The 72089-nt window shown below is 41.4% G+C and overlaps 2 protein-coding genes across 3 annotated transcripts; one reads left to right on the top strand and one right to left on the bottom strand.

Annotated features, from left to right (window-relative positions):
• Positions 1-36161: 36161 nt before the first annotated feature.
• si:dkey-195m11.11 (uncharacterized) lies at positions 36162-53058 on the top strand. 2 transcript variants are annotated; one of them, XM_014132106.3, is made up of 8 exons: positions 36162-36253; positions 37648-37698; positions 40959-41261; positions 44910-45230; positions 45735-46055; positions 46479-46603; positions 51131-51311; positions 51520-53058. In XM_014132106.3, the coding sequence occupies exons 1-8, from the start codon at positions 36199-36201 to the stop codon at positions 51699-51701; spliced, it is 1539 nt and encodes a 512-aa protein (XP_013987581.2). In that variant the 5' UTR covers positions 36162-36198; the 3' UTR covers positions 51702-53058. The 2 variants fall into 2 exon arrangements, with proteins under 2 accessions (XP_013987581.2, XP_045547391.1); XM_045691435.2 differs by lacking the exon at positions 36162-36253 and adding an exon at positions 36773-36900.
• Positions 53059-53295: 237 nt separating this feature from the next.
• Positions 53296-58793, bottom strand: LOC106565226 (keratin, type II cytoskeletal 8). The gene is made up of 9 exons (XM_014132105.3): positions 58201-58793; positions 56221-56429; positions 56025-56085; positions 55831-55926; positions 55512-55676; positions 55252-55377; positions 54833-55053; positions 54655-54710; positions 53296-54492 (listed from the first exon to the last, which is right to left on the bottom strand). Exons 1-9 carry the CDS (start codon positions 58639-58641, stop codon positions 54320-54322), a joined length of 1548 nt encoding a protein of 515 aa, XP_013987580.1. The 5' UTR covers positions 58642-58793; the 3' UTR covers positions 53296-54319.
• Positions 58794-72089: the final 13296 nt, after the last annotated feature.

Genomic DNA, 72089 nt, shown 5'->3' with positions numbered 1-72089 from the left:
ATGAGTTGGACTGCAGAGTGATGGAAAAGCAGCCAACAAGTGCTCAGCATATGTGGGAACTCCTTCAAGATTGTTGGAAAAGCATTCCGGGTGAAGCTGGTTGAGAGAATGCCAAGAGTGTGCAAAGCTGTCATCACTGCAAAGGGTGGCTACTTTGAAGAATCTAAATATACTGTATTTTGCTTAACACTTTTTTGGTTACTACATGACTCCATATGTGTTATTTCATAGTTTTGATATCTCACTATTATTCTACAATGTAGAACTTATAAAAATAAAGAACCCTTGAATGAGTAGGTATGTCCAAACTTTGAACTGTTACTATACATCGAAGAAAAGAAAGTTAGCTAATTATTATTTGTTTGGTCTTCATTTTGGGTTAGGGTTAGGCATAAGGTTAGCAGTGTGATTAGCGTTTTATTTAACCTGTTGGGGCTACAGGTTAGCAATGAACCCCGAGCCGGGATTGCTAACAAGGCTGGAAATTCAAAACATCAAAAATCTAATAATTTCAATTTCTCAAACAATCAACTATTTTACACAATTTAAATGATAAACATCTCCTTAATCTAACCACATTGTTCGATTTTCAAAGAGGCTTTACGGCAAAAGCATAAAGTTAGATTATGTTAGGACAGTACATAGCCACAAAAGTACAAACATCCATTTTCAATTCAAGGTCAGGCGTCACCAAAAGCAGAAACCAGCTTGAATTATGCACTAACTTTTGTCAATCTCCATCAGATGACACTCCTAGGACATTATGTTATACAATACATGCATTTTTTGTTCCATCAAGTTCATATTTATATCCAAAAACAGCATTTTACAGTAGCGTGAAATTCAGATTTTTTTCTTCTCTGAAATGCTTCCAGTGAACATAACAAAATTACTATTCGAAAACATTGGTAAATTATAATATTGTCATTCAAAGAATAATATATTTTCATCTCGTAATTGCTACCGAATGGCCAGATCTCAAAATAACTTTACTGGGAAATCACATTTTGCAATAAACGGGGTGCTATGCTAAGAACAACAGGCTATGCTATACAGTTAGCATCATCTAAAATCGATAATAACATTGTAAATATCCCCTTACCTTTGATTATCTCCATCAGAAGGCAGGCATCCCAGGTCCGGAAGGCATCCCAGGTCCGGAACAAATGTGGTTTCTTTTGACAAAGTTCATAATTTATGTCCAAATAACACCAAGTACTTAGCGTTCATTATGCTCCCACAAAACGTGGTGGGGGGCTGGTAAAATCACGCCGAAAAGCTAAAAAAACCTAGTAAATAATCTATTTATGTTCGTTCAAACATGTCAAATGTTGTTTAGCATTAATCTTTTGGTCCATTTTTAACGTTAAAAATCAGCAATATTTTCACACAACCTATCCTATGTCTAGATAAAAAATGATGACAAACTCACGTTTCTCAGATTTATGCGCAGGCGCAAAAAAATGAAGTGATGATATGTCAACTTCCTTGGATTCTAATTTGCTCTCTGTTTATCATAGACGCTTCAAACAACTTTATAAAGATCGTTGACATCTAGTGGAAGCCGTAGGTGTTGCGAAATGAATCCTTTCTCACTATGGTATCTATAAAACAATGACACTAAATAGTACAGTCACAAAATTCACTTTTTTTGGATCTATTTTTCACAGGTTTTTGCCTGCAATATGAGTTTTGTTATACTTACAGACACCATTCAAACTGTTTTAGAAAATTCAGAGTGTTTTCTATCCGAATGTGTTAATAATATGCATATCCTAGCTTCTGAGTTGGTGTAGGAGGCAGTTAAAAATGGGCACATATTTTTTTCAAAATGTCTCAATACTGCCCCCGAGCCCCGGTTATGGTTAGGTTTAAAATCAGATTTTGTGACTTATTGGCTTTGCCAGCTAGTGACCATCCTGCAAAGCTGCCTCCAGGACGTGAGTCATCCCAATAAATGCCAACCTGCAAACAAATCGCAAAGCACTTGATACGACCTGGCTATTGGTCGTAAAAATATATGAGGAGGCAATCTCACATTCAATCATAAATTACTTTTTTGTCCCAGGAGCTGTATTTAAGCACAGTTCAAACAAATACATTGAAAGTGCTGTTTTGCAATAGAATATTTATTGGTTATGGAGGAAGTGAGAGCTCCTTCAACATCCACTGAGCCACCCACCACTATTTCGAGACAGCGTGATCGATTGCTGTGATGTATGAAATGCAACAGATTCACAGTAGCATAATACTGTCGGTGTCAATGGAGCCATTGATTTCCTGAATGCATTTCTCCTTGTTATTGTTCTGTGACCTCCCTCAAAGTCATGTACACAAAATTGTTTGTACAATAAAATACATGGGCATAATCATGTAGGTGGTAATGCCTCAGTAACATTTTGACTCTGTGCTTTATGGTGATGGTGTATATTATTATGTTTTATGGTGATGGTGTACATTTATGGTGATGGTGTATATTATTATGCTTTATGGTGATGGTGTTTTTTATTATGCTTTATGGTGATGGTGTATATTATTATGCTTTATGGTGATGGTGTATAGTATTATGCTTTACGGTGATGGTGTATATTACTATGATTTATGGTGATGGTGTATATTATTATGCTTTATGGTGATGGTGTTTTTTATTATGCTTTATGGTGATGGTGTATATTATTATGCTTTACGGTGATGGTGTATATTATTATGCTTTATGGTGATGGTGTATATTATTATGCTTTACGGTGATGGTGTATATTATTATGCTTTACGGTGATGGTGTATATTATTATGCTTTACGGTGATGGTGTTTTTTATTATGCTTTATGGTGATGGTGTATATTACTATGCTTTATGGTGATGGTGTATATTACTATGCTTTATGGTGATGGTGTATATTACTATGCTTTATTGTGATGGTGTATATTATTATGCTTTATGGTGATGGTGTATATTTTTAGGCTTTATGGTGATGGTGTATATTATTAGGCTTTATGGTGATGGTGTATATTGTATATTTTTGCTATGCCCATTTCAAACCATTGTGTTTTTATCATTTCATTTTGCAAATGCACTCTCAAGTTGTGTACTAAGTCATCTAATTCGTGTGATACGTTACGAATGTTGCAATTCCTATAATATATGAATTTAGCAATGTGTGCACTATGTTAAAAATCTATTGTGCTTAAGATCCCGGAGTGCATCTTTAAGGTTACCCAGGGTTGTAATAATATTTACTCAAGTGTATGAGTAACATCAACCCCCAAGTTAGCTTTAAAGTAGCCATATTTGTTTTTAATCAGCAGAAGATGAGAGTAATTACAGAGCTGCCAGACATTTTGTCTCGGCCATTTGTCATGCAGTGTCGCCCCTCTGTCAGCTGTCTACAGAGCACAGGAGGTTGTCCCTTCATCACGGAAACTAAATTAGCAACATCAATAAACATCAGCAGCATGGGTGTGACCTTAACACAAGGATGAATGTAGTTAGTCTTCCAAGTCAATGTAATATCCAGGTTATGCTCTTGAATAACTCGACTATAAGTACTCTTTAATAAGGACTTTATATGCTGTGTCAAAAAGTACATCCTAAAGACACTAACTCAATCACCATCTGCAGTTTTGATTGATACAAGCTGTTTTGACCCCTATATGTTATCAAGAAGTAGCAAAGTATAAGGTCCTGTTCAAAGCTGGTAGTCTGCAATGTACTTCCATCCAGTTTCCTATTCCTCTATCATAGATTAGCATGCATGGACCAACCTCAGAAGCCAATGGGGATTTTCATGGAATGGATAACAAAGTCACAGACACCAATCAACATCTGAGAGCCCATTGATTTGTGGGATAATGAGGCATTGGATAACTGGTTTGCATAGAGTCCCAAGGCAGAGAGGGAGAGAGAGAGAGAGAGAGAGAGCATCAATACCCGACTCAGAAAGTTTTGGAAAAGCAGACTGAAACTCAGGAAATCAATGGTACTTCAATTCATTAGCTATAACTGTTTCATAGTTTTACATTCTACCTATTGTCAAAACGAACCAGCCCAGGACGGTACAGCTCAGTTCGGTTTGTCTTAGCTCTGCTCAGTAGTGTGAAAAGGCTCAAACTCTTATCATCCATGGTGTGATGAAAGAGTCGTGGAGAAAGATACTTATCTTCCCCTCTCTGTCTCCTTCTCAGATGTAGCCCATCATAGACCCGTGAAGGGGTGCGTTTTTGTGCAGAGACATTGTAACAATTCATACTCCGTTTATGGTTAAGTGGGATCAAGCACCCAGATCTTTGGTTGCTGTTGGCGTGCAATCAACTCTGTCAAACCTGCAGTGGTGGTGAGAATAGGATGGAAAAGTTTAGATTTTTACGACGTGTTGTTTCAGTAAGAGGAAGAGCTGTAGGCTGACCTATGCCCCAGGAATGGATTGAGAAACACCTGCTCTATACCATGCACCATTAGAGCTGGAGCAATCAAACCTGATATATAGGAGGCTAGCTGTCCAACCAAAGAATGTGTCGACAACACCATAACGACTATGTCCTAATGCGTCCTAAACGTCTGTCTCGGAACACTATCTCTTCTTGTCCTCTGTCGCCTTACATATGCTTAATGATGGATACCCATCATGGTATAGTAACATTATTGAATGTATGTCGATGGGCTGTGAGACACAGGCGGGCAGAGGTGACCGCAGGTGTTATCTTAACCCACCAACTGTGTCCCAGTTAGGAAACGGCGGCTCTGACGGCGTTAATTTAGTTAATGGTGTTTAAAATTAGCTTCAGCATCTATCATTTCCATGGGCTGAATGGCTTTGTGTCAGGCCCTGGCACAGGCAATCCGTCACCGCACGTCCATCTGTCCCGCCTCAATGCGCCATCAGTCAAACACTCTGAAATATTGCCACGGGGGACACACACACGAAACACTCTGGGAGTTACATCCACAGACGCTCAGTGGGGAAATGGAAAGAACAAACAACAACGTGTCGTTGTTTAGTCACTGCACGTGGCTTGAGCTGTTTAAGGCAGTCTTTGCTTCTCTTTCTGTTTCCTTAAAGTACGATAGGAAGAATATTTTCTCAGAGGGGTCCCTTACAAAGAGAAGGTGAGGGACGAGAGCGTTTTATTTGTTGACTTGAGTTACAACAACTGTCGCCAATGGTAAATGTATCCTAGCATTAAAGAAATTGTTAAATACATAATCATAAATTGATTTGTCAAGCTATTTTCTCATCCAGTGTGTCAGTTAAGGGGCTACCTATTCTTATATTTGTATTTTATTCTGTTATGACAAAAATCCTCAAATCAAAGTTGTTATTGCTACTTTCTGATCACAATGTTTCAAAGTTGTTATTGAGACCAGATGCTGCTGAAAGTGGTGTTGGAGGGCTAGTAGGAGGCACCCTTTCCTCTGGTTTAAAAAAAAATATCCCAATGCCCCAGGGCAATGATTGCCTTGTATAGGGTGCCGTCTTTCGAATGGTACGTTAAACGGGTGTCCTGACTCTCTGTGGTCACTAAAGATCCCATGGCACTTATTGTAAGAGTAGGGGTGTTAACCGCATTGTCCTGGCTAAATTCACAATCTGGCCCTCATACCATCATGGTCACCTAATCATCCCCATCTTACAATTGGCTCATTCATCCCCCCTCCTCTCCCCGTCATTATTCCCCAGGTCGTTGCTGTAAATGAGAATGTGTTCTCAGCAACTTGTCTGGTAAAATAAGGGTTAAATAAATAAAATAAAAATACTTTCTGTTCACAATGTTTCATCTCCATAAATCACTCTATTTTAAGGGTCATAGTCTGAGAGGGGAAGAGATACCGTACAACTGCTGCACAGGAGTACTGGCCGACAAGGCTATTATTTAGCTATGGTTGTGGATGTGGATTGATTATACACTATAATGACAAATCTAATGTGCCCAGCTCTACGCAGAAAGATATAGTACAGTAGCTGTAACTTCAAGAGTTGTCCACTTTGACCTAAGAAAGATGACCAGAACTCAACAATAAGCGTTTCTTTCATTGCATAACCAGTCAGAAACATTACGGTGGATTTCAATACAAATTGCATGTTACATTATCAGTTGGCCATGCAGCAAAAATACATTTAACCTCTTTGGCACTGCTCATGTTTGACATTTAATGTCCACCGTTTCGGGCATTGAATATAAAAAAAACATATTGTTGTCAAAAAAAGGCACTCACACATCTGAGCTATCTTTGTTGCAGGTGCGTGGTAACAGTTGAATAAGATTAGAAAAAAATAAAAACCCACTCACTGCTCTTGCTAGTATCCCTGCTCTTTATTAAACTTTAATAAAGAGCAGTGATTTATCTTAGTTAAATGGAAAATTAGCAAATGAGGTAAAAGGTTAGAAAGAACCAGAAATATAATATACAATCTATAAATATATATAAAATTAATTTAGAATATGTATGTTATTTCCTCCTAAAACTATGTTTAGATAATTTAACATGCTTAACAGATGCATTTAAGAACCTGTGTTTTTCACAACTAATCAACTAGGGATGCAAATTTCGGTCAATTTTGCTGACGACTCTAGGGACCTCATTAACCGGTTAACAAACTGTAATTTTGTTTCCAAAGAGTAAAAAGACGTGACCAACATAAAATACTATGCGTCCATACAAGGAACAGACATTTAAAACATGAAACAATTGCAAGAATATCTTCTAACAGCCAAAAGGGCTATATTGTTGAACATGCAACTGCCAATGTAAAACAGCATTCGCAGGAAACACTGTTCTAAACAGTGCACCTGGTTCGAGCGGTTCCATGTGTGACAGAGATTAGAATCTTTGTTAAAAACTTTAAAAAAGGATAATCTTAAAATGCAATAACAAGGACAAGTTGCTAATATGACTAGGATTGGGCCTTTGGCTTCTGGACAATGAAAAAAGGTTGATATGAAAACCAATAGCACAGGAAAGAAATGTTGGTTTCAATGGCATACAAGGAAGTCTTGATAAAATACGGAGTGGGCTGCTGTTCTGGATTTTCTAGAACCCGATTTGCCATAGCTAAAGATACATAGATTTGTTGGAACTAGAAACAGTAGCATTTCACTGCACCTACGATAACATCTGCAAATGTGTGTACACGACCAATAAACTTGGATTTGATATCTGCGCATGTGCAGGATTTTTTTTAAACGTAGCTGCCTCCCAATGCCCACTCCTATACCTATTGCATTCCTCAGTTGGCAATTTGTAAGCACGATTTCATGTTATTTTTTCAGGAGGGGAGTTAGGCTACATTTTCCTGATTACTCAAACTAAATTCTTCTGCTGCTCTTTGTTTGTTACATACTTCAGTCTGAGACTGCCATATTTGAAGTTGTTTGTGGTGATGCAAAAATGAAGGGTGTGTGTCACGCCCTGACCTTAGAGCCTTTTTTATTCTATATTTTGTTAGGTCAGAGTGTGACTTGGGTGGGCATATCTAGGTTTCTATTTCTTTGTTGGCCTAGTATGGTTCCCAATCAGAGGCAGCTGTTTATCGTTGTCTCTGATTGGGGATCATACTTAGGCAGCCCTTTTTCCCCTCCTGTGATTGTGGGATCTTGTTTTTGTGTAGTGCCTGTGAGCCCACCATTACTTTACGTTTCGTTTGCTTCTGTATTTGTTTTGGTGAGTTTCATTAATTAAATAATGTGGAACTCTACGCACGCTGCGCCTTGGTCCAGTTCTTCAGACGAGCGTAACAGTGTGGTACAAAAAAAGTCATTAGCTATTGGATTATCTCTGACAAATCAGAGTATCAAAGTCAATGACGAATTTTCAAAATACCACTTTACTCACGTGTCTTTTGGCTCTGGCCCAACCCATCGGTTTCTGGGACCAATCAGAACTGCTAGAATATGAATAAGTTCTATAAATAGTTGGGGAGGTACTCAGATCCAGACCAATTGTGGAGAAAGAAACTAACGTCTGTGGGAGTGGCGTAGTGTTTGGCCGGAGGCCAAGTCTACATGCAACTATTTAAATGTTGTACACAAGACATGATTGACATGTCTGTACAAACTTTGTTGTCTGTTGTAACAGTATTGCAAACATAAGCACGACACAAACAGGCAGTCTTGCGATTTCATGTTCTTCTTACCTGCTGAGTTACATGCAGCTATTTAGGCAAGCATATTAAAACACAAGCAAGACACTGCATTGTTGTTAATGGCCCTTAAATAAGCATTTCACTGTTAGTCTACACCTGTTGTTTAGGAAGCATGTGACAAATAAAATGTGATTTCATTTGAGGCAGTCAAAACAGCAATTTGATGTTTTTGAACAACTCCAGAGTCATGACCCCAATTTGTGAATTTCATGTTAGTCGTTCGTTTGACCTGCTGGCCGCAAGGAATACAGCGACTGAGGTATATATATGAACTAATACAGTAGGATTAATACCACTCCTCCGGCTCAGCGATTCCAGAGACATTCACCGACCGTTTTATCATGTGTGTGTATGTAAGGGCTGTCTTCAGGAATGGACCAAAATGCAGCGGAGTTAGTGTTCGTCATATTTAATAAAGCAACAGAGAACACTATACAAAACAAACTGAGAAAACCGACAGCCAACAGTCCTGTCAGGTGCAAACACACTAAACAAGAAACAATTACCCACAACCCCAAAGAAAAACACACACTACTATATAGGACTCCCAATCAAAGGCAACTCAACACACCTGCCTTCAATTGGGAGTCCAACCCCAATTAACTAACACATAACACAAAAACTCTGCCACGTCCTGACCAAAACTACTACAATTACGCCCTCTGCTGGTCAGGACGTGACAGTGTAAAGATCCTTAGCTTTGTGAAATAATTTTCCGGAGGGGCGGGGTGGGGGCGAAAACTCCGTATTCACAGCCACGGCCTATAAAATAATTTCCTCAATGTTTCTATGGTCGGATTTTGGCTAGGCTACTTTGAAGCAAGGTAAGACATGCCTCATAATATGAAGTAAAACATTCAAGTTTCAAATAATTAAGTATATGTTCTCAAAATGCACACTACTTCCAGCTCATATTGCAAAATGATGGGCGACGTGCTGATAGCCTGCCTACAGTTGCCTACTGTATGCATTCGAATAGAGGACGCACTTCCATTAGGAGGTGAGAAATAGAAATTGTAGCAATAGAAAGCAGGGATTTTCCTCTAATTAATTGTGGCCATAAAAACTCTGTTTTCAACATTATAATGGTTGCGCAATGATTGGACTTATAGCAAGGTCAGTCATAGTAGAACGATGCCTGGAGCAAATTGGGGTTAAGTGCCTTCCTCGGCAGATTTTTCCCCTTGTAGGCTCCGTTCGGTTACTGTCCCAAAGCTCAAGGAGTGTTGTTCAAGGACCTGCAGCGTTTGCTGTCAGACAGGTGATATTACTCAGGTCAAGGAGCATTGTTCAAGGAGCTGCAACTCTCTGCCAGACTAGTGATATTATTCCACTCAAACTAGGCTCTCAATGCTATGCACGTTTGATAAATAAGATACATGATGATCTAACGAAAAACACGGGACAATTTAATTCAAATTAACCTATAAACCAATAAGTATCATAGTGGGAGGACCACACACCAGCGTTTGCACATAAAGGCGTTTCCACCACCATTTCTCACATAATTAATTTTACAGACACATAAAGATCCCACCATGTCGAACAAGCAAATGATCTGTCGGCATTTATAAAATTGTACCTGAAACGTCCCGTTTCCATCACAGCTGTCGTAATTATTTGTATATGGTATGACTTTACTTGCATAAAAACTGGAAACGTGGTTAGTGTCACCCAAACCTTCCATCAGCTGGCTTTGAAGAGAGGTGACACTACCTCCCCCTCTCCATCCAACCTAAATTGAGGCATCCTCATTACCATCTAACACAGGCACTAAGTGATGTGGTCCCTCCCTATTGCCCATGCATCTCCTGTGTTCGCCAACGGCCTGATAATACACCGCTATCGATTTGTGTGTCAGGGTTTGTGGAAGGTGTAATGTCTATTGATCGGGAGTGGTGGCTCAGGTTAAGTGTAAGGTCAGTTTTTTCAATCACTACAAAGGATTTTCTCACAGCCCAACGGAATCAATAGCTCATTACGCTAGCTCTTCCTCACACTACTGTAAGGGGAATGAAAACACTGGTCATTTTGCATTGAAGTTAGAGTAGCCGCCTCCAAATGAGTTCTTCTTGGCTACTGTAGATGAGTCACAGCACAGGCCTCAGCACAGCAACACTCAAGGAAACAACATGGGGCCAATTTACAGAGAAGAAAAGAAAAAGCAGGCCAGCTTTGAATCAAGCAAGCGCTCTGCCTTTTAAAGGAGAAATACATCTGGAAGCTAAAGAAATTTAGCTTGGCTCTAAGACCATCACAAACTTCTACAGATGCACCATCGAGAGCATTCTGTCGGGCTGTATCACCACCTGGTACGGATGGCAACAGCACCACCCGTAACCGTAGGGCCCTCCAGAGGGTGGTGCGGTCAGCCCAACGCATCATCGGTGGCACACTGCCTAACCTCCAGGACATCTACAGCACCCGGTATCACAGGAAGGCCAAGATCATAAAGGACCTCAGCCATCCAAGCCACGGCCTGTTCACCCCACTACCATGTAGAAGGCAAAGAGAGTACAGGTGCCTCAAAGCTGGGACTGAAAGACTGATAAACAGCTTCTATCTCCAGGCCATCAGAACGTTAAACAATCATCCCTAGCCAGCCTCCGCATAGTACCCTGCCTTGAACTTTAGACACAGTCACTAGCCGGCTACCACCTGGTACTCTACCCTGCACTTTAGACACTGCTGCCCTATGTACATAGTCATTGAACACTGGTCACTTTAACAATGTTTACATATTGTTTTACTCACTTCATATGTACAGTGCATTCGGAAAGTATTCAGACCCACATTTTGTTACATTACAGCCTTATTCTAAAATGGATTAAATAGTTTTTTCCCTCCTCATCAATCTACACACAATACCCCATAATAACAAAGCAAAAACATAAAAAATATGACATTTACATAAGTATTCAGACCCTTAACTCAGTACTCTGTTGAAGCACCTTTGGCAGTGATTACAGCCTCAAGTCTTCTTGGGTATGACACTACAAGCTTGGCACACCTGTATTTGGGGAGTTTCTCCCATTCTCTGCAGATCCTCTCAAGCGCTGTCAGATTGGATGAGGAGCGTTGCTGCACAGCTATTTTCAGGTCTCTCCAGAGATGTTAGATCGGGTTCAAGTACGGGCTCTGGCTGGGCCACTCAAGGACTTTCAGAAACTTGTCCCAAAGCCTCTCCTGCGTTTTCTTGTCTGTGTGCTTAGGGGCGGTGTCCTGTTGGAAGGTGAACCTTCACCCCAGTCTAAGGTCCGGAGCACTCTGGAGCAGATTTTCATCAAAGATCTCTCTGTACTTTGCTCCGTTCATCTTTCCCTCGATCCTGAGTAGTCTCTCAGTCCCTTCCGCTGAAAAACATCCCCACAGCATGAGGCTGCCACCACCATGCTTCCCCGTAGGAATGGTGCCAGGTTTCCTCCAGATGTGATGCTTCGCATTCAGGTCAAAAAGTTCAATCTTAGTTTCATAAGATCAGAGAATCTTGTTTCTCATGGCCTGATTGGTGGAGTGCTGCAGAGATGGTTGTCCTTCTGGAAGGTTCTTCCATCTCCACAGAGAAACTCTGGAGCTCTGTCAGATTGACCATGGCCCTTCTTCCCCGATTGCTCAGTTTGGCCAGGCTCTAGGAAGTTCTAGGAAGTCTTGGTGGTTCCAAACTTCTTCCGTTTTAGATTGATGGAGACCACTGTGTTTTTGGGACCTTCAATGCTGCAGACATTTTTTGATACCCTTCTCCAGATCTGTGCCTCGACACAATCCTGTCTCAGAGCTCTACGGACAATTCCTTAGCCTCATGGCATGGTTTTTGCTCTGACATGCACTGTCAACTGTGGGACCTTATATAGACATGTGCAAAGCCTTTCAAAATCATGTCCAATTAATTGAATTTACCACAGGTGGATTCCAATCAAGTTGTAGAAACATCAAGGATGATCAATGGAAGCAAGATGTAGCTGAGCTCAATTTCAAGTCTCATAGCAAAGGGTCTGAATATTTATGTAAATAAGGTCCGTTTTTTTTATTTTTAATACATTTGCAACAATGTATAAAATCCTGTTTATATCTTTATGGAGTATTGTTTGTAGATTGAATAAATAAATACAGATCCTCATCAATTTTAGAATAAGGCTGTAATGTGACAAAATGTGGAAAAAGTCAAGGGGTCTGATTACTTTCCGACAGCACTCTATATACTGTATTCTAGTCACGGATCATCCTACTGCTGTACTCATCTTTTCTATTCATATACTGTCCATATACACTGCTCAAAAAAATAAAGGGAACACTTAAACAACACAATGTAACTCCAAGTCAATCACACTTCTGTGAAATCAAACTGTCCACTTAGGAAGCAACACTGATTGACAATACATTTCACATGTTGTTGTGCAAATGGAATAGACAACAGGTGGAAATTATAGGCAATTAGCAAGACACCCCCAATAAAGGAGTGGTTCTGCAGGTGGGGACCACAGACCACTTCTCAGTTCCTATGCTTCCTGGCTGATGTTTTGGTCACTTTTGAATGCTGGCGGTGCTTTCACTCTAGTGGTAGCATGAGACGGAGTCTACAACCCACACAAGTGGCTCAGATAGTGCAGCTCATCCAGGATGGCACATCAATGCGAGCTGTGGCAAAAAGGTTTGCTGTGTCTGTCAGCGTAGTGTCCAGAGCATGGAGGCTCTACCAGGAGACAGGCCAGTACACCAGGAGACGTGGAGGAAGCCGTAGGAGGGCAACAACCCAGCAGCAGGACCGCTACCTCCACCTTTGTGCAAGGAGGAGCAGGAGAAGCACTGCCAGAGCCCTGCAAAATGACCTCCAGCAGGCCACAAATGTGCATGTGTCTGCTCAAACGGTCAGAAACAGACTCCATGAGGGTGGTATGAGGGCCCGACGTCCACAGGTGGGGGTTGTGCTTATAGCCCAACACCGTGCAGGACGTTTGGCATTTGCCAGAGAACACCAAGATTGGCAAATTCGCCACTGGCGCCCTGTGCTCTTCACAGATGAAAGCAGGTTCACACTGAGCACATAACAGACGTGACAGAGTCTGGAGACACCGTGGAGAACGTTCTGCTGCCTGCAACATCCTCCAGCATGACCGGTTTGGCAGTGGGTCAGTCATGGTGTGGGGTGGCATTTCTTTGGGGGGCAGCACAGCCCTCCATGTGCTCGCCAGAGGTAGCCTGACTGCCATTAGGTACCGAGATGAGATCCTCAGACCCCTTGTGAGACCATATGCTGGTGCAGTTGGCCCTGGGTTCCTCCTAATGCAAGACAATGCTAGACGTCATGTGGCTGGAGTGTGTCAGCAGTTCCTGCAAGAGGAAGGCATTGATGCTATGGACTGGCCCGCCCATTCCCCAGACCTGAATCCAATTGAGCACATCTGGGACATCATGTCTCGCTCCATCCACCAATGCCACGTTGCACCACAGACTGTCCAGGAGTTGGCAGATGCTTTAGTCCAGGTCTGGGAGGAGATCCCTCAGGAGACCATCCGCCACCTCATCAGGAGCATGCCCAGGCGTTGTAGGGAGATCATACAGGCACGTGGACGCCACACACACTACTGAGCCTCATTTTGACTTGTTTTAAGGACATTACATCAAAGTTGGATCAGCCTGTAGTGTGGTTTTCCACTTTAATTTTGAGTGTGACTCCAAATCCAGACCATGGGTTGATAAATTGGATTTCCATTGATTATGTTTGTGTGATTTTGTTGTCAGCACATTCAACTATGTAAAGAAAAAAGTATTTAATAAGATTATTTCTTTCATTCAGATCTAGGATGTGTTGTTTAAGTGTTCCCTTTATTTTTTTGAGCAGTATATATTTATATTCTGGGCTCTGACATTGCTTGTTCTGATATTGCTCAATCTGATGTCTTCATTTCTTTTTCTTTTTTTTCTTTTTTTTACTTTTGGAATATATGTGCATTGTTAATGTATTGCTAGATATTGCTGCATTGGAGCTATAAACAAGTATTTCCCTGCACATACGATAACATGTGCAAAACTGTGTACGTGACCAATAAACATTGATTTGATTTAATTGGGGTGCCCTATAGCAAAACAAGACATTCTTTTCTCTACATGTTCAATGCTATTTTATTAAAAGCTACCAAGGACTCGCCAGAACAACTAATAGTTCATTTCAAAGACTTTAGTAAAAATTAAACAAAGACCCCACGTGGGACCTGCTTGAGAACGAAATAGCAATACATTGCAATACAATTACAAAGATGGATGAGAGAACGCACAAAGGTATACCAAATTCCATGAATCCAGGTAGAAATAGAACCAAGAACATTATGTTAGTTCAACATGGACTGATGCCTGGCCGCAAAGTGCTCGGTTGCCATGGCACTCTGAAGCCTGTAATTTAAAGCAGCAAGGCCCACAGTAACCTCCCTATGAGACACAATGAAGATTGTGCTAGTAATTCCCCCACACACATTTTCCTTTGATTAGCTTAGATGGTAGGATAGTGAGATGGAGCTTTAGGGTACAAACAGGTTTTCAAAATAATTTGTGGTGTTTAATTTTGAAAGTTACATATTATCACAAACAAATATGTTATCATGAAATAATCTAAATGCAAAACAGTATTGTCCAAGTGTACCTTCAGATGAAGGAAGACTCTTGTTTACATTTTCTACCGTAGCCAACATCTAGCATAAATAGGACTGGCCTAAAACAGCAGCGGCACTTTTGGCAATGGCCATCTTTCCATCAATTGTTATTTTCCCGCTTTCACCATTGGAGGAAAGCAAAGGGGGAAATCGCCTTTGTTGTCTTGACTCTAAACTATGGGCCTGTGATGTATGAGTGTAATAAAAAGTCAATTTCTAGTGGTGGCCTTCCAAGTCACAGTGAGACCACAGGACACAGTCTCTAATGGGTAAGTACAGAGAACATTTATGGGAGACACAAGCTCTATAGAAAATGCCTAACTTCAGACTTTCAGACCATAGGCTAAAGCAGGTTAGGGAGAGGACTTCAATTTAAAGTTTTATTGTGTTAATTTAAGTTCACTGACCATTGTCCCAATAGGCTTCTCCTATAAGTGAGTAAATAAAAAACAAATGCAAATAGATGTACCTTTTATATTTTTATTGAACTACAAAGCTACCTTTGGAGCTTGATATTATTTTGGAACAATATAGTTGGAGAAAAATTCAAAAAGGTTTTGTGAACGTTTGAGAATTATGTAACTGGCTTCTGTTCAAGACCACTAGTGCATATTTACTGTGATTGTATTTGTGAACAGAGAATTACCTAAATATGAAGGTGAACATTTGTATACAAGGCGTACAAGGCAATAATCTTTATAATAGCCTAATCCTCATAGAAAGATAATGAATATTGGTGGGCAGCCATTTTGTTAACACTTACAGCAAAGTAATGTTTCCCTAGGTTATGAATAAGAGAGATTTGATTTTGAAATACCAGGGGTATGAATACTTCCACTTGATTCAGTGGAAGGGCTCCCGAGTGGCGCAGCGGTCTAATGCACTGCATCACAGTGCTAGAGGTGTCACTACAGACCTTGGTTCGATCCCGGGCTGTATCACAACTAGCGTCCCATAGGGCGGTGCACATGGCCCAGCGTTGCCCGGGTTAAGGAAGGGTTTGGCCAGGGTAGGTAGTCATTTTAAATAAGAATTTGTTCTTAACTTTCTTGTCAAGTTATGTAAAGGTAAAAATAATAAAAAAATTATTAATCAGCAGAGTGAACTAGGCCAATTAGGTATTTTGAATGGATTTTGGTTCCGAATTAATTATCTGCTGTGGTATTGCGTTATTATTTTACCATGACTATATATATATTGTGTATTATTTCAGCACAATCTCACACTCAATTCGTGCAGATATGTACAAAAAGTATTTTAGCAGATTTTGTGTGTTTTTGTGTGGCTTAAATAATGTGAAAATACAAAAGAATTCTGACTTAAAAACCTGTTAGGGACAGACGTTCCGCTAACATATGACTATTTTACACCATTTTAAAGACAAGACTCTTCTTTATCTAACCACATTGTCCGATTTCAAAAAGGCTTTACAACGAAAGCAAAACATTAGATTATGTCAGGAGAGTACCCTCCCAAAAATAATCACACAGCCATTTTCCAAGCAAGCATATATGTCACAAAAACCAAAACCACAGCTAAATTCAGCACTAACCTTTGATGATCTTCATCAGATGACACTCCTAGGACATTATGTTATACAATACATGCATTGTTTTGGTTCGAAATAATCCATAGTTATATCCAAATAGCTCCGTTTTGTTTGTGCGTTCAAGTCACTATCCGAAGGGTGACGCGCCGGCGGCATTTCGTGACAAAAGATTTCAAAATATTCCATTACCGTACTTCGAAGCATGTCAAACGCTGTTTAAAATACATTTTTATGCTATTTTTCTCGTAAAATAGCGATATTATTCCAACCGGGCGACGTTGTATTCGTTCAAACACTGAAAGAAAAACATGGAGTCGTCTCGTGCACGCGCGCTCCAGTGTCATTGTTCTCAGCAGGACCACTCACAAAAACTCCTGCTGTTTTTCACCCAGAGACTGGAGAGCTCTCATTCCACTTTCTGGCGCCTTCTGAGAGCCAATGAAAGCCTTAGAAAATGTCACGTTACAGCAGAGATGCTGTATTTCTGATAGAGATGCCCTAGAAGGAGAACAAATTGTCAGACAGGGCACTTCCTGTATAGAATCTTCTCAGGTTTTGGCCTGCCATATGAGTTCTGTTATACTCACAGACACCATTCAAACAGTTTTAGAAACTTTAGAGTGTTTTCTATCCAAATCCACTAATTATATGCATATTCTAGTTTCTGTGCAGGAGTAGTAACCAGATTAAATCGGGTACGTTTTTTATCCGGCCGTGAAAATACTGCCCCCTATCCCAAACAGGTTAAATCGTTGGAAAAGTCCCACATTTTTGTACAACTTCATTCATAGCAAAGTACATTTCTGGGGGGAAAACTTCGGAAAGCTGGCCTTCTAGGCAGAGTTCCTCTGTCCAGTGTCTGTGTTCTTTTGCCCATCTTAATCTTTTCTTTTTATTGGCCAGTCTGAGATATGGCTTTTTCTTTGCAACTCTGCCTAGAAGGCCAGCATCCCGGAGTCGTCTCTTCTCTGTTGAAGTTGAGACTGGTGTTTTGCGGGCTATTTAATGAAGCTGCCAGTTGAGGACTTGTGAGGCGTTTGTTTCTCAAACTAGACACACTAATCTACTTGTCCTCTTGCTCAGTTGTGCACCGGGGCCTCCCACTCCTCTTTCTACTCTGGTTAGAGCCAGTTTGCTCTGTTCTGTGAAGGGAGTAGTACACAGCGTTGTACGAGATCTTCAGTTCCTTGGCAATTTCACTCATGGAATAGCCTTCATTTCTCAGAAAAAGGATAGGCTGACGAGTTTCAGAAGAAAGTTCTTTGTTTCTGGCCATTTGGAGCCTGTAATCGAACCCACAAATGCTGACACTTCAGATACTCAACTAGTCTAAAGAAGGCCAGTTTTATTGCTTCTTTAATCAGGACAACAGTTTTCAGCTGTGCTAACATAATTGCAAAAAGATTTTTTGATGATCAATTAGCCTTTTAAAATGATAAACTTGGATTAGCTAACACAACATGCCATTGGAACACAGGAGTGACGGTTGCTGACGATGGACCTCTGCACGTCTATGTAGATATTCCATAAAACAAATCTGCCGTTTTCATTCACAACATTAACAATGCCTACACTATATTTCTGATCAATTTGATATTTTAATGGACAAAAAATGTAGATTTATTTTCAAAACAGGGACATTTCTAAGTGACCCCACACTTTTGAACAGTAGTGTAGGCTCAACGAAATATGAAATGCTTTATGAAGGAAATCGTTTAGGTCTACTGTTGCCTTCACAAAAAAGGGCCTTTCTGACAACAAGTGCACCAGTATCCCAAAGTATTAATTGAAAACAAGCATAGAAAACAGTATTGGATTTTTTTTATTTTTTATAAACTACATAAGGCTACTATTATATTATAATTATTTCAGTGACAACCTGGTTGATTAACAATATTGGGTTGTTAACATGTTTTTAAAAATTATATAAGTAAATGTGTGGCACAAAATAAGGGCATCTTAGAACACCACTGCCCATCATGTATTGCTCTAATAACTTTCAAAATATTGTTCTGAAGTTTGCCCCCCCAAAATATTCGCACAAAAATGTGTCTTTTCACACGAATTAAGCCACACAAAATGTGTGAGATTGTGTTGATTATTTATTAATTCAATGTAAATATGTATCTGTAATCGGAGTTTAACAGAGTTTGTATAAGAAAATAAAAGACAATTTAGAAAATAAGTTAAAAACTATGGAATGGTTCACTCCATCTCCATGAACCTGTTGCCTCACCAGTTGTAGGCTACTTTTTCTGTCCTTCTACTCGCATTGGTAGGGGTAGGTGACTTTCTGCTCTTAAAATTTGTTAATTGAAAGTGTGTAAATATCGCTGTCTAGTAAAAAGTACTGAAATATGTTTCCTGTGAACTTAATTGAAACTTTGAGTCGAAATTCTGTTCGTTAAGAATGTTATCTTTCTAAAATGGAATGTTCACATTTTGTATTGAGAACGAGCTGCTAGCTCTCAATGTTGGTTTTAGCATTTGCTAGCTGTGCAACTTAGCATGTTAGCATCTTAGCAATGCCGTTATTGTCATTGGTTAAAACGAGTAAGCATAATAATTCTCACTGGTCAGGCAGGGAGGGTTAGCCTGCTTTACTAACTGACACATGCAGATACCTTGAACTGAAAGCCTGTTGTTCAAGGTTTCTAGAACTATGCAAGTATGGTAACTTTTGCGAAGGAAATTGAGACACATTGAACTGAAAGCTTGTTATTTCCTATTTTTGTAATTATGCCGACAAAAAATATACTGAACAAAAATATAAATGAAACATGCAACAATTGCAAAGATTTTACTGAGTTACAGTTCATAGAAGGAAATCAGTCAATTGAAATAAATTCATTAGGCCCTAATTTATGGATTTCACATCCACTGGGGAGCCAGGCCCACCCACTGGGGAGCCAGGCCCAGCCAATCAGAAAGAGTTTGTCCCCACAAAATGTTTTTATTACAGACAGAAATACCCCAACACTTCAGACAATCCAGTAGGTGAAGAAGCCGGATGTGGAGGTTCTGAGCTGGCTTGGTTACACATGGTCTGTGGTTGTGAGGCCGGTTGGACATACTGCAAAATTCTCTAAAACGATGTTGGAGGCGGATTATGGTAGAGACATGAACATTAAATTCTCTGGCAACAGCTCTCTCAAAACTTGAGACATCTGTGGCATGGTGTTGTGTGACAAAACTGCACATTTTAGAGTGGCCATTTATTGTCCCCTGAACAAGGTCCACCTGTGTATTGGTCATGCTGTTTAATCAGGTGGATGGATTATGTTTGCAAATTAGAAATGCTCACCAACAGGAATGTAAACAAATGTCTACACAACATTTGAGAGAAATAAGCTTTTTGTGCGTATGGAACATTTCTGGGATCTTTTATTTCAGCTCATGAAACATGGGACCAACACTACCTGTTGTGTTTATAATTTTGTTCAGTATAGATACTCTGATACATCCAGACCATTGTTGTGGAGTCATCCTTTTGTGACATGAATCACACAATTGGACTCTGCCCGTCCTCTGAGGTTGCTGCGTAGAAGGTCAGAGTGCTGTGAGTACTAGATTTAGTATCTCTGGCTGGTAAACCGAACGCCAGCGCGAGCATCTTGTGGTAATATCACCCTGCCTAAGACTTGAAGTAGTGTCTCTCTTATACCATGGTTTTAGTAGAGCCATTGGTTAGAATGCTGCTTCGTGAGTGTGAAGTGTTGTTGACGAGACCTACTCGGTTTCATTGTTCACTCACCAGGGAGTGGCAAAGACTAAATGTGCCTGTAATGTTGGCAAGGTGCCAGACAGCCCAGTACATAATGTTATTCATAAACGGGGATTTTTTTAATTTATTTAACGCGATCTTGGCGGCCATTTTATTTAACCTTCCTTTTATCAGGGAGTCATACTGAGACCAAGATATCTTACAGATGAGCCCTGAGTTACATAAATTACAGAAAATACACATGAAAATATAAATACAAAATGAAAGCAGAAAGAAAAACACGGTCATAAAAAAAAAAACACATTCATCAGTAATAAGGTCCTCAATCAGCTTTCTGAATTGCCCTAGAGGCACCAGAACATGACATGTAATTACAATTTGAAGATTGGTCCACAAATAAGTTGCAAGAAAACTAAAAGCTGATTCACCTCATTCAGTAGAGACCAAAGGAATTAGGAACCAAAGTACATAGTGATCAGAGTGATCAGGCAGGCAGGCTCAGAGTCAGAACAGGCAAAGATCAAAACCAGGAGAGCGAGAAAAAAAAGACTGGGGAAAAGCAGGAGCTGAGACAAAATGCTGGTTGACTTGACAAACAAGACGAATTGGCAACAGACAAAGAGAACACAGGTATAAGTACCCAGGGGATAATGGGGAAGACAGGTGACACCTGGAGTAGGGTGGAGACAAGCACAAGGACAGGTGAAACAGATCAGGGCGTGACATACACAACATCAACATACAAATGCAGGTTCATTTCTTTACAGGTGAGTCAATATTGTTAATGTAAACAGTAAAAAGTACAGGACCCAGAATTGACACCTGCGGGACACCTTTTGTAATATCCAGGAAACCTGATTTAACACTATCAGTAGATATACAGTACCAGTCAAACATTTGGACACACCTACTCAGTCAAGGGTTTCTTTTTCTTTTTACTATTTTCTACATTGTAGAATAATAGTGATGACATCAAAACTATGAAATAACACATATGGAAACATGCAGTAACCAAAAAAGTGTTAGACAAATCAAAATATATTTTATATTTGAGATTCTTCAAAGTAACCACCCTTTGCATTGATGTCTGCTTTGCACACTCTTGGAATTCTCTCAACCAGCTTCATGATGTAGTCCCCTGGAATGCATTTCAATTAACAGGTGTGCCTTGTTTAAAGTTAATTTGTGGAATTTCTTTCCTTCTTAATGTGTTTTAGCCAATCAGTTGTGTTGTGACAAGGTAGGAATGGTATACAGAAGATAGTCCTATTTGGTATAAGACCAAATCCATCATTACTTTAAGGCATGAAGGTCAGTCAATCCAGAAAATTTAGACTTGAAGAAAAACTTGAAAGTTTCTTCAAGTGCAGACGCAAAATCCATCATGCGCTATGATGAAACTGGCTCTCATGAGGACCGCCACAATTAGAGTTACCAGCCTCTGAAATTGCAGCCCAAATAAATCCGTCAGAGTTCAAGTAACAGACACGTCTCAACATCAACTGTTCAAAGGAGACATGAATCAGGCCTTCATGGTCGAATTGCTGCAAAGAAACCACTGCTAAAAGGACACCAATAATAAGAAAAGACTTGCTTGGGCCAAGAAACACAAACAATAGACATTGGCCCGGTGGAAATATGTCCTTTGGTCTGATGAGTCCAAATTTGAGATTTTTGGTTCCAACCGCCGTGTCTTTGTGAGACGCAGAGTAGGTGAACGGCTGATCTCCGCATGTGTGGTTCCCACCGTGAAGCATGGAGGAGGAGGTTTGATGGTGTGGGGGTGCTTTGCTGGTGACACTTTCTGTGATTTATTTAGGATTCAAGGCACATTTAACCAGCATGGCTACCACAGCATTCTGCAGCGATACCCCATTCCATCTGGTTTGCGCTTTGTGGGACTATCGTTTGTTTTTCAACAGGACAATGACCCAACACACCTCAAGGCTGTGTAAGGGCTATTTGACCAAGAAGTATTGTGATGTAGTGCTGCATCAGATGACCTGGTCAACAGTATTGAAAGCCTTTGACAGGTCAATGAAGAGAGCAACACAATGTTGCCTTTTTCCCAATACAGTTCAACACATAATTTAGAACTAGGGATGCAGCAAATATAGTGCTATAACCTGGTCTAAAACTCAACTGATGTACAATTAGAATACATTCCAAAGGTAAGAAACATCTTAGCTGAGAATTAGTGCACACACTGGACCCTCTGGCCGATGAGTAGGGTTGATCTGAGCATTCTGACCTCACAATGGCAGTCAAACACCCAAGCTAACTGGCTAAAGTTGGCTTGCTACTTCCAGACACAAATGAGAGAACACTTCACTCTGACCTAGCAGAGCTGGTTAGGCTGTTGTCTAGAGTGTTGGTTATTATCTGTGCTGCTGGCAACAATTTAATTAAAAAAAATTCCTGATGTTTACTGACACCAGTCCTTATTCAACAGGTGTTGTACGTTCATAAATTCTTTAGTTATTCTTCACTATGGCACACTCAAATGAGAGTGCTCTGAAATTGGAGTAGATAGCCGAAGTGAATTTACAAATGCACCCTTCTTATTGTCCTTGTTGGGTTTTTAGTCCACTTCCATTCCTTCATTGTGTTGCCTGATGATTCAGCAGATGAGCCTTGCATGAACCAAATCGATAAATCTCTCAAAATCTCAAACTATTTCCACAAAAGAAAAATATCTTCCAATTCCTCTAGATGTGCAAAACACATCAATGCACTAAAATAACTAAGCTTTCCACATATAAAATAGTTTTACAAAAAATTGCTCTTAAGTGCTGCTGCTCAAGGAATTGGTTGTAGGAGATGAAAAGCAAAGCAAGAAGTAAAAGCAGGAAGTTTACCCATCAATATGTGTTGTGGTTTGTTTATTCCACAAATGACATTACAAAAAATACATCCCATTGTATGAGCCACATCAGTTAACATCATTTGAATGAATGTTCGACATTACCATGGAAATTATTGTGTCACAATACCAGGCAGCCATTGCAAGTGTACCCATAAGTTTACCAGTCAAATTGCCAGAGTTAGAGGTTCCAAGCCGGTTCTATTCATTCTATTTCAATGTGTGCTGCAGGGAAAGGGGTATTGGCCAGGCAGCCGAAGACTCATTTGATACAGCACCTTGCTTGTTTCAGCAAGGAGCAACAAAGTTTCATGACATTGTTAGAGTCTATGTTACCGCAGCAACAGACTCAACTACATGAAAATGCCTGGCCATCCCGTCTTTAGTTCCACAAAAAAAAAAACTCTTCATCCATAACCGGTACACGATTACACGGTAATTGTGCCAGACCTAATTGTCATTTCACTTGACATTTAATTAAATTAAACAGACATCTGAAATAAGTTGACTCAATAAAAGCCTTTGCATTTTAATACCACATTATACCAGGCCTGTAAAAATGAGGATCAGGAATTGTATTTTAAGAAGGGCAGGCGGGAGGAAGGCAGTGAGCAATGACAGGGCCCCATAATTTCCACAGTGAGAGTACATCACTGTGAATGTTAATGACTTCATAGGCAAGCTTTCTCTTCTCGTTTTTAGATTGCGTCCTAACCACACATTTTATGGCACAAGAGCAAAGTCACTCAATGGTATCGGTGATTAAATCACACAACCTGTTAAAAGGACTGCAAAGGGCAGTGGCCAGGTAATCACACCGTCTGTCTTCTCTCTTCATTTCCCGAACAAGCTGGCCTTGAAGTGCATAGGCCTACATAGTTTGATCCATTGTTTCATGTTTTTGAATGCCTTTACAGTATAACAATGTAGATTAGAAGTTGACCAGAATAAGAGAGAATGCAAGTAAAATATACAAAATATGTTTATTAGGCTATGAAAACCCTATTTTAATCCTTCTCAATATATAACATCAGTAGGGCCCTAAAAAATCTTTTATTTTTTGCCTAATTCCATTGAGTTTTTCCTAAATTCTGTTTTGTTTTTCCAGGTTTCAGATTTCCCCCTTTTTTCCCCCCAGGTTTCACTTTCAAAATCACACTTTATTAAAATAAAAACAACGACATTGGATGTTCTAAGTCCACAACAATGCTTAAACCATATCAGAAGACCACTTTTGAGGTCTGGGAAAAATCTAAGACATTTTCATTTTTGGGTGTAGATACCTTTTAATTTAAGAATGCACGCACCAGTAAGAGATTTTCTAAGTTAGCACCGTTTCTTTAGCATGAGTGATTGCAGAGTTTGCTAAACAAAACAGCAATGGATTGTTGCAAATAATCATGATATCATTCTGCCAGGTAAGCATAGACTACTTTGTCGGTAACATTTCATTTAGAAGGTTTTTGGGAAAGCCTTTCCATCTGCCAGAAGAGGATGTCATTAGCGTCATTGCTAATGGATACACAAAGTGGTAGACAACTAAACACACGCACAGGGGCATTCCTGCACCGTTGCCTCTTCAGAAAGTTGAAGGAAAACATAAATCATAATTTTGTTCATGTCTATACATTTAGCTGATTTCCTACTAAGTTCAACACATACGAGGAAGACAGGTTTGTGTCAATGATTAACCTTAGCACTGACCATGAAGGGTAAGTCAAGCTTCAGAATGTTGCATCATGAATTTGGCATCCTAATTATAGGCCTAATTGTAAGGGAGTGGTCAAAATGTACACAATTGTTACCCGGAGGAAAAGGGGGGAAAGTCATGCATTTTCAATTTCAGTCAGGGGGAGGGTTTAGTATATTTAATTTAGTCCAGGGGAGGGTAATGTAATTTGAAATAGATGAAATGTCATATTGCTCAGGGTTTGAGAATGAGTTGCTTATTATAGTGTCTCCATGTGTGCCCTATGATGCCCTTCATCCCTGATTCTCTGCTGGCCGTACAATATCAAGTAGGCCTAGTGTAGTCTCAATAAAATAATCCATAGCCTACACTATAGGCCTAGGCTATACGAAGAGCATGCTCGTATAAGTTATTTTTCTAAGAAAATGTACTTCCTTCCAGAGTTTTTGCGCTGCTGGGATGGTGTATTTAAAGAAAGGCTACACTGCACTAAACATTGCAATGGATAGGTGTTCCCAATCATGAGCCCCGGGCCTGCCCTGCTCTTGTTGATGTTAACCCTTTGTGCTGCCTAACCAATGACTGCTGTTGTATGGTGGCACTTCAGGAGGCGAGTCAAAGGCTTCTTCCGAAAAAAATGTTTTATTTGTCCAAGAAATGCAATATCTGTGCACGCGGACTAGGCCTGCTGATATCCTATTCAGTTTGAGAGGGAGACTGAAGATGAGGAGGACCGGAGGTAAGCTTGCTACTGCTTTAATTGATTTGAATGAAAAACAATGTTTCGTTGCCCATAATGAAGCTTTTTGTCAGAGGTATTGACCTCACAATTAGCCATATTTGAGTAATTTACATTACTATGAAGCATCTGCCGCGGAGATGGACAGCGCATAGGTGCTGAAAGTAAGGTAATTCGAGGCCTTGATTTTAATTTGACTTTAGGTGTCACGTCCTGACCAGTAAAGGGGTTATTTGTTCTTATAGTTTGGTCAGGACGTGGCAGGGGGTATTTGTTTTATGTGGTTCAGGGTGTGTTTGTGTATGTGTTCATGTAGAGGGGGTATTTGGTTTATATGGTTCGGGGTGGTTGTGTTTGTAGAGGGGTATTTGATTTATGTATTGCGGGGTTTTTGGGTTATCGTTCTATGTTAGTTTATTTCTATGTTATGTCTAGGTGTTTGTATTTCTATGTTTTGGTAATGGGGATTGGGGCCTTCAATTGGAGGCAGCTGTCTATCGTTGCCTCTGATTGAAGGTCCTATATTTAGGAGTATGTTTATCATGGGATTTTGTGGGAGATTGTTGCTGTGTATAGCTTTGTGTCTTACCGGCCTGTTCTTTGTCGTCGTGTTTTTTTGTATACCTGTTTATTTTGGTTTTCCTTCTTTATCCTTTAATAAAAGAAGATGAGTATACATTTTCCCGCAGCGTCTTGGTCTAAACCCTACGACACCGTGACATTAGGCTACTAACAACAAGAGAGTTTGTGTTGGAGCCTATTTCTTCCTTTTCAAGAAATAAGAGGTAGCCCTACCTGTTTGACAGACAAAATTGTAGTCTACTATCCATAGATTTTGTCACACTTTTAGAATCACGAGTTTGGCCAGTCTTTGGTTTGAGGATCATGTGGTGAGCTATGCAATCCTCGTTTGTTAATATAGCCCAGCAGATGCTCTTATATTCCCACGCCCTAATTAAAGTCAACACAAATCTATTTTGTAACAATAGCATGGAATAAAATAAATTTGAAAATGTTAAGTGCATATAAGCTGCCATGACTCTGAGGATCCAAAGATCACGTTACAGTGGATCAATGTCCACCAGACCCCTCTCACCCACAGAAAGGAATAGGGATTGATGTGGGGGTTTTATGACACCTCAAGACAATCGTAAATTGTATGCAGCAGGGAACTCTTTTTGGTCTTCAGGAGTGGTGATCGGAATGTGCCTTTGTTACAGAGACATTTTGCCACCCAAAAACTCTAACGTCCAAAAGTGAACACTGGGACAATATTTCCAAACATCCGGATGTGGGGGATGATGAGAGATAGTCTATGGAACATTAATGTCTATTTTGTGATGTCATTAACAAAATGGTATAAAAATTACCAAAAATATTGTAACTTGAAGAGCTTTCACACTGTATGTCAGGTTTACATCCTTTACGTTGTGTAGGAAATATCAAGGATGAAGAGAATATTTTTGTTAAGATAGACTAACGAGATCATAGTTTTGATGATACGTTGTCCATTAAGTAGCCACGCCCCCATTGAAATCAGAGAGCTTGTCAGCGTGATGGAACCTCTCTTTTCGACCAGAGTGCTTAAAAGGACTGGGTAAGAATTAACATATCATACCAGAAGACATGAGACCATGGTCCACATGTTGAAATGGTTAGAAACTCTGAAACTCTCAACCTCAACACTAGATGAGAAAATAACCTCACCTACCAGACCAGGAAATGTGGAGCGTTAGCTACACGTGGGAAATGGTTGAAACAACACGAGGTGAAGAAGATAAACTCACCAGACTATACTCGAACATGAACAGGCTGCACCTGTCCGTGTAAAAGGGGTTCAAACTCTATCCACATGAGCTAAGAACAAGTTCTGAACAAAGTTCATTGGAGACTGAACAACTAAGAAGAAAGACATTGTAACATCTGGTGGACAATCAGAGCATGTACAAGCGGGCTGCGGAAAGGCCAACAAAACCCCCTTTCAAGGTTTGGTTTCGACAGAGATATATGAGATTCAAAAGGCACTCGCACATCTGAGCAATCTTGTTGCAGGTGCATGGCAACAGTTGAAACAGGATGAAGGAAAAAAGGAAACCGCACACTGTTCTTGATAGTATCACTGATATTTAATAAGCTTTACGTATCGGCCTAACGGCCTTCGTCAGAGCTTTTTGACAGAGATATATGACGAACGATGGCATTCAACACATACATTCATTACGTCTTATTCCAAAATAGGAGGTGGTCTGTGTACAATGTATATGATTAATGTGAAGACAGTCCTAGAATGTATCCAAAATAAATGTCCCTTTTTCTCTATTTTCCCCACCCCCTTTCCCATCTCTGTGTAATAAGCCGTCATATCTTGTCAGTCAAATCAAATTTTATTAGTCACATATGCCGAATACAACAGGTGTAGACCTTACAGAGAAATGCTTACTTACGAGCCCCTAACCAACCATGCAGTTTTAAAAAATACAGATAAGAAATAAAAGTAACAAGTAATTATAGAGCAGCAGTAAAATAACAATAGTGAGACTATATACAGGGGGGTACCGGTACAATGTGCGAGAGTCAATGTGCGAGAGAACCGGTTAGTTGAGGTAATCTGTTCATGTAGGTAGAGTCATTAAAGTGACTATGCATAAATGATAACAGAGAGTAGCAGTGGTGTAAAAGGGGGGAGGGGCAATGCAAATAGTCTGGGTAGCCATTTGATAAGGTGTTCAGGAGTCTTATGGCTTGGGGGTAAAAGCTGTTTAGAAGCCTCTTGGACCTAGACTTGGCGCTCCGGTACCGTTTGCGGTGCAGTAGCAGAGAGAACAATCTATGACTAGGATGGCTGGAGTCGTTGACAATTCTTAGGGCTTTCCTCTGACACCGCCTGGTATAGAGGTCCTGGATGGCAGGAAGCTTAGCCCCAGTGATGTACTGGGCCGTTCGGACTACCCTCTGTAGTGCCTTACGGTCGGAGGCCAAGCAGTTGCCATACCAGGCAGTGATGCAACCAGTCAGGATGCTATCGATGGTGCAGCTGTTGAACCTTTTGAGGATCTGAGGACCCTTGCCAAATATTTTCAGTCTCCTGAGGGGGAATAGGTTTTGTCCTGCCCTCTTTACGGCTGTCTTGGTGTGCTTGGACCATGTTAGTTGGTTGGTGATGTGGACACCAAGGAACTTGAAGCTCTCAACCTGCTCCACTGCAGCCCCGTCGATGAGAATGGGGGCGTGCTCAGTCCTCTTTTTCCTGTAGTCCACGATCATCTCCTTTGTCTTGATCATGTTGAGGGAGAGGTTGTTGTCCTGGCACCACACAACCAGGTCTCGGACCTCCTCCCTACAGGCTGTCTCATTGTTGTCGGTGATCAGCCCTACCACTGTTGTGTCATCTGCAAACTTAATGATGGTGTTGGAGTCGTGCCTGGCTGTGCAGTCATGAGTGAACAGGGAGTACTGGAGGGGACTGAGCAAGCAACCTGAGGGGCCCCTGTGCTCAGGATCAGCGTGGCGGCTGTGTTGTTACCTACCCTTACCACCTGGGGGCGGCCCGTCGGGAAGTCCAGGATCCAGTTGCAGAGGGAGGTGTTTAGTCCCAGGGTCCTTATTGATGAGCTTTGAGGGAACTATGGTGTTGAACGCTGAGCTGTAGTCAATAAATAGCATTCTCACAAAGGTGTTCCTTTTGTCCAGGTGTGAAAGGGCAGAGTGGAGTGCAAGAGAGATTGCATTATCTGTGGATCTGTTGGGGCGGTATGCAAATAGGAGTGGGTCTAAGGTTTATGGGATAATGGTGTTGATGTGAGCTATGACCAGCCTTTCAAAGCACTTCATGGCTACAGATGTGAGTGCTACGGGTTGATAGTCATTTAGGCAGGTTACCTTAGTGTTCTTGGGCACAGGCACTATGATTGTCTGCTTAAAACATGTTGGTATTACAGACTCGGACAGGGAGAGGTTGAAAATGTCAGTGAAGTCACTTGCCAGTTGGTCAGCGCATGCTCGCATTACACGTCCTGGTAATCCGTCTGGCCCTGTGGCCTTGTGAATGTTTAAAGGTCTTACTCACATCGGCTGCGGAGACAAAACAGCTGGTGCTCTCATGCATGTTTCAGTGCCTTTTGCCTCGACGCGAGCATAGATGCAGTTTAGCTCGTCTTGTAGGCTCGTGTCACTAGGCAGCTCTCGGCTGTGCTTCCCTCTGTAGTCTGTAAAAGTTTGCAAGCCCTGACACATCCGACGAGCGTCAGAGCCGGTGCCACCACTGCAACGACCAGATGCACTTAAAGTAGATGGCTCTAGCTAGCAAGAAGACAGTACTAGACAACAGTTAAAGACACAAATTATACTTATCACTCCTGGAGATATCAGGCTTCCTCTAGCTATAGAATGAAACACTGTTTACAGTTGATAGATATCTTTAGCACTGTTCCAAACCTAGACTATCCTCTTTTTTAACAATAGCCTGTATAGCTCATTCCTTGTGGTATTAAAAATATTCTGCTTGTCTCCAGTCATAAAATTATGTAGAATTGCATGAAATGTGTTTATAAAAGGCTATATTTTCTCAGACCGCAAATAAGATGATAGATACAGCGAACTCTGACCTCTTCCCTTTTTCCACATTTTGTTATGTTTCAGCCTTATTCTAAAATGTATTAAATTAAATGTTTTCCTCATTAATCTACACACAATACCCCATAATGACAAAGGGAAAACAGGTTGTAATTTTTTGGGTACATTTATAAAAAAAACTATAGAAATACCTTATATACATAACTGTTCAGACCCTTTGCTATGAGATTCGAAATTGAGCTCAGGTGCATCCTGTTTCCATTGATCATCCTTAAAATGTTTCTACAACTTCATTGGAGTCCAACTCTGGTAAATTTAATTGATTGGACATGATTTGGAAAGAAACACACCTGTCTATATAAGGTCCCACAGTTGACAGTGCATGTCAGAGCAAAAACCAAGCCATTAGGTTGAAGGAATTGTCCGTAGAGCTCCGAGACAGGATTGTGTCGAGGCACAGATCTGGAGAAGGGTAGCAAAAAAATTCTGCAGCATTGAAGGTCCCCAAGAACACAGTGGCTTCCACTGTGACAACCATCTCTGCAGCACTCCACCAATCAGGCCTTTATATTAGAGTGGCCAGACAGGAGCCACTCCTCAGTAAAAAGCACATGACAGCCCACTTGGAGTTTGCCAAAAGGTACCTAAAGGACTGACCATGAAAAACAAGGTTCTCTGGTCTGATGAAACCAAGATTGAACTCTTTAGCCTGAATTCCATTTGTCACGTCTGAAGGAAATCTGGCACCAGCCCTAAGGTGAAGCATGGTGGTGGCAGCATCATGCTTTGGAGATGTTTTTCAACGGCAGGGACTGGGTGACTAGTCAGGATCAAGGGCAAGATGAATGGAGTAAAGTACAGAGAGATCCTTGATGAAAACCTGCTCCATAGCGCTCAGGTCCTCAGACTGGAGTGAAGGTTCACCTACCAATAGCACAATAAGCACACAGCCATGACAACTCAGGAGTGGCTTCGGGACAAGTTTCTGAATGTCCTTGAGTGGCCCAGCCAGAGTCCAGAGTTAAACCCGATCGAACATCTCTGGAGAGACCTGAAAATACATGTGCAGCGATGCTCTCCATCCAACCTGACAGAGCTTGAGAGGATCTGCAGAGAAGATTGGGAGAAACTCCCCAAATGTGTCAAGCTTGTAGCGTCATACCCAAGAAGGTGCTTCAGCATACTGAGTAAAGGGTCTGAATACTTATGTAAATGATATATTTCAGTTTTTTACTTAAAACATTCACAAACATTTCTAAAAACCCGTTTTTGCTTTGTCATTATGGAGTATTGCGTGTAGATTGATGAGGAAAAAAACGATTTAATCAATTTTTGAATAAGGCTGTAACATAACAAAATGTGCAAAAAGTCTAAATACTTTCCGAATGCACTGTACATGCACGACTTTTATTACAATGGATATCTTTTCAGCCCTACCCTTGTCCACAGTGGTCTGCGAATCCACGACCTTCTGGCTACTTTGCTATGTATTGCTTACAAAACAAAGAACCGTTTCTAAAATTGCAATTTCTAAAAGGCTCCGGTCTGTCCTAGAAGTGAGTGTAAACGGTAGGCATGTTCTTTGCTATCCACTTTGTTTTAATAATTATGTTGGGTATGGGGGGGGGGGGTCACTTTTTTTTTAAGCGTTGAGGGAGGTAAAAATAAGTTTTACTGAATGGAGGGCCATCCATTTTCATTTCAGAGAGGTCCGATTTTCTTTTCTTTTTTATAAATTACGTACAGTCCATAACTACTTAAAACTTCCAAAGATCTAATCAACTATGAAGGATAGTATACCTAGCAACAAGTTGAAATAGTGGTGTCTTTTGTTGGGCAAATCAGATGTCAATGTAGATTATATAAACCCAACCTCACTCCAAATGTACTTTCACATACAGCATGTGTAAGAAATGTTAGAGAAGTTACTTTCAACTATTTCGTTGTATGAAATTGTATTTTTCACATGCGTTGAGTACAACTGGTGTAGACTCTTCTGTGAAATGCTTGCTTACAAGCCCTTCCCAACAACGCAGAGTTGAAAAATACAAATAAAATAGTAACATGAGGAATAAAATACACAAGAAAGGCGCTACTGTATATACAGGGAGTACCAGTGCAAAGGTTCAAGGTACATGAAGGTAGTGTAAAGTGACTAGGCATCCGGATAGATAATAAGAGTGAAACAAAAAACTGAGCAGCAGCAATTGATGAGTGTAAAAGTGTGTGTGTGTGCGTGTGTATGTGTGTTTGTGTTGTGTCGGTATGCATGTGTGTGTGCGTATGTAATGTATGTGTGTGGCTTTTGTGTGTGAGTGTCAATGTAGTGTGTATATATATATATATATATATATATATATTATATATATATATATATATATATATATATATAGTCTAGTGAGCATGCGTACGGTCAGTGCAAGATAAAGTCAGTGCAGATAGTTCGGGTACCATTAATTTACTATTTAGCAGTCTGGCTATTTAACAGTCTTATAGCTTGGGGGTAGAAGCTCTCTCGGAGCCTGCTGGTCCGAGAGCCGATGCTACGGTACCGTTTGCCGGACGGTAGCAGACTGAACAGCCTATGGCTTGGGTGGATGGAGTCTTTGGCAATTTTTCAGGCCTTCCTCTGACACCGCCTAATATAGAGGTCTTGGATGGCAGGGAACTTGGCTCCAGTGATGTACTAGGCTGTCCGCACCACCCTCTGTAGTGCTTGTCAGTCAAGGGTAGTGCATTTGCCATACAAAGCGGTGATGCAGCCAGTCAAGATGCTCTCGATGGTGCAGCAGTAGAACTTCTTAAGAATCTTGTCAGCCTCCCGAGGGGGAAGAGTCACTGCCGTGCCCTCTTCACGACTGTGCGGATATGTGTGGAACATGTTAGGTCTTTAGTGATGTGGACGCCAAGGAACTTGAAGCTCTCAAGGCCAACCACCATCGTGTCCTCAGCAAACTTGATGATGGTGTTGGAGTCGTGCGTGGCCATGCAGTCATGGGTGACCAGGGAGTACAAGAGGGGACTAAGCACACGCCTCTGAGGGACCCCCGTGTTGAGGGTCAGCTTGGCGGAAGTGTTGTTGCCTACCCTCTCCTCCTGGGGCCGGCCCGTCAGGCTCCAGTTGCCATGGGAGTAGTTCAGTCCCAGGGTTCCTAACTTGATGATGAGCTTGGAGGGGACTATGGTGTTGAACACCGAGCTGTTGTCTATGAACAGCATTCTCACATAGTTACTGTATTTCCCCTCTTGTCCAGGTGGGAGAGGGCAGTGTGAAGTGCAGTTGAGATTGCGTTATCTGTGGATCTGTTGGGGTGGTTATGCGAATTGGACTGGGTCTAGGGTGTTGATGTGTGTCATGACCAGCCTTTCAAAGCACTTTATAATTACAGATGTGAGTGCAACAGGGTGATAGCCATTTAGGCAGGTTACCTTGGAGCTTTTGGGAACAGGGACAATGGTGGTCAGCTTGAAACATGTTGGGATTAAAGACTGGGATAGATTGAACATTTCTGTGAAGACACTTGCCAGCTGGTCAGCAAATGCTCTGTTATTTAGGTAGTTTACTCAAATGAGTATGGAAGCTGATCAATGTGTAATTGTGTCAACATGATATGTTAGCTGAAAAGGACACAGCTTGTTTCCAATGCCAAGCGGGGTACATAGAGATAGGCATCTGGATGGTAGACTTGTTCTCACTGACTTGTTCTCCCCTCATATACCAGTAGGAGTCACTGTTCAGGCAGGAATCGTTGATGTTGAAACAATGATGTTTATTCAAACATACCATTTTACTATCGACATTGAAACAAGGTCAAATAAAATATGTCTAATCAAATATAACATTTATTTCAACCACCCAATATATAGTGAATATAGGATGATAAAGATTTTTTACGTTTCTATGTGAAATTTTCAATACAATTTCAACGTATACAAAGTTCTGATGATTACGTTGAAATTCAATTGATGTAACAACCTGTTAGTCAGGTTAAGTCAATGTATTTAAGTTGAAGTTTTACCCTAATTGCAATGTTTACAACGCTGGTTGAAATTAGATGAAAACAGTACTGGTTGATGACTTTTTTCAAATCCAAAGTATTTTCCATGTTGATTCCACATCACAATACGTTGACAAATTACATTGAAACAACATTGATTCAACCAGTTTGTGCCCAGTGGGATAGTTCCCTCGAATGTATGTAAGGCAGGTAGGCCTACTCTATGAATAGTATCTTCTCCCTGTGACCATTTGTTGTCTTGTGGTTCCATCAGAATAATCATGTCTTTTCTGTTTTGGCTTTCTTTGTTGTCTTTAATAGTTTGTGATATTCAACTGCATATTGTGTTTTTATGGAATGTGGTCCACTCTGGCTTGTGTTCTTGGGTTTGAGAAAGACACTATATCAAACTAACTTAACTAACCAAATCACTTAACTAACCAAATTCAACTTTCATACACACAGCCCTTTATTGTTTAAAAAAAGAGACCTAAATCTGTGAAATATGCCTTTGAATTTCCTCAGAGAAACCTCATCTATCTTGGTCTCAACAATTCCTTACATGTTGACCAAACCGGACGTGCGCACGTTGATTTTGTTCACCCACACCAGAAGCGATCAGGACGCACAGGTTGAAATATCAAAACAAACTCTGAACCAATTATATTAATTTGGGGACAGATCAAAAAGGATTAAACATTTATGGCAATTTAACTCGCTAGCTTGCTGTTACTAGCTAATTTGTCCTGGTATGTAAACATTGGGTTGTTATTTTTCCTGAAATGCAAAAGGTCCTCAACTCCGACAATTAACCCACAGATAAAACTGAAAACCAAATTTGTTTCTCGTCATCTATTCTCCTTCCTTAAGGCTTATTTTTCTTATTTGGACTTCATATGGTGGTTGGCAACCAACTTTACAGCATTACTGCAACCTACCAGAGTATGGACCTAAGTTTATCTTTCAATCACCCACGTGGGTATATGCTCCTAAAAACCTATGAAGAGATCGCACATGGATATATGTTCCTGAGCATTCTCTCAATGGAACTCCTTCAAGATTGTTGGAAAAGCATTCCAGGTGAAGACTTGGTCTTTTACCAAATAAGGCTATCTTCTGTATACCACCCCTACCTTGACACAACACAACTGATTGGCTCAAATGCATTAAGAAGGAAAGAAATTCCAGGAATTAATTTTTAACAAGACAAACCTGTTAGTTGAAATGCATTCCAGGTGACTACCTCATTAAGCTGGTTGAGAGAATGCAAAGAGTGTGCAAAGCTGTCATCAAGGCAAAGGGTGGCTACTTTGAAGAATCTCAAATATAAGATATATTTTTATTTGTTTAATACATGATTCCATATGTGTTATTTCATAGTTTTGATGTCTTCACTATTATTCTACAATGTAGAAAATAGTAAAAAAATAAAGAAAAACCCTTGAATGAGTAGGTGTGTCCGAACTTTTGACTGGTACTGTATAACGAGCCACATATTGCTATATCTGTTTTATATTTTCACTCCTGGCTAGGATGAGAAGATTTATAGGACCACAGTTGTGGCTACTTTAATCCACACTAATGTTGCATTACAAAAACAAAGAATTTTACAGTCTACATCTCAACTGTGTTACAAATTGCAATGAGGGTATTGTTTTCTACAGACAGTTCAGTGTATTGCTTTTTTGATTCCTTACTTAGTGTTGCACAAGTACTTCGTAGGCCAGATGCAAGTTGTGCTATTTTAGTCCAAATGTGAGTTGTTGTGATATCCTATCAACGCAGAGGATGAAGCTCTCAAAGAAAAGCAGAACACTGCCCTCTTGCGGAAAACAATGAGCAATGGGATAATCCACATTGCCTCCTCTCTCTAACAGAGTGAAGAAGCCTTATCCAGGGGTTATTGTGTTGTAAATTGAATTATCAATTTGTAAAAATCATCATATCCATAAAAAAAATCGTTTTTCAAAATATATAATTGTGCCAACATTTTGTTAAATCCCATCATCAGACGTGAATATTTCTTGACAAGAAAGTCAAACTAAGATAACAAAATCCGAAACCATTCTAGTTACAATGATCAATGACTGGATAAACAATTGTAAAGACGTTACACTGGCATCAAAATTCAATATGTGCTGAATTAATCTAGTATTCGATTCCTCCAACAGCTCGAACTCTGTGAATAACTACGTTTCTGGTATTATGTAAAGTACTGACATTTTGTGTGGGAAGTTAAGATCTTCCCCATTTGCCATTGCCGAAATCTATTTCTGGAATTTATGGACCAATTATTCTCGTCAGTTTCATTCACTATGGCGATGCTCAGCGTAACAGGTACATTTTTATATATGGCAATACATCTAAAGAGTATTTGTTCAATATGGACATTTATATGGATGGACATTTATTTTTTTTAACAATTAACCACAATGCTGAGGACTTGACAAATTCAAATGTTAACATTTATAATTTTGTAAACTTTTATTCATTTGTAAATGGTTTGATTCAATATAAAAATGACAGCTTTCAGTGCATTCATATTTACAGATACTTATTTCTCCTATAGTATATAAGTATACATACATTGTACATGTACTGTCTTACAGCATGAACATAAACAGCACAAAATAACTTTGTTGGCACACCATTATTCTTTGTCGGCACTTCATTTTCAAAGCATTTTTATTTTTAATATCTTTAAATAATGACCTGTTTTATATACAGTGAGGTCTAAAAGTACTTGGACAGTGACAAGTGTTGTTGTTCTGGCTCTGTGCAGACTGACCGCTTTAATTTGAGGGTATTTTCATCCATATCTGGTGAACCGTTTCGAAATTACAGGTCTTTTTGTACATACCCCCTCATTTTAGGGAACCAAAGTATTTGGTTTGTGGTGGTAAATAGACAGCTACGAAGAATATAGATGAAAACTCTTGGTAAATAGTGTGGTCTACAGTTTAACATGAGATACGCTACCTCAGGTGAGCAAAACCTTGAGACTTCCTAAGATTTCTACAAACTTGTTTTGGCTGTGTTTGTGATTATTTTGTGCCCAACAGAAATTAATGGTAAATATTGTATTGTGTAATTTTGTAATAACTTTTATTGGAAATAAGAATAGAATATGTTTCTGAACACCTCTACAATAACGTGGCTGCTACCATGATTACAGATAATCCTGAATTAATCCCCCCAACAATGCTATCATTCCTTGTTATTGGTAATGTCTTGGGGGTATGATCTTTGTGCCGCTGTAAGTTTGTAGAGTCACTAGCTTGATGTAGTCATTGTGCGCTAGGAATAGGGGGACCAAGTAGTAAACGTTTGACTACTTTAATACACATATTTAAGTGAATTGTCCAAATAGTTTTGGTTCCCTAAAATGGGGGTGGGGGGGGGGGGGGGCTTTGCACAAAAAGTGCGGTAATTTCGATAATGGTTCACTCGATATGAATGAAAATACCATCAAATTAAAGCTGACAGTCTGCACTTTGTATTGTTTCAAATCCAAAGTGCTTGAGTGCAGAGCCAAAACAACAACAAATGTGTCACTGTCCAAATACTTTTTTTTTATCATTCGTTTTTATACTCAACAGATCGGTGTAGTCAGAATATATGTTACAGTCAGTGTATGGTTTAAAGAATATTCACTATCAGTAAGTTGTGGGGAGGGAAGTTGGAGCAGTTACACAACACCAAAATGTCCCTTTCTTCTCCTTCTCACCTAGTGCTCACCATCTTGTGGCTTGGGCAATCAGCCAGGGTGGTTTGGACTCAGGGTAAGCATGCTCTCTCTTGCATATTTCCAAATGTGTTTGTTAAACTGGTTGTTTCTCTCCATACACAGTTATAAGTAAATGAATAAGGCACATTATGTATTAAGGGTTAAATGTATAGTTAGTAGAGTATCACTAAAGAACATGAAGCTCTTTAGGGAGTATGCGAGCACAGATGTTCGCTTTGCCTAGCAGAGGTCTGCCCCTTAAGCCAGGGGAGGCGAAGTTCTACGAATCTTAATCAGAGACGGAAGAAGAAGCGAGACACCCCACTCAGCTTTTTTTCTGTTTTGTTTCTGGTTGAATAAAAGTCAATATACTAAGTAGACCAGACCCAACTGTTATTGCATAGACTGGTTGGTTGTATAGCAACAAAACCGACGGGTGTGCAACTATGGGGGAAACTATTGCACAATGAGCACTTGTTGTCTCTCATATATATTGTTACAGTTGTTGGTTAGCTAGCTAGTGAATTATAGCCATATTAGCATTGACATGAAATAAGTCAAAACAATTCATGGTATCATGAACAAGACAAAACTAGATGAAACGAGACACCTACGATTCCCCACATGGCAGCTTCTTGTCAATGTTGCTAGCTATCTGACCATTCAGAATCATAACAATGCACGGCTTCCAGCTCTATCGACGCGCGTGCATAATTTTCACCGAATCCCATCTATTGGTGTCTATGGGAGACACACCCAATTAAGTTCACACAACTTTATTCACCATAAGCGCAAGTGTAAAGCAGTACAGTGAAATGTTTAACTTTTAACCTTTCCAACAATGCAATGATAATAATATTATAAATAAAATTGATTGTAGACAGCTTGTGTCAATTAAATAACATTTCCTAGGATTTTGTATTTGCAGCAAACCTAGTGGATAATGATGGAAATACCGAAGAAAAAAAATAAAAATAAAAAAAATATATATATATACACTGCTCAAAACAATAAAGGGAACACTAAAATAACACATCCTAGATCTGAATGAATGAAATAATCTTATTAAATACTTTTTTCTTTACATAGTTGAATGTACTGACAACAAAATCACACAAAAATAATCAATGGAAATCCAATTTATCAACCCATGGAGGTCTGGATTTGGAGTCACACTCAAAATTAAAGTGGAAAACCACACTACAGGCTGATCCAACTTTGATGTAATGTCCTTAAAACAAGTCAAAATGAGGCTCAGTAGTGTGTGTGGCCTCCACGTGCCTGTATGACCTCCCTACAACGCCTGGGCATGCTCCTGATGAGGTGGCGGATGGTCTCCTGAGGGATCTCCTCCCAGACCTGGACTAAAGCATCCGCCAACTCCTGGACAGTCTGTGGTGCAACGTGGCATTGGTGGATGGAGCGAGACATGATGTCCCAGATGTGCTCAATTGGATTCAGGTCTGGGGAACGGGCGGGCCAGTCCATAGCATCAATGCCTTCCTCTTGCAGGAACTGCTGACACACTCCAGCCACATGAGGTCTAGCATTGTCTTGCATTAGGAGGAACCCAGGGCCAACCGCACCAGCATATGGTCTCACAAGGGGTCTGAGGATCTCATCTCGGTACCTAATGGCAGTCAGGCTACCTCTGGCGAGCACATGGAGGGCTGTGCGGCCCCCCAAAGAAATGCCACCCCACACCATGACTGACCCACCGCCAAACCGGTCATGCTGGAGGATGTTGCAGGCAGCAGAACGTTCTCCACGGCGTCTCCAGACTCTGTCACGTCTGTTATGTGCTCAGTGTGAACCTGCTTTCATCTGTGAAGAGCACAGGGCGCCAGTGGCGAATTTGCCAATCTTGGTGTTCTCTGGCAAATGCCAAACATCCTGCACGGTGTTGGGCTGTAAGCACAACCCCCACCTGTGGACGTCGAGCCCTCATACCACCCTCATGGAGTCTGTTTCTGACCGTTTGAGCAGACACATGCTGGAGGTCATTTTGCAGGGCTCCTTGCACAAAGGCGGAGGTAGCGGTCCTGCTGCTGGGTTGTTGCCCTCCTACGGCCTCCTCCACGTCTCCTGATGTACTGGCCTGTCTCCTGGTAGCGCCTCCATGCTCTGGACACTACGCTGACAGACACAGCAAACCTTCTTGCCACAGCTCGCAATGATGTGCCATCCTGGATGAGCTGCACTACCTGAGCCACTTGTGTGGGTTGTAGACTCCGTCTCATGCTACCACTAGAGTGAAAGCACCGCCAGCATTCAAAAGTGACCAAAACATCAGCCAGGAAGCATAGGAACTGAGAAGTGGTCTGTGGTCACCACCTGCAGAACCAGTCCTTTATTGGGGGTGTCTTGCTGATTGCCTATCATTTCCACCTGTTGTCTATTCCATTTGCACAACAGCATGTGAAATCTATTGTCAATCAGTGTTGCTTCCTAAGTGGACAGTTTGATTTCACAGAAGTGTGATTGACTTGGAGTTACATTGTGTTGTTTAAGTGTTCCCTTTATTTTTTTGAGCAGTGTATATATTAATAAACAACTGGGGTGTAGTCATTACTCAGATTCAGGTAGGTCCCTTCCTGTTTGCTGAACCTTTCCAATAGAAACGCTAGTTTCAGTTGGAAAATGTAACGTTTTGCAACTGTTCGGAGTAATGATTACACCCCTGGCTATAACTATAACACAGGAAAACAGCTTGTAACAGTTTCCCTTAAGAATGTTGTATACTTTGCATTGTATCAGAATATCCTTCTGTAAAGCAACATCCTCTTCACAAGTCAAGTGTTGTGATTAACTGGAGATCTGTAGTGTGGTCACCTATGTAGCAAGCATCAGTGTAAAGGGGTGTTTTCCTGGTTGCATAAAGGTTTTGCAAGGCTGGATCCATCTAACACTATGAAATGTGAAAATTGTGCAACCGAGTACATTTGCATGGCACTGGGTAACCCATAGGCAATACGATGTATTGAAAAACAAGGTGTGTGTGTGTGTGTGTGTGTGGTGGTGTGTGTGTGTGTGTGTGTGTGTGTGTGTGTGTGTGTGTGTGTGTGTGTGTGTGTGTGTGGTGTGTGTGTGTGATAGGCAGTTGTTAGGACTTTAATTGGGGAGGATGGGATCTTAGTAATGGCTGGAACAGAATAAATGGAATCGAACACGTCAAACACATGGTTTCCATGTGTTTGATACCATTGCATTCACTGCATTCTGGCCATTATTATGAGCCACCCATCAGCAGCCTCCTGTGGTGTGTGTGTTGCTGTACCTTTGTAGTGATTTCACACTTTTCTCACTCTTCCACAGGCCGTCTTCCAGCCCCCTCGCTCTCTTTCTACCGCCCCCGTTTTGGCCGCAACATCCAACTTTTCTCAGACGTGGAGCTGATCTGCACACTTCCGACAAATGTTAGATTGCCAATAACTGTCTTTTTTGGCTGGGACAACCAATCCCTCTCTGCAATACATTCCCTCACTATACAAAACAGAGATGATGTCAGGTTCACCACGAAAGCCATTGCAGCCAATGAGGGGATCTACGTATGCTGGTACAATGCCAGCAATACTGGAGACGTGTCGAGAACAAGCAATCCAGCCAACCTGACCATCTGTAAGTGTGTCATAATGTCTAACTCTCTCATTACAGATCGTCATGAGGGCATACAAATGTAATGTTTAACGGATGCCTCTCTTCACTTAAAAAAATTGAAATAAACTTCCAGTAAAGAGAGACACAACTTCCTCTCAGATTATGGCTGAACTATGCCTCTTTTAGTCTCCCCAAGAGACAAACGCTAGGTGTTGAACTAAGGTTGCTACAGTATTTTAGTTTCAGGATTAGTTGTGCATTATTTGTTTGCTCGCCTCACAGTCGTCAGTTGAATGGTGTTTCCTCCAACACATTAGTGCAGATGGCTTCCGTGTTAAGCGGGCTGGTATTAAGAAGCGCGGTTTGGGGTGTCATGTTTCGGAGGACGCATGACTCGACCTTCGCCTCCCGAGCCCATTGGGGAGTTGCAGCGATGAGACAAGATCGAAATTGGGGAGAAAAAGGGGGTAAAATGGAATCAGTAAAACCTTACAGGCCTTACAGATAATTATTATGTCATCAGCGATTAGATAATCTCAAATCAAATTGCATTTGTCATGTGCCGAAAAGAACATAACAACATTACTGTGAAATGCTTACTTACAAGCCCATTTCCAAAAATGCAGTTCAAGAAATAGAGTTAAGAAAATATTTACTAAATAAACTAAAGGAAAAATGTAATAAAAAGTAACACAATAAAATAACAAAAACGAGGCTATATACAGAGGGTACAGGTTAGGCGAGGTAATTTGCAGGTAGGAGTAAAGTGAGTATACATAGACAATAAACAGCTAGTAGCAGCAGTGTAAAATCATCTCTAACCAATCTAAGACAATGACGAATTTTCAAACTGCCGCTTTACCCACGTGTGTTCTGGCTTTGGCCCAACCCATCGGTCTCTGGACCAATCAGACGGCCCTGAATGTGTTTGCATTCGGGGAAGAGTCGGGGTGTACTCAGATCCAGAATCATCGCGGAGAAGAAACTAATGCTGTGTGCGTGGCGTAGCATTTGGCTGGAGAAAGGAGTCTGGGTAGCCAGGCAAAAAATGACTTGTTTGCAATGAAAAAAGAGTGGAATAAAACTAGCAGGCCAGCTGATCTGATGACATTACGGTGTCAAGCTTGATACAAGACAGCAGAAATGGTCATTGCCTGTATTCAATCAAGTAACATCCGATCAGGAACAACAAAATCGAGATATAAAAGAGATAAACGGAAGAATATGACATTTTACAACTGAATTTTTTGTTGTTGATTAGACTGGAAATGTAGCCTACAATATCATTTAATTCAAAATACAACACTAACACAATTTTGTTTCAAATGTGTAGCCTATAGTTCAGGAATATTTCCTTTTCCCCTCTTGATAAGAAATAACTGTCTTTTATTAGGACAAGTAAAATAATTAATGGATTACATAAATTGAAATGTAAGATTTAATCCTACACTATGATTTCTTCAATACATAAAATGTGTAGGATACGGCTCATTGGCATTCAGTTGTAGGCCTATGGAATGATTGTAGTAGATGCGTCGCCCTAAGTCCGCTCAAATATCAAGATTAAAATGGTACGATGATAATACCTAGCAGAGGGCAAAATCGTCTTGAAAAATGTTGGTTGCAATCAGGACTAAAAGACAGAGGAAGAGGTGAAGCGAGAGAGTTTACGCTGCCCAAAAGCTGTACATGTTAAGCAGATCATTCATTATTAAGCTAGTGAGGAGTTTTTGTATGGGGGACAATGAGAGAATGTCGAATTTAGTCAAGACGAAAATGAATTGCTATTTTGATATGTGAGGCTTATTTGATCTAGTAGAAGTTTCGTAATGTTACGAGTGTAATGATATACACTCACTGGTCAGTTTATTAGGAACAAACATTCAGTACTGGATCGGACCCCCCTTTGCCTCCAGAACAGCCTGAATTTTTTGGGGCATCCTACAAGGTGTTGGGAAATGTTCCACAGGGATGTTGTTCCATGCTAACATAATGGCATCACGCAGTTGCTGCAGATTGGACGGCAATACATTCATGCTACAAACATCCCATTCTGTCTCATCTCAAAGAGGCTCTATTGGGTTGAGGTCTGGGGACTGCGCAGGCCACTCAAGTAAACAGAACTTTTTCCACTCCTCAATTGTCCAGTGTTGGTGATCGTGTGCCCACTGGAGCCCCTTCTTTTTTATAGCTGATAGGAGTGGAACTCGGTGTGGTCGTCTGCTGCAATAGCCCATCAACGTCAAAGATCGACGGGTTGTGTGTTCCGAGATGCCGAGATGCAGCCTGCTTTATATAGCAAGCCACGGCCACGTGACTCACTTTCTATAGGAGAGATCCATTATCGTGAACGGGGTGGTGTGCGTAATAAACTGGTCGGTGAGTGTGATGCACGTGACATCCCGGGAACTTTGAGAAAAAGCACTTTATATCGGAGTTCGATGCGGTCTATGCATATTCATGAAGCTAGCATATTATCTCACTCTCCATTGAATACAGGCGGTTGACGTCAACATCTATTAAATATTCAAAAAATTATTAAAATAACGAGAAGTATCCACCAATCCAAAGAGAGGTATAGGCGAGGGCTTGACAGCCCGCCGTTCCACTCTGTGGACAACAAACCCTATTGTTAGGACAGAGACAAGCTTCTCGACATTATATCCAGTGTCTCTGATGCAAGATAACAAGACATCCATGTTAAGGCTGTCACGCCCTGATCTGTTTCACCTGTCTTTATGCTTGTCTCCACCCCCCTCCAGGTGTCGCCCATCTTCCCCTGTGTAATAATACCTGTGTTTTCTGTCTGTCTGTCTGTTGCCAGTTCATCTTGTTTGTTCAAGCCTACCAGCATTTTGTCTCAGCGCCTGGTTGTCCCTAGTCACGCTTTTCTTGTCCTCCTGGTTTTTGACCTTTGCCAGTCCTGACCCTGTTCCCGCCCGCCTGACCACTGCCTGCCTCTGAGCCTTCCTGCCGTTCTGTACCTTTCTGGATTACTGACCTCTGCCTGACCTGACCCTGAACCTGCCTGCCGTCTTGTACCTTGGCCTCTGCTCTAGATTACTGACCTCCGCCTGCCTTGACCTGTCGTTTGCCTGCCCCTGTGGTTACAATAAACATTGTTACTTCACACAGTCTGCACTTGGGTCTTACCTTGATCCCTGATAAAGGCGCTTACAGGCGGGCCGCGGTAACTTGTGAAGGTCTCATAGACTTAATGGGGGTAGGAAGGCAGGCAGCCAAACGCAAGTAGTTTTGCAAGCGGCGCAGTTCATGGTGCTCGCATCCGTGAGACCGCTGGTCTCTACACACGTTAGGCAGATTTTCTTACGGTTCAATTGCCATTTACCGCTGCCCATCTGCAAGCGCCTTTATGGGGCGTTAAATTGGTGGCTGATAATGGGTTGCAATTGAGATCAGCTGTGCGGGTGATTTTACCTTGTATTGATGGTTTAACGAGAGATCAGCTGTCAATCAAGTGGCCATCACGAGTTGTCACAATAAGGCTTGAATCGATCGCTAAGTCATTATGATTACTGAAATCTACAAAGGAACAAATAGCCAAGAGATAAAGACTTAAAGAGAACTGTCCATCAATACATTTATGACATTTACTGTCTTATCTCTCTGACTCTTATATCTTTCCATCTGTCTTCGACACTCGAATAGCCTCTCTTCCAGGGCCAATTTTGGTGGTGCCCGCCTTCATACCCATCGGAGGAAACTACACCATCAGCTGCCAAACTACCACCCGCTTCCCCAACAGAACCCTGGCCCTTTACTACAGACAGCTGCCTGTTACTGTGGGAAACGAGATCTTTAAGTTTAAGGGGTCAGCGGCCCTTCTTGACAACCACGATTCCATTACACTGAGCAGGTGGCTAGTGGACAGCACAGAAACATTCGAGTTTGTCTGCAGACTGGAGATTGTGGACTTCAACCAGCATATTTACCTCTCTCCTCCCTCCAGTCCCCACCCAGCTATTGCAGGTCGGTGTATGAGCTCAGGAAGAGTTAATAGTCAATAGGCCTACAGCAATAATGCTGTGTTGTCCTGTAATGTAATGTGTTGGCAGTCTGAAGGCACTGACCAGCGTCCAGTAAAAAGCATGAGCTGACGCACAACCAAAAACTGTTTCTAGAGGTGCTAACTAAGGGAGAGTAAACTTTATAAAAAAATACGAAAGAAAGTCGACACCTGTATATTCTCCCAGCAATTTAATAACGAAGGAAAGTCACACAGTCATATACTGTATGCTCACAACAATTTACTGGGTAAACAAACATTTCGGCTCTCAGTGCCCTCTTCCAGAAGGCACTGCCTGCTGAAACGTCGGTTTACCCAGTCAATTTTATGTGAGCATTCAGTATATGACTGTGTGACTTTCCTTCTTTATTTGTTATACTGTATATGACCAGATTCAAATTACTAACTAAAAAGTCAACTGTTGAATATGTAATATGTCCTCTGACCCTCCACCCCGCTTCTCACAGAGGAGGCCCCTATCCGTCTTGTGCCCCAGTATCAGGGCTCCAAGTGTCTGGGACAACTGGAGGTGCAGGTCAGAGGCAGCTGGGGCCCTGTGTGCCAACAGATAGAAAGCTGGAACCCAGCAATGGGTAGCGTGGTTTGTCGAGAGCTGGGCTGTGGGACACTATCTTCCGTCTCGACGAAGCAAGACTACAACCATAAGGTTGACTTCTCCATCGGTTCCATATTGTGCAGAGGAAGCGAGGGACGACTCAGGGAGTGTCAGATTGATGCGGTGCAGCCCCTTTGTAACTCAAGGAAGGGGCTGAAAATAGTTTGCTCAGGTGGGAGAGAGTGCATTCTTCATTAAGTTATGTTGGTTGGTGTTAATTCTGTACAACTCTTTAACAGGTTGTTGGTTGTTAAATTGCCGTCAGTGCAGGGTTTTCCCCAATCCTGGTCCTGGGGACCCAAAGGTCTGCACATGTTTGTTTATAGCCCACCACTAATTTAGCGGATTAAACTTAAAAACTGCTCATCAATCTTTTGATAAGTTGAATCAGGTGTTTTATTGTTGGTTTTGAAAAATAAATTCACCCCTTTGTGTCCCCAGGTTTGGGAAACACTCTGTAAAGGCATTACCTAATGTTTTGTGATACTTTTTTGACCAGATACTTGTATTTTGAAGATTTGTTAATTTTGATATTTTGTATGGATTCTTTTTTTTTGTCTGTATTATTTTTCTAATCCTCTCCCTCTGCCTGTAGATGCTTTGCCAACTACTAAGATCTCAGTCACAGGCTACAGAGAGGTATCGAGAGTCGACATCAGTGATGAGCACTCGTTGGAATTGTCCTGCATGTTCAATGCCCCTTGGTTTGGTACGGAAAAGGTAATACTGTAGCTCCTTATAATACTAAGCCTAGTAACTACGCTAACAGTGAAACTGAGAAAAATGGCTTTAAAGTTTTTTTTTGCAAGCCAGCCAAATATGTTGTAGGTAGATAAGTGATAATGCAGTGATGTATCATCTTATTATTGAAGTAATTCTTATGCACATCAACCATGCCCACTGATCTGACCTATGAACCCTAAAATGCTGTTACTGCACTCTGCCAATTTATGACCTTAAAACTTCTTCAGGATCACACCCTTTTTTCAATTTTTGCCTAAAATGACATACCCAAATCTAACTGCCTGTAACTCAGGCCCTGAAGCAAGGATATGCATATTCTTGGAACCATTTTAAAGGAAATACTTTGAAGTTTGTGGAAATGTGAACGGAATGTAGGAGACTATAACACAATAGATCTGGTAAAAGATGATACAAAGAAAAAAACTAACTTTTTTTGTACCATCATCTTTGAAATGCAAGAGAAAGGCCATCATGTATTATTCCAGCCCAGCTGCAATTTAGATTTTGGCCACTAGATGACATCATTGTATGCGCAAAGTTTTAGACTGATCCAATGAACCATTGCATCTCTGTTAAAAAAAATTGTATCAAGACTGCCCAAATCTGCCTAATTGGTTTATTAATAACTTTTCATGTTCAAAATTGTGCACCCTCCTCAAACAATAGCATGGTATTGCGACAGGTAGCCTAGTGGTTAGAGCGTTGGACTAGTAACCAAAAGGTTGCAAGATTGAATCCCTGAGCTGACAAGGTAAAAATCTGTCATTCTGCCCCTGAACAAGGCAGTTAACCCACTGTCATTGAAAATAAGAATTTGTTCTTAACTGACTTGACTAGTTAAAACCTCTTAAAGCGCTCATCCCGCATGCGGGATCAACATCCAGCGAAAAATCATATCGCCATATTCATAACCGAACCATAACAAAATGTTATATATTTTTTTTTCAAACATAGGACTATTTTATACCGTTTTATAGATACACCTCTCCTGAATCGAACCACGTTGTCCGATTTCAAAAAGGCTTTACAGCAAAAGCAAAACATTAGATTATGTTAGAGGAGTACATCGTCAAACTAGCCACATAGCCATTTTCCGACCAACCACATGCGTCACAAATAACCAAAACACAGCTAAATGCAGCACTAACCTTTGACAATCTTCATCAGATGACACTCCTAGGACATCATGTTACACAATACATGCATTCTTTTGTTCGATACAGTTCATATTTATATATAAAAACAGCCTTTTACATCGGCGCGTGACGTTGAGAAACTATTTTCCCTCAAATGCATCCGGTGAATCAGCGCTACAATTTACTAAATTACTATTCGAAAACATTTTTAAAATGTAATATTGTCATTCAAAGAATTATAGATTAGCATCTCGTGAATGCACCCGCATTGCCAGATTTAAAAATAACTTTACTGGGAAATCACACTTTGCAATAAAAGGGGATGCTAATGCTCAGAAAAATAGGCTAGGCGACAGGTTAGCGCCATCTTGGAACAATCTAATATCAAATCTACTCTTGTATACATACTATTGTAAATATTCCCTTACCTTTGATTATCTTCATCAGAAGGCACTTCCAGGAATCCCAGGTCCACAACAAATGTAGTTTTGTTCGAAAAAGTTAATAATTTATGTCCCAATAGCTTCTTCTTGTTAGCGCGTTCCGAAGGCTACTCATAATGTAGGAAGCGCGCGGGACTTGTCCTCACGAATGTGCAAAAAATATATATTTAAGTTCGTTCAAACATGTCAAACGTTGTATAACATAAATCTTTAGGGCCTTTTTCAACCAGAGCTTCAATAATATTCAAGGGGGACGATTGCATTGTCTTTCTAAACGTTTCGAAAGGGGAGGGTAGCCAGGGGCAACCGCATCATAATGGTAATGGCCCTCCCCCTGTGACCAAGATCCACAGCCTCTCTTTCGGTCAGTTTGTACCGGAGAAGACTCAAACCACTTTGTAAAGACTGGGGACATCCAGTGGAAGCCTTAGGAAGTGCTCAATGAATCCTAACTCACGGTTTGTTTTGTAGGCAAAGTGCTGAAGGTGAGTCCGCAAATCAGATTTCCACTTCCTGATAGGATCTGTCTCGGGGTTTTGACTGCCATATGAGTTCTGTTATACTCACAGACACCATTCAAACAGTTTTAGAAACTTTAGGGTGTTTTCTATCCACATCTACTAATTATATGCATATCCTAGCTTCTGAGTTTGAGTAGGAGGCCGTTTAAAATGGGCACGTATTTTTTTCAAAATTCGCTGTAGCACCCCCTGTCCTTGGCGTGCGTTAAGAGGTAAAAGATAAAGAAAAAGATAAAATAAAATAAAACATATTATTTTACTGTAATAGCTACTGTAAATTGGACAGTGCAGTTAGATTAGCAAGAATGTAAGCTTTCTGCCAATATCAGATATGTCTATGTCCTATGAAATGTTCTTGTTACTTACAACCTCAAGCTAATCGCATTAGCCTATGTTAGCTCAACGTCCCGCAGAGGACCCACCGATAAACAACTATATGGGTAATGCAAAGGCAAAGTGCAGTATCTACAATCTAACTGTGTTTTTCTGTTTGATGGAAACCATTTGAGAGGTCTAACTTTACTGAACAAAAATATAAACACAACATGCAACAATTTCAACGATTTTACTGAGTTACCGTTCATATAAAGAAATTGGTCAATTGAAATGAATTCATTAGGCCCTGATGTATGGATTTCACATGACTGGGAATGCAGATATTCATATGTTGGTCACAAATACCTTGAGAAATAGGCAGTGGCGTCAGTATCTGGTGTATCTGGTGTGACCAGTAACCAGTCAGTATCTGGTTGTGACCACCATTTATCTCAAGCTGCGCGACACATCTCCTTCTCATAGAGTTGATCAGGCTGTTGATTATGGCCTGTGGAATGTTGTCCCACTCATCTTAAATGGTTGTGCAACATTTTCTGGACATTGGCGGGAACTGGAACATGCTGTCGTACAAGTCGATCCAGACCATTCCGTACATGCTCAATGGGTGACAAGTCTGGCGAGTATGCAGGCCATGAATTATCTGGGACATTTTCAGCTTCCAGGAATTGTGTACAGATCCTTGCGACTTGGGGAGGTGCATTATCATGCTGAAACATGAGGTGATGGCGGAAATAGGCCTCAGGATCTCATCACGGTATCTCTGTGCATTCAAATTGCTATCGATAAACTGCAATTGTGTTTGTTGTCCATAGCTTATGCCAGCTTATACCATAACCCCACCGCAACCATGGGGCACTCTGTTCACAACTTTGACATCAGCAAACAGCTCACCCACACAACTCCATACATGTGGTCTGCGGTTGTGAGGCCGGTTGGACGTACTGCCAAATTCTCTAAAATGACATAAGGAGGCTTATGGTAGAGAACATTACATTCTCTGACAACAGCTCTGGTGGAAATTCCTGCAGTTAGCATGCCAATTGCACGCTCCGTCAACTTGAATACATCTGTGGCGTTGTGTGACTGCACATCAGAGAGTGGCATTTTATTGTCCCAGCATGAGGTGCACCTATTTAATGATCATGTTTAATCAACTTCTTGATGGGCCACACCTGTCAGGTGGATGGAGTATCTTGGCAAAAAAAAACATGTTCACTAACAGGGATGGTAACACATTTATGCACATTTCGGGGATATTTTATTTCAGCTCATGAAACATGGGACCAACACTTTACATGTTGCATGTATATGTTTGTTCAGTGTACATTCCAACTGTATTTAATGGTTTTATGTAGTGATCTTTTCATGTTTTGAATGTTGAATTGTAGTAAGCCTCAACCATTTTTTTGTCAAAAGGTACGGACTATTTTCATCATGCAGAGTAATTATACCTCAAACATATTTTGGACTTTGTGCAATATCTACAATCTAAATGTGTGTATCCAAATTTCTTGTTGTTTTTCTGTTTGACTTTGTATGGTCATTTATTTGACTTAGGGGTCATAAGTCAAATCAGTTGTCATGATTCATATGCATAAAAATCCCTTTATAATAAGATAATACATCAGTGCATTATTACTTATCTACACCATATTGGCTGGACAGCAAATAAACGTTATAGCCATTTCTCTCAGCTTCACTGTTTGCACAGTTACTGCACTTTGCCTGTGTATGGCAGAGTTGGTAAATGCAGTCAAAACATAATGGAACAAAGCCAAAGTGCAGTAACTTCTGTTACTACTGTTTGCCTTGGTTTTTACTTGGATTTTGCAGTTACTGCACATTTCACACTCCATGTTCTCTGAAACTGAACGTAATTGAACCAGGACACTTTGTCACACGATAAAACATATACTATAAAGCCTGATTTCAGTCTTAACTACATTTTGCCCAAAAGTGTAGTTACTGCATTTTGCCTTTCTAGGGCAGAATACTGGTGGTATGCGAGTACTGTATAATGTCAACAACAACTCAATTTGTGATGTTTCTTCACGTCATTTTACTCAGCTTTTCATGGACTTGACGAGGGTCTCCATAGATTCGTACATTAACATAATCGACAATGTGCAAATCGCCACAGGAGAAAAGATGAGGACCATGCTTCATGCCCCTGTCTTATCAGGAGAGTATGCCTGTAGAATTAGAGGGTCTGAACAGACTGTTTCCTCAGTGAGGATCTTCGTGAGCAGTGAGTACCTATGTTTTCTCGCTTAACTAAAAGCAACTCCATCTCTTGTATAGGTATTCACAGTATGTCTACCTCTCCCCTACTCCGTACTGTAACCGATTGGTACAGTGCAATCTGCTTGCATAATGACTGCCTGAATTATCTTACACTCCATACCCAATGCTTACATTTTACAGTAACTCTTGTGTTCTCTGTTCACTTTCAACAGAATGGTACAAACCAAATGTTGGACTCATCATCACGGCTCTCCTCACAGCCGTATCTGGAGCAGCCATATTAGTGTATATGTGTGTCTATCGTGTCCAGAAGGGGGAGACAGCAAATGCTGTCACTTCTCAAGGGGTGTCCACAGCTGACCCAGAGGCCTCACCAGGAATGGAGAGTGTCTAGAAACATGCAGGAAGCCAACCCCTGAAAATCTCCATACAATCCCTATGCAGTAAACTTTTTGTGTATTTACAATTAAATAAAATGTATGGACCTGTCTGAAACGTCACCCTAAACCCTATATTGTGCCCTACTTTCTACCAGTCATGTGGCTCTGGTGAAGAAGTTGTGCACAATAAAGCACACTGGTTCAATCAATGTTGTTTCCATATCATTTCAATGAAATGATGTTGAACCAACGTGGAATAAACAAGTAATTTACGTCTGTGCCCAGTGGGGAGTAGGGTGACATTTGTAATTTGCCCTATAGGTGATTCCTCACGAAACTAAAACAAAAAAAGACCATGACTAAAATTACTCCACGAATGTATTAATGTCCCAAAGTGGGTTCTCTGCTAGTCTTAATGCTATGGCCCATTTTATACAGAGTAATTGGCTTGGTAGGCAATTTAACCAATCACAGCCCTCCTTGGACATCCTGCAATGCACCAACACAGAGGGTGACCATTTTTTATCAGTTTTCACATTCACTGTGTTGGTGATGCTTACAAATTGGATCATAACTTTAAAAGTAGCAGAGATCCCAATCTGGAACGTTGATATGTCTGTAGAGTATATTATGTTCAACAATAAATAGAATAATTAGCTCAATCAAAAATGTTATATTTTCAATATGCACGTTTATATTTTTCAATATTTATACATTTATGTTAGAAATGTGTTATTGAAATCAAATACTACTCATATTACAGAGCAAGGGGAGAAGCTTCACACCAACAATTGCTTTATAGCACCTACAGATGGAACATGGAGTCTTAAAGGAGGCCTGGGTTAGGCCAAAATGTCATAGAATATTCTAACTTCAATTAATTATTTCCCCAATTATGTTTTGTGTCAAATATATGTCAACAATCTTTCCTTCAAAGATCCATCTATGGATTAAATGTTGTGAAAATCTGAAAATCATGGTCTTTTTTTGTTCTAGTAACATGAGGAATCAATATTACAGTATGTCTGTGATTATGCTTCTTTATTGCAATCTAATAAGACTGTCTTGAGGAGGACAGGAAGTCATAAATAGTTCAATCAAACTCAATTGTTGTATATGAAATGAATGTGAAATCAAACAGTGGGTCTAATCTTTGGATGTTGTCTTTAATTATGTGTTTGATGTGTCCCTTCATTTTTTTTTACTGTATTATTGACTGTATGTTTGTTTTACTCCATGTGTAACTCTGTGTTGTTGTGTGTCGAACTGCTTTGATTTATCTTGGCCAGGTCGCAATTGTAAATGAGGACTTGTTCTCAACTTGCCTACCTGGTTAAATAAAGGTGAAATAAATAAGACAATGACCGATAACTAACTGGGTTTTGAGTGCTTGTTGTATTCAGCAAATGATTAGTATTTTATTCATATGAATAATCATTTATCAGTTTAATGGGGTTTAATACTCTGAAAATCCAAAATGCTCAACATTGTAGTTTCATTTGATCAAAGGAGGTGCTAGATGGTGCCAGAGATGCATGTGAAGCACAGACAATTCAGAAAAAAGGCAACAATTTGTTTTTTAAATGTAAAAGAGACAACAGGCAGTGATTATAGATCTCAGATTCATTTAATTAGTTATTTTTGGTGTTAAAAGGTCAATTGTCACAAATTATGTAGGTTGTTGAGAAAACTTTTACAAATAAATCTAATCGCGACATCGTTTCTTTCCAATGGTCATAAAAAGCAAATACCAAGCACAGAAGAAAACTATTTACAGGAAACCTCTCTAAAATGTAAACCTCTGACAACAATGTATTTTCTTTAGAGTTTTGCGAGTGAAGATTGACTACAGGCGCTTCTGTATGGCTACTTCAGTACACTATGAAAGAGACAGGTCATGTGTTAGTAACAAGGCCTATTTTTGTTTACGAGAACACATGATGTAATCGCTTTCATATCATTCATAAATCACCTTAAAGAAATATGAGGGTATTCCCACAAGGGTGGGAGTGTTTTCTCCGTTCAGCTGCCAAATCAGCAAGTGTCCATAGTTGATTGATTATGTCCATGGCACTGCCGCCTATGAGTGTGACACTAGAACAGTATGCCCACACTAGAACAATATGCCCAACAACCACTGATGCATTTAGATGCAACATACAAGCTGACAAAGATACAAGGAGGATCCCGAGCAAGCTTTCTTTATAGCTGGTTTAAACTTTTCCCTCAAGAGTTTTCTCTTTTTTTTTGTCTTTTTTTTTCTATTCCTATTCGTCAGTGCAGAAAGATAGGAACGTAGGCTTTGTAAGGACCTGGTACATTCTGGGTTATCTGTTAATTATGATGAAGAGTACATGTGAATGAGGGGAGAACAGCTATTGATCCTGGATGAACACATTGATACATTCATTGTTTTCCAGTGAATCACTGTCAAGGCAGTATAATTCAATTTCCCTATTCTTATTTCTCAGTCCTGGGAGGGATTGAAAAAGAAACGTAAATACATGTCATCAATCTCATTGCAAATCATCAGGTTCGCTAGACGTTCCCCCATCACTTTTAACTCAACAGGGATATTGCTGTGTCTAAGAGTACTGCGTACCGCCGTGGATTGGTACAGAGTTGAAGGTCTCTAGAAACGTCTGCTGGAGCTGGTGGATGTCACGGACTTGGTGATGGTGGCACCTCCGCCGCTGCCAAAGCTGCTGCCGCCGCCAAAGCCGCTACCGCCGCCAAAGCCGCCTCCGCCGTAGCTTCCGCTGCCGCCGCCATAGCCGAATCCACCTGAGCTTCCGCTGGAGTAGTCTGGGTACAGAGAGATAGAGTGGGATCAGTTTAATCTGCTGTAATGCTAGAGGATATTTCGGTTTCAATGATGCATGGCAAAATCCATGTGTACTCCTCAGCATAACGTAAAATGTTCTGAACAAGGTGACACAATTAGAAATGAAATCAAGTGGTACTTACTGCCGCCAGAGGTCTGCTGCACATGGATTGTTGCAGACGCACCACCGGAGGATATTCTGTAAATAGATAAGTCCAATGTTATTGAAGTTTGGATGGAATGTTGATCAAATATGCTAACTGTCATTCATAACATGCTAAGCTAAGAGGCTAATGTCTCAACTATCCAGCTTTATCTCACCTGCTTTCCTCTCCTTCCAGCAGCTTCCTGTAGGTGGCAATTTCAATGTCCAGGGCCAGCTTGACGTTCATCAGCTCTTGGTACTCACGCACCTGGCGGGCCATGTCCTGCTTGGCTCTCTGGAGGGCATCCTCCAAGTCCTTGATGCGGAGCTTGGCGTCCTTCACCGCCATCTCACCGCGCTCCTCTGCCTCAGCGATCTGAGCCTCAAGGTTGGCCCGCTGTGGTAAAAGAGAATGGTGCATTAGCATTAACCTCGGCTCTTAGCAATGCTCATTAGCATTAGCCTGTATCCACTGTAGAAGCATGGATTAGCGGCTAATGGTAATACGCTAGTGTAATGAACCATCTTGCTTGGACATCAGCTATTTATTGGCAATTCTCATAAAAGAGGTTCTGAAATTAGATGGCACTCCCACCTGTCCCTTGACGGACTCAATCTCATTCTGGAGACGAGAAATCATGCGGTTTAGCTCAGCGATCTCAGCCTTGGTTGAGCGGAGGTCCTCACCATACTGTCCAGCAGAGCTCTGCATCTCCTCATACTGAGAAAAGTGAGGAAGAAATGTAAGAAAATTCAAATGAGGGAGGTGAAGATCGCGGAAGCGCTCACAGCAATTTTGCTTATTTTGGCCAAAATTGTCCTGGTAAACTCTGTTCATGTTCAAACTCTGCTTACCTTCTGCTTGTACCAGGTCTCGGCCTCAGCTCTGCTGCGGTTGGCGATGTCCTCGTACTGGGCGCGCACTTCAGCGACAATGGAATCCATGTCCAGGTTACGGCTGTTGTCCATCTCCACCACGACAGAGGTGTCCTTGATCTGGCCCTGCAGCTCACGCAGCTCCTGAAGATCCAAGGGAGGATGGAGAGAAGCTTTTAGATTTCAGCCCACATCTGATTCACTGACTATCATGTCGTGTTCAAGCTCTCCAAGATTCAGATATGGAAGGCTTATGTGTTGCATGGTAAATGTGAAAAAGTTAATGAATGGTTCGTACCGCCTCGTAGACGGCCCTGAGGAAGTTGATCTCATCCTGAAGAGCGTCAACCTTGGCCTCCAGCTCCACCTTGTTCATGTAGGCACCATCAACATCCTAGAGAGAGAGAGAGAGAGGAGTTAATGGAATGGAATTGATATTGGTTCTAACTCTGATATGAGTTATGACGAGACATCATGTTATATCGTGCACACCTTCTTCAGCAGGACAAACTCGTTCTCCACTGAGGCGCGTTTGTTGATTTCATCTTCATACCTGGTGACAAAGCAAAGGGCAATATTTCATGCAAAGTCATCACTCTGGGTGGCTTCTTACACTGAGGGTAAACATAAGTTATTGCCTATACTAATTCGGCTACTTTTGAAGCACATCCGACATATCGACACCTACTTGTTCTTGAAGTCCTCAACCAGGCCCTGCATGTTCTTCAGCTCCCCTTCCAGCTTCATCTTCTCGTTGCCCAGACCGTCGAGCTGTCTGCGCAGGTTGGAGATGTAGGCCTCAAACATGGCGTCGATGTTGGAGCGGGTGGTGGTCTGGTCCTGCAGGAGGCTCCACTTGGTCTCCAGCATCTTGTTCTGCTGCTCCAGGAAACGCACCTGCAGGGACAAAAGGGAAATGGTCAGTGAGTGAATGAATAAATGTATGCGTGTTTATTAATGAATGAGGATGGTGATGGATGGCCCATGAATAAGGCTTTATAGCCTCTAAATTCAAATTCAATTGTCAGCCTGAGTAGACTTGGTGATGAAAATAATGAATCGGTTCTGTCGATTTTTAAACGGGAGTAGACCGAATTGGGCTCCAATGGTGTGGCAAAAACATAACCTTGTAGCAGACTTGCAATAAAAGCCACACCAGTACCTGCATAGCTGTGTAAATAGCAGGGTTGGGCTTGAACAGCCAGTCCCTGTCCAAGACATTGTTAATTTAACTGATGATGACATATGGTAATCTACATGTATACACCCAGGCTGAGAAGCCTACATCCTGCTAGGCAAGATGAAACCTGATCCCATCGATAATCTGCCCTGAGATGTGTAGTTCTCATTGTTCACTCTCAAAACAAAAGATAGGCAAGTAAAAGAGAGTTTATCGGCATGCCAAAGCATATCCAAACTTTCTCTGCCTAGGACAGGCTCACTGTGTGTGTATGGCTTTAAATGTTTTACCTATCTCTCATAGTTATGAGTCATCTCCTTTTCGCTCTGTTTCACTGTGAAGGCCACGCATTCATTCCAGCCATAAAAAAACTAGGTGTGGCAGATAAACCACAGAAGACAAAAGCAGCTTTGAAGTCTTTACAGGGGTGTTTACATTGTTCTTTGCCTTGCTTGTGAGAGTTGACTCTCTGCCAATTAAGGGGGTGTATTTTATTCTCTACCTCAAGTAAGGCATATAGGGGGTGTGCAGGTGAAAATACCTAGAGACTGGTGTAAACATGGAGTTCATATTTCATTGGAAAAGACAAAAGTGAAAGTTGATTTATTGTACTGCAACTGCACTCGACATACTCATCTCCCATGACAACGGCGACAGGTATAGACTTTGGACTGTGGGCACTCTGTAGAAAGGTCCACACGACCACACCCCACAGGTATGAGATCGGGTGAGTCATGGGGTAAGAGACGGATCTCCACCCTTGTTTAGATAGCAGCCAAAGAGACCGCTACAGTCACAGGACGGGCTATCAACTCCTGGGTGGAGACCTTTCATCACTTTTGTAAAAGTTAAACACAGGGGCAGTCAGAAACAGCTTTTGGACAGTTTATAAGAGAATCCCAAAGGTCGAAATTCATTGACGGATTCAGCATTAAAGACAAGATTCATAGCTGCTTATCTCTCTCTTTCTTTGAACCAGAGTGTACGATTATTGAGCTCATAAGGGGAGTTGTGACATAAGGGCTTAGTCAACAGAAAAAGAAACATTCCTGCATATTGAGAATCGGCTTTTCTTAGCTATATACAGCCAGGAAATCCTGTTATATTTATTAGGATGTTAATATGTGAGGTGAGAGCAAATGCTTGTATGTGTTGCCTTTCTGGTTTAATCCATTGATTCTGATCATTGCACAGTGTCCCTGTAGTCAATATCAAATAACTATTTGACAGTTTGACATGGAAGCCTGCAAATAGTATAGCTCTACACAAGCAAAGCAGCATAATATCATTCTGATGTAATACAGGCTTTAAGCTCACTTCCTTTAAGAATAAATTCAGTGCATGAGAAAGTCAATGGAAATGTGTACTGGTACTTATCTTGCTCATTACAGAATATACAGTAAAATAGCATGCAATCGATATCGATGTGAATGCTCAGTGTTTGAAGTGCAGGCGAGGTGGAGTCGTATAGGGTTAACAGGAACTGACCTTATCGATGAAGGAAGCAAAGCGGTTGTTGAGGGTCTTGATCTGCTCCTTCTCGTGGGTGCGGACCACCTGGATGTTGGGGTCGATCTCCAGGTTCAGGGGGGCCAGCAGGCTCTGGTTGGTTGTGACAGATGTGATGGGGGCGCTAATGTATCCGCCACCCATACCGCCACCGAATCCAGCACCGAGACCGCCACCGTAGCCACCTGCACTGCTGCTGCTGCTGTAGCTGAAGCCGCCGCCGCTGCCCCCGCCCATGCCCATGCCACCACCGAATCCGGCGCCAGAACGACGGACGGATCCGCTGCTCATCCGGGTGGATCCGGGGGCAATCATAGACTGGCTGGTGAAGCTCCTGCGAATGCTGGTGCCGCCGCCACCGCCCATGCTGCCGCCCATGCCGCCGCCGCCACTGGTGTAGCTTGTCCTGCTGAAGCTCATCGTTGAAACTTTAGAGGAGTGTTGACTCTTCTTTACAAGCCTGGAATTCTCGAAAAAGAGAGAGAGGGGTAGTGAGCGACAAAAGTAGGACAGAGGGCAAGGAGGCTTCAAAAGGAGAGTCAAGTCCCTCAAGTGACGATCTGTCTGGCACCACACCGGTTTTATCCTACTCCAGAGCCAAGGGGAGGAGCATTCACCTGGAACACACCCACTTTTACCTGCACTTCTCTCTCTTTCCCTCCTCCTTCCTCTCCCTTGGTTCCCTTGAGGCTGTGGCTGGCAGGAGTGGCCTGTCCTGTCAGACTGGTAGAAAAGGATTGAGAGGAGATCAGCCCTGACACACCCTGCTTCTGGCCAAAGGGTTGAGAGAGAGAGTTGTGGGGGAGGGGAGGGGGGGGGGGAATGTGAGTAGACAAGGAGGGTGAGTCTTTTAACCTTTGGGATTAATTGCATTTTACGAGAGGTCTCTTCAAGAGAAGAAAAGTGCACTATCCTACAGAGCTACGAGAGTAGTCACAGAGCTACGAGAAAGTGAATGGGGAGAAATGCACTAAAATGTGGTTACTTGGAGATAATCTACTGTTGTGTCACTACAGTACGTCTTCACTATGTATGGCGGACAAGGTTTATGTGTTTACAAAACTTAAATAAACATAGCCTATCGGAAAAGGCAAGCCTACTGTATAGACACAACACACACCCATATGCATACACACACACAGACACACATCGGACCTGCAGCAGAGTAGCTCATTTTATTGGCCCAAACCACATGTAAAGCCTATGTGTATGTTCTTGTTATTTTCAGTCACTATACAAAACTGCCCTAGTCTCTGACATAAACTGTTATAGTATGAGTCTACTGATGTAGAGCCTTAGGGGGAGTAAAATAGGCTTGTAAAGGCTGGCACAGAAGGATTTGCTTAGGGCATATGCATATATTAAAGTTTCTACATGTCTACAGCGTAGCCAAGTTCACACTCCGGGGAGTACAGCCTTGCACATGAATGAATTACGTATATTACAACCGCTTTCAGTAGTATAATCACTTACTCGCTTCAATTATGCCAACTATAGTTGGCACTACACCCAGTGGATGATTTTAATGACAGACAAGTTGATGCCAGTGATATAATTTCCAGTATACTGTACTCCTTTGGCAATTGGAAACTGTACACTTTCTTTTCAACATACAGTAACGTTGTACACCACCTCAGTGAGGGGAATTTTAGCTCTGTCTCTTGAATTTTCGTGAATGTGTGTGAGAAACTGTCTGCAAACTTTGTCTCATAGCAATGTTGACCAGACATGTGCATTACTCTTCTTGGCAACAGATGTTGATGCATGAGTAATATCTCATAGAAAGTGTGTTGTGCGACTCCTGACTCGTTCCTTAGGTTGATTGATTGATTCATTGAATTTGAAATCAAGACATATTCAAATCAAACCAAACTTTATTTCAAGTGCATTGAAAACATATGATAGAAACAGTACAACAGGGCCAGTGATGTATGCTACGTTCCTGACTCTTTACGGTCTGTAGGACCTCTTATAGTAAAAGTCACATCATTTACTGACAGTGAGCGAGTGTGTGAGTGAGCTCTGACTCATCAACCTGTCCCAACACGGTCGTATGCGGTCTCGCACTTTATCTGTCTATCAATCTCTCCTCCACTTTCTCTCGCTGACTCGCTCCATTTCGAGTTATAAATCTCTCTTTCACACACCTAAACACATATGTATTCATGCCTCTCTGATAGCATGACATAGGTTTATAGAAATATTCAAACTAGTGTATGCATGAATGAATCACAACGATACAGCACATATCTCATACAACTTCACCATACAAAAAGCATTCATGCATTCCGTAAGGGATAGTCAACGAGGGGCTATGCATTTCATGGAAAATAATGAACGACGTGGAAGGTGTGTTCATGACGTGCTAGCGGAGTGGAATTGACCTTCCACAAGAGTTGCATTATTTTCTAGAGAACGCATAGAGGCCCTAGTTGATTATCCCCTTCATACCATGGCTATAATTTAACACATTTGTCACTAGCAATGCGTTCATTTAACCGGTTGAAATGTGTTCAACATCCATGTAGCGTCAAATCTTGGGTGAGAACCTCCTTCCCTCAGCCAGGGCATTGAAAATGGGTCGTGGATGGGTATTCCAGCATGACAATGACCCAAAACACACGGCCAAGGCAACAAAGCAGTGGCTCAAGAAGAAGCACATTAAGGTCCTGGAGTGGCCTAGCCAGTCTCCAGACCTTAATCCCATAGAAAATCTGTGGAGGGAGCTGAAGGTTCGAGTTGCCAAACGTCAGCCTCGAAACCTTAATGACTTGGAGAAGATCTGCAAAGAGGAGTGGGACAAAATCCCTCCTGAGATGTGTGCAAACCTGGTGGCCAACTACAAGAAACGTCTGACCTCTGTGATTGCCAACAAGGGTTTTGCCACCAAGTACTAAGTAATGTTTTGCAGAGGGGTCAAATACTTATTTCCCTCATTAAAATGCAATCAGTGTTTTTCTGGATTTTTTTGTTGTTATTCTGTCTCTCACTGTTCAAATAAACCTACTATTAAAATTATAGACTGATCATTTCTTTGTAAGTGGGCAAACGTACAAAATCAGCAGGGGATCAAATACTTTTTTCCCCCACTGTAAGAAGGGCTTTATAAATAAATTTGATTTGATTTGAGAAGCAGCTCAAACATAGAACATGGAAGAATGAACTATAGCCATTGAATTGGACCTTGCAAATATAACGCCCTAACTACACCACGCCAACATATCCTCCAAACACTGGTTTCTCCAGCATTATCAATTAAATAATGCACGCTCTAGAATGCGCTTCAAGACAATCCAAAACAAGTATTCAACAATGCAATGGTAAAAACAGAAATGTACATTACACACACATACACACAAACTCATGCTAATTTATTTCTCAATTAGGTCAATACTAAAGAATGTATGAAGGAATCAGAGCTATAGTATAGAGAAAACAAAGGTGGAGTGTTGTAATGGATGTACTGTATATCACACTGTATATCTATCGTAACGGTCTGACAAGCCCTGTGGGTAGAAGTATTCACCTCCAGGGCTACATGCAGTAAGGGAAGGGAAATGCTTATAGAAAAAGGGAAATAATTAAAGCCTGAGTGACACAGAGAAAATAAGTATAGAAAGGAAGCAAAAAGGAGGTAGAAAAGAGAGAGAAAGACAGTAAGATATGGAAAGAAAGAAAGAAAGAAAGAAAGAAAGAAAGAGAGTAAGAGATATGGGAGGTAAGAACAAAATGAAGAGAAAAAGATTAAGTCATGCTCATAAATCGACCTATGTGTGGTTTCTGTCTGTTGTGGTGATCCTGTGATTGCAGTCAGTCAGAGCTATGCTCTGGAGTCTGGGATTTTCTAGCCCAATGACACACACAGAGGAGAGGGTGTGAGGGTGAGTTTCGGCAGGTTAAGTCAGAGATGGGCTTGGCCTTTCAGGAAATCTAAGAATGGAATTCAAGTGTTGTGCCTAAGAGCAGTGTGTTATACTGTAATAAAGCCATATACAAGAGTAAATGTCTGTGTGTGTGTTTTACAATGGGTGGGTGTGTCTACTGTTTGTATGGGTATACTGTATGTGTGCCTGCATGTAGGCCTATAATAGATATGTGTGAATTGTGTATGAATTATTGTGGAGCACAAAGCATCTTAGGCCATCATGCACCAATAAGAAGACAAAAGAAAAGTAGTGTCCGTGTCCTGACTTGCTTTAGTTTTGCTTTGGTGTGTTGGATACATAGACCTATCATTAGTGAATCTTGGCTCTCCCTTCCCAAACAGAAGTAAAATGCAACAAGAAAACAATACATATTTTGAAAACCATGAGAGCTTAATAAAGAGAAAAGATGCCTGCCAAAAAGAAGATAGAATGAGAACAGGTACGCTTGCCAAAAACACGAGTACACATAAGCCTTCCTTTGGAACAGTGAGAGTGAATGAGTGATTGAGTCCCTTAAGGGAGAAAAGCACTCGTTTAGCCATTCATTTTTACAATAATCTCCTTTTCTCTACCCTCCTTCGTTTTGAAATGTTATCCTCCTCAACCGACCTCTTCTTCTTCTCTGCACTTCTCACTAGCTTGCTCATTCTTTGGCACTAATTAAGAAATTACAAATCCTAGTTTCCATTATCAATCTTTGCGATGACTATTGCCTTTGCAGGTGTCGCTCTTTGGTGTGACAGTATTGAATGATTGATTTCCAGCGACACTCTTGGTTTAAATGCTAATGCTACATGGCAAACTAAAAGCTATGTCAAATCAAATAAATAAATAAATTGTTTGTCACATGCGCCGAATACAACAAGTGTAGACTTTACTGTGAAATGCTTACTTACGAGCCCTTTCCCAACAATGCGGAGTTAAAAAGTAAGAAAAATTTGCAAAAAATGTAAAAGGAAATAGTAACACAATAAAATAACAATAACGAGACTACATACAAGGAGTATCGGTACTGAGTCAATGTGCAGTGGTACGAGATAGTTGAGGTAATTGAGGTAATATGTACATGCACCACAAGTTGCTGATAATGACCAGAATGGAGCGGATGAAATGGCATCAAACACCAGGAAACCATGTGTTTGATAAATTTGATACCATTCCACTGATTCCGCTCCAGTCATTACCACAACCCTGTTCTCCCCAATTAATGTGCCACCAACCTCCAGTGACATGTTGGTCAGGGTAAAAGTGACTAGGCAATCAGGATAGATAATAAATAGAGCATGAAGGGTTTCATTCCAAGACGCTATATATCCATTTGAGCTTTTATTGTTTAAAGAACTTATGAAAGCCATTAGTCGTATGTACGGAATACGCATTGTATGTAGCGTCCAACGAAATGCTTGCTTGCAGGTTCCTTCAATCTAGACAATGTAACAACAATGCATTGGTGCATGGGGTTGTTCAATGGCAGACAATGTATTTGTTTAAAATCTATCACTTGATGGTTTCATTTCAGAGACAAAAAATCATGCTTTGTTGAAAAACGCTATATATCCCCCTCACTCTCAGAGAAATAAGTAATACTGCTAGATTTTACACAGTCAAATGACACATTTGTGACATCAAGATACAAATATATGTTTTAAAAAATGAATAATTATAGTAATATGATATCTGTTTGTAAAATACTTACATTTGACATTTTAGTAATTTATCAGATGCTCTTATCCAGAGAGACTTACAGTTAGTGCATTCATCTTAAGATAGCTAGGTGAGACAACCACATATCACAGTCAAATATACAGGATACAAGCATTCCAATCCAGCTAAAAAATGGATATACAGTTGAAGTCGGAAGTTTACATACACTTAGGTTGGAGTCATTAAAACTCGTTTTTCAACCACTCCACAAATTTTTTTGTTAATTAACAAACTATAGTTTTGGCAATTCGGTTAGGACATCTACTTTGTGCATGACACAAGTAATTTTTCAAACAATTGTTTAAAGTGACTATGCATAGATAATAAACAGAGAAGAGCAGCAGGGTAAAAGGGGGGGGCAATGCAGATAGTTTGGGTAGCCATTTGATAAGGTGTTCAGGAGTCTTATGTCTAAGGCGGTAGAAGCTGTTTAGAAGCCTCTTGGACCTAGACTTGGCGCTCTGGTACCGCTTGCAATGGGGTAGCAGAGAGAACAGTCTGACTAGGATGGCTGGTGTCTTGGACAATTTTTAGGGCCTTCCGCTGACACCGCCTGGTAAAGAGGTCCTCGATGGCAGGAAGCTTAACCCCAATGATGTACTGGGCCGTACGCACTACCCTCTGTAGTGCCTTGTGGTCGGAGGTAAAACAGTATCCATACCAGGCAGTGATGCAACTAGTCAGGATGCTCTGAATGTTGCAGCAATATAACTTTCTGAGGATCTGAGGACCCATTGAGAGCCTTTTCAGTCTCCTGAGGGGGAATAGGTTTTGTCGTGCCCTCTTCACGACTGTCTTGGTGTACTTGGACCATGTTAGTTTGTTGGTGATGTGGACACCAAGAAACTTGAAGTGCTCAACCTGCTCCACTACAGCCTCGTCGATGAGAATGGGGGCGTGCTCAGTCCTCCTATTCCTGTAGTCCACAATCATCTCCTTTGTCTTGATCACATTGAGGGTGAGGTTGTTGTCCTGGCACCACACAACCAGGTCTCTCACCTCCTCCCTATAGGCTGTCTCGTTGTTGTCGGTGAGCAGGCCTACTACTGTTGTGTCATCAGCAAACTTAATGATGGTGTTGGAGTCATGCTGGTCATGCAGTCATGAGTGAACAGGAAGTACAGAAAGGGGACTGATCACGCACCCCTGAGGTCCCTCGTGTTGAGGATCAGTGTGGCAGATGTGTTGTTACCTACCCTTACCACCTGGAGGCAGCCCGTCAGGAAGTCCAGGATCCAGTTGCAGAGGGAGGTGTTTAGTCCCAGGGTCCTTAGCTTAGTGGTGAGCTTTGAGGGCACTATGGTGTTGAACGCTGAGCTGTAGTCAATGAATAGCATTCTCAAAAAGGTGTTCCTTTTGTACAGGTGCGAAAGGGAAGTGTGGAGTGCAATATATATTGCATCATCTGTGGATCTGTTTGAGAGGTATGCAAATTGGAGTGGGTCTAGGGTTTCTGGGATAATGGTGTTGATGTGAGCCATGACCAGCCTTTCAAAGCACTTCATAGCTACAGATGTGAGTGCTACAGGTCGGTAGTCATTTAGGCAGTTTATTTTACTGTTCTTGGGTACAGGGACTATGGTGGTCTGCTTGAAAAATGTTGGTATTACAGACTCAGACAGGGAGAGGTTGAAAATGTCAGTGAAGACACTTGCCAGTTGGTCAGCGCATGCCCGGAGTTCAAGTCCTGGTAATCCGTCTGGCCCTGCGGCCTTGTGAATGTTGACCTGTTTAAAGGTCTTACTCACATCGGCTACGGAGAGCGTGATCACAGTCGTCCGGAACAGCTGATGCTCTCATGCATGCTTCAGTGTTACTTGCTTCGAAGCGAGCATAGAAGTTATTTAGCTCATCTGGTATGCTCGTGTCACTGGTCAGCTCGCGGCTGTGCTTCCCTTTGTAGTCTGTAATAGATTGCAAGCCCTGCCACATCCGACGAGCGTCGGAGTAGTACGATTCAATCTTAGTCCTGTATTGCTTTGCCTGTTTGATGGTTGGTTGGAGGGCATAGCGGGATTTCTTATAAGCTTCCGGGTTAGAGTCCTGCTCCTTGAATGCGGCAGCTCTGCCCTTTAGCTCAGTGCGGAAGTTTCCTGTAATCCATGGCTTCTGGTTAGGGTATGTACGGACTGTCACTGTGGGAACAGCGTCATTGATGCACTTATTGATGAAGCCAGTGACTGATGTGGTGTACTCCTCAATGCCATCAGAAGAATCCCGGAACATATTCCAGTCTGTGCTAGCAAAACAGTCCTGTAGCTGCTTCATCTGACCACTTTTTTATTGACCGAGTCACTGGTGCTTCCTGCTTTAGTTTTTGCTTGTAAGCTGGAATAAAGGAGGATAGAATAATGGTCAGATTTGCCAAATGGAGGGCGAGGGAGAGCTTTGAACAGGTAAAGGTGGTCTTTGAGTTTTTTTCCCTCTGGTTGCACATCTAACTTGCTGGTAGAAATTAGGTGTAACAGATTCAAGTTTCCCTGCATTAAAGTCCCCGGCCACTAGGAGCGCCACCTCTGGATGAGCGTTTTCCTGTTTGCTTATGGCCGTATACAGCTCATTGAGTGTGGTCTTAGTGACAGCATCGGTTTGTGGTGGTAAATAGACGGCTACGAAGATAATAGATGAAATCTCTCTTGGTAGATAGTGTGGTCTACAGCTTGTCATGAGATAGTCTACCTCAGGGGAGCAAAACCTCAGCACCAGCTGTTGTTTACAAATATACATAGACCGCCACCCCTTGTCTTACCAGAGGCTGCTGTTCTATCCTGCCGATACAGTGTATAACGCGCCGGCTGTATGTTATTCATGTCGTTGTTCAGCCACGACTTGGTGAAACATAAAATATGTCCCGTTGGTAGGATATACGTGCTTGTAGTTTGTCCACTTTATTGTCCAATGATTATTCGTTTGTCCAATAATACCGATGGTAAAGGAAGATTAGCCGCTCGCCACAATATCCTCACAAGGCACCCCGACCTCCTTCCGCCATACCTGCATTTCTTTCTCCTGTGAATGACGGGAATGAGGGCCTTCTCGGGTGTCTGGAGTAAATCCCTCTGGTCCGACTCGTAAAATAAAAATTATTTGTCCAGTTCAAGGAGGGGTAGTCGCTGTTCTGATGTCCAGTAGCTCTTTTCGGTCATAAAAGACGGTAGCAGCAACATTATGTACAAAATAAGTTACAAAACAAAATAGCACGGTTGGTTAGGGGCCCATAAAATTGCAGCCATCCTCTCCGGCACCATATTTCTTGGTCAAATAGCCCTTACACAGCCTGGAGGTGTGTTTTGGTTCATTGTCCTGTTGAAAAACAAATGGTAGTCCCACTAAGCGCAAACCAGATGGGATGGCGAATTTCTGCAGAATGCTGTGGTAGCCATGCTAGTTAAGTGTGCCTTAAATTCTAAATAATTCACAGCCCGTCTCACCAGCAAAGTACCCCCACACCATCAAACCTCCTCCTCCATGCTTCACGGTGGGAATCACACATGCGGAGATCATCTGTTCACCTACTCTGCATCTCACAAAGATATGGCGGTTGAAACCAAAAATCTCAAATTTGGACTCATCAGACCAAAGGACAGATTTCCACCGGTCTAATGTTCATTGCTCATGTTTCTTGGCCCAAGCAAGTCTCTTCTTATTGGTGTCCTTTAGTAGTGGTTTCTTTGCAGCAATTCGACCATGACAGCCTGATTCACACAGTCTCCTCTGAACAGTTGATGTTGAGATGTGTCTTTTTACTTGAACTCTGTAAAGCATTTATTTGGGCAGCAATTTCTGAGGCTTGTAACTCTATTGATCTTATCGTCTGCAGCAGAGGTAACTCTGGGTCTTCCTTTCCTGTGGCAGTCCTCATGAGAGCAAGTTTCATCATAGTGCCTGATTTATTTATTTTTTACTTCAACATTGCACCATTGGTTAGGGCCTGTAAGTAGACATTTCACTGTATGGTCTACACCTGTTGTATTCGGCGCATGTGACAAGTAAACGTTGATTTAATTTGATTTTTGCCACTGCACTTGAAGAAACGTGAAATTGAAATTTTCCGGATTGGCTGACCGTCATGTCTTAAAGTATTGATGGACTGTCATTTCTCTTTGCTTATTTGAGCTGTTCTTGCCATAATATGGGCATGGTCTCTTATCAAATAGGGCTATCTTCTGTATACCACCCCTACCTTGTCACAACACAACTGATTGGCTCAAACGCATTAAGAAGGAAAGAAATTCCAGAAATTAACTTTTAACAAGGCACACCTGTTAGGCGTGTAGGGGGAGGAGTAGGTGGACTCGTAGGGGGAGCCAGAGGTGAAGTGAGGAGACCACTCCTCTCCCATCGGTCCATTCTCTCCATCATCTGGTCCATCGCCGACCCAATCCGATGGAGGACGGTGGTGTGATGGAGGACATGTTCCTCCATCGATGGAAGAGGGGTGGTGGCTGCTCCTGCTGACTCCATGCTGAAGGTGCGGGCTTCTGTAACGGTCTGGGCATAGTGGGTGCAGAGTCAGGCGCAGGAGACAGAAAGTTCAATGTAGCGCTTTATTACGCACAAAAGTAATTCGCCCAAAATGCCGGGCGCACCAAAATACAAACGCCCAAAATACACTATCCACCACACAGAACACAGTGGAAGGATCATTAAGCCCGCACAAAGAACAGGCGGGCCTACTGGCTTAAATAGCCCAACTAACAAGCCTAAATGAAAACAGGTGAAACTAATTTGACAAAACAAACAGAAAGGGAAAAAGGGATCGGTGGCAGCTAGTAGGCCGGTGACAACGACCACCGAGCGCCACCCGAACAGGGAGAGGAGTCACCCTCGGGAGGAGTCGTGACAGTACCTGCCTGTAATTAAGTTTGGTGGGAGCATCTTTAATGCCCAATGCTGAGTGTGGACATTCCTATCAGTCTGGTCGGGCATGTTTTAACATTGACATGTGTAGCAACACCAATATTGCACAACCTTACTTTTATTTGACTAGGCAAGTCAGTTCAGAACAAATGATTATTTACAATGACTGCATACCCCGGCCAAACCCTAACAACACTGTCCAAATTTTGCACCACCCTATCATAGCTGATTGTGATAGAGCCTGGAATTGAACCAGGTTCTGTAGTGATGCACTATAGCACTGAGATGCAGTGCCTTGGACCACTGTGCCACTCGGGAGTCCAACCCTTCTCACCAGTAACATTATTGTTTGTGAAGTGAGCAGACAAGAAGTTACACACAAGCAGGCCTATGAATACTCCAAATGTTGCACAGCCCTGGGATGATAGCATTCATTTTAAGTCATGTTCAAACATCACATTTTAATAATTTAGCATAGGCTCTTATTAAGAGTGACTTACAGTAGTGAGTGCGTATATTTGTTACTTTTTTCATGCTGGTTCCCTGTGTGACTTGGGCCTACAACCCTGGCATTGCAAACACCATGCTCTACCAACTGAGCAACACGGGACATTACCTCTACTTCAGTTAGGCTCCAGAAAATATAGTGAAGTACACTTATTGTGCCTTTTAAATACTACTTAAATTGGTCAATGCCTAAATGAATGGCTATATTGTATAATGAACTGTCCATGCAGTGTATTTGTTCTGAAGTGGTTAAACTGGTGGAACTTACAGAATAATTGGTTGCTTTTTCCATAAATATTTGTAACGGAAAGTTGTTCAAGAGCTCCAGAGTCCAATGGTGGTGAGCTTTACACCACTCCAGCCGACGCTTGGCTTTGCGCATGATGATCTTAGGCTTGTGTGTGGCTACTCAGCCATGGAAACCCATTTCACGAAGCTCGCGACGAACAGTTCTTGTGCTGACGTTGCTTCCAGAGGCAGTTAGGAACTCGGTAGTGAGTGTTACAACCCCCCCAAAAAGTACCGATTTTTACGCGCTACACGCTTCAGCACTCGGTGGTCCCGTTCTGTGAGCTTGTGTGGCCTATCACTTCGCAGCTGAGCAGATGTTGCTGCTAGATGTTTCCACTTCACAGTAACACCACTTACAGTTGACCGGGGCAGCTTTAGTAGGGCAGAAATTTGACGAACTGACTTGTTGGAAAGTTGGCATCCTATGACGGTGCCACATTGAAAGTCACTGAGTTCTTCAGTACGGTCCAGTCTACTTGCAATGTTTGTCTATGGAGATTGCATGGCTGTGTGGTCGATTGTATATACCTGTCAGCAAGGGGTATCCACATACTTTTGTATATATAGTGTACATTTGAAATTGTACCATTAAGGTACTTGTGGAAGTACCGTAGTATTTGGCATTCCTACTGTACTGCCTTCAGTCAAAATTCATTAGATAGAGTAGAACACATTTGCCACTTTGGAGGTGTTAATACAGTATGTTACTTTAGGCGTGAGGCCATACATGTATTAGGTTTTTCACTTAAGTTGGCCTGAGACAGTCTGGGAGGGCCAAGCTAATAACAAAACCGCTCATTCTTTCCAAGAGCCAGGGCAAGTTACTAAATATGCTGTAGCTAGCAGCTTTTCATTCTCAGTGTAACTTTTACCATTGTCAACATCCAATAATGATCACTGATTAAGGGTTTGATTAGTGGAATCAAATGTGTTAGTACCTCACTGGAACACACCCTGTGGGTCAACCAAGACCAAGATGAACAAATACATAGTGGCCCAAAACGCTCCATTTACTCTTGCCCTGTGCTGAAACAACTCCCTAACTAATTGGCAATTGGATCAGAAAAATTATAATAATCAGCAGCATCGTCAGAAGGCAAGGTTGACACATTGATTTAGAGTCCTCTAATTTACAGGAAAAGGCCACACCAACTGCAATTTGCAATACCCGTATGTATTACCAAATGTACCGAATAAGACTCCTTTCCTGTTTAGCAAAACTGATTTAGCAAAAACGAATTTCACAATTACAATGGCTGCATCTTGGGGTAGTGCCAGACTCATTGTGAGTAGTGGGTTGTCCTCAGCCTGCAAACCTCAACTTAACCAACAACATAGTACAATAAAGTCAACTTCCACCCAACGTACTTGATCTGAATGAAAATAAATCACACCGTTCATTGACAATGGGTATTAAAAGCCAACAAAGCCAACAAAGCCAACAAAGAGTGTTTGAACCCTTGTACTTTCAACACACCCCTCTGTGCTTGCTTTGGCATTTCCCTTATGTTTGTGGGTGTGTATCTGCGGGGGCGTTTTGTGAACTGGCTGCACTGTGGGAGTCATACTGACACCACCTGTAAAGGTACACACCCTCGCACTTCACCAGTTGCAAGTCAAATGTTTCACTCAGCACCATGATAGCACAAGCTATGATAGACAGAGGGAATGCTGTTGAACTACACTCCAATCTATGGCTATCCTGAGTATAAACTTGGCAATATGCAGCAGAAGGTGGAAACTTGAAATTGGTTTTGGCAAGCAATCTACAATACCTAGAACAATTGCAAATTCCATTGCAAGTGCAGTTCTATGGAAAGGTTTGGTGTGACAATATGTAAAAACAACAACTGTGTGTGTGTGTGTGTGTGTGTGTGTGTGTGTGTGTGTGTGTGTGTGTGTGTGTGTGTGTGTGTGTATGTGTGCGCGCGCATGTGTGTGCGCGCATGTGCATGTGAACATTAGTGCCCTCCAATGCCATGCTACGTCTGGTATCTTTGTGGTTGGAATAAATTAGGCATGGCTTTGTGTGCTCACACACCTTATCACTGTGGTGTTATTGTGTGACTCACCCCTAATGTGACACTGTGAGAGCGTCAGGTAAGGTGTTTAGTTGCGGTGTATACATTGTTTTAAAAAATATATATATTTAACCTTTATTTAGCCAGGTAGGCAAGTTGAGAACAAGTTCTCATTTACAATTGCGACCTAGCCAAGATAAAGCAAAGCAGTTCGACACATACAACAACACAGAGTTACACATGGAGTAAAACAAACATACAGACAACAATACAGTAGAAAAATAAGTCTATATACAATGTGAGCAAATGAGGTGAAATAAGGGAGGTAAAGGCAAAAAAAAGGCCATGGTGGCGAAGTAAATACAATATAGCAAGTAAAACACTGGAATGGTAGATTTGCAGTGGAAGAAAGTGCAAAGTAGAAATAGAAATAATGGGGTGCAAAGGAGCAAAATAAATAAATAAATAAATACAGTAGGGGAAGAGATAGTTGTTTGGGCTAAATTATAGATGGGCTATGTACAGGTGCAGTAATCTGTGAGCTGCTCTGACAGCTGGT

Source organism: Salmo salar, chromosome 12, assembly GCF_965601325.2.
Source record: "Salmo salar chromosome 12, fSalSal1, whole genome shotgun sequence".
Lineage (NCBI taxonomy): Eukaryota > Metazoa > Chordata > Actinopteri > Salmoniformes > Salmonidae > Salmo > Salmo salar.
Note: the sequence above shows the minus strand (reverse complement) of the source record. Positions and strands in the feature narration are given on the sequence as shown.

Bases quoted from the DNA above. Each gene is read 5' to 3' on its own strand.
- si:dkey-195m11.11 (XM_014132106.3), top strand. From the start codon at position 36,199: ATGGACCAATTATTCTCGTCAGTTTCATTCACTATGGCGATGCTCAGC. The intron at 41,262-44,909 runs GTAAGTGTGTCA...ACACTCGAATAG, and splicing joins TCCAGCCAACCTGACCATCT to CCTCTCTTCCAGGGCCAATT. The intron at 45,231-45,734 runs GTCGGTGTATGA...CGCTTCTCACAG, and splicing joins TCCCCACCCAGCTATTGCAG to AGGAGGCCCCTATCCGTCTT.
- LOC106565226 (XM_014132105.3), bottom strand. From the start codon at position 58,641: ATGAGCTTCAGCAGGACAAGCTACACCAGTGGCGGCGGCGGCATGGGC. The intron at 55,378-55,511 runs GTAAGCAGAGTT...CACTTTTCTCAG, and splicing joins AGACCTGGTACAAGCAGAAG to TATGAGGAGATGCAGAGCTC. The intron at 54,711-54,832 runs GTGAGATAAAGC...ATCTATTTACAG, and splicing joins CTGGAAGGAGAGGAAAGCAG to AATATCCTCCGGTGGTGCGT.